The 64,968-nt window shown below is 40.4% G+C and overlaps 5 protein-coding genes across 5 annotated transcripts; 3 read left to right on the top strand and 2 right to left on the bottom strand.

Moving 5' to 3' along the window:
- The first annotated feature begins 4,350 nt into the window (after positions 1–4,350).
- On the top strand, positions 4,351–8,085 carry LOC146625454 (TNFAIP3-interacting protein 3-like). The gene is made up of 10 exons (XM_085362182.1): positions 4,351–4,368; positions 5,979–6,091; positions 6,175–6,238; positions 6,474–6,548; positions 6,636–6,701; positions 6,814–6,927; positions 7,010–7,138; positions 7,242–7,316; positions 7,734–7,859; positions 7,945–8,085. Exons 1-10 carry the CDS (start codon positions 4,351–4,353, stop codon positions 8,083–8,085), a joined length of 921 nt encoding a protein of 306 aa, XP_085218308.1.
- A 4,426-nt stretch (positions 8,086–12,511) lies between these two features.
- On the bottom strand, positions 12,512–38,712 carry LOC146625453 (F-box/LRR-repeat protein 7). The gene is made up of 4 exons (XM_085362093.1): positions 38,437–38,712; positions 33,406–33,495; positions 15,633–16,250; positions 12,512–14,697 (listed from the first exon to the last, which is right to left on the bottom strand). The coding sequence occupies exons 1-4, from the start codon at positions 38,471–38,473 to the stop codon at positions 13,961–13,963; spliced, it is 1,482 nt and encodes a 493-aa protein (XP_085218219.1). The 5' UTR covers positions 38,474–38,712; the 3' UTR covers positions 12,512–13,960.
- Positions 38,713–40,236: 1,524 nt separating this feature from the next.
- Positions 40,237–46,844, bottom strand: med1l (mediator complex subunit 1-like). The gene is made up of 17 exons (XM_085362092.1): positions 46,788–46,844; positions 46,550–46,639; positions 45,267–45,342; positions 45,121–45,175; positions 44,874–45,000; positions 44,760–44,788; positions 44,547–44,618; positions 44,379–44,453; positions 44,117–44,193; positions 43,641–43,703; positions 43,420–43,531; positions 43,171–43,295; positions 42,959–43,065; positions 42,647–42,845; positions 42,441–42,536; positions 41,235–41,337; positions 40,237–40,504 (listed from the first exon to the last, which is right to left on the bottom strand). The coding sequence occupies exons 2-17, from the start codon at positions 46,637–46,639 to the stop codon at positions 40,237–40,239; spliced, it is 1,674 nt and encodes a 557-aa protein (XP_085218218.1). The 5' UTR covers positions 46,788–46,844.
- A 222-nt stretch (positions 46,845–47,066) lies between these two features.
- On the top strand, positions 47,067–53,481 carry ralaa (RAS like proto-oncogene Aa). The gene is made up of 5 exons (XM_085362824.1): positions 47,067–47,212; positions 49,441–49,686; positions 49,783–49,991; positions 50,215–50,389; positions 50,503–53,481. The coding sequence occupies exons 2-5, from the start codon at positions 49,573–49,575 to the stop codon at positions 50,623–50,625; spliced, it is 621 nt and encodes a 206-aa protein (XP_085218950.1). The 5' UTR covers positions 47,067–47,212; positions 49,441–49,572; the 3' UTR covers positions 50,626–53,481.
- A 1,397-nt stretch (positions 53,482–54,878) lies between these two features.
- cdk13 (cyclin dependent kinase 13) lies at positions 54,879–63,102 on the top strand. Its single transcript, XM_085362823.1, has 14 exons — positions 54,879–56,903; positions 57,148–57,714; positions 57,804–57,962; positions 58,070–58,209; positions 58,367–58,537; positions 58,644–58,833; positions 58,958–59,014; positions 59,142–59,243; positions 59,347–59,424; positions 59,685–59,801; positions 59,903–60,034; positions 60,121–60,317; positions 61,020–61,514; positions 61,747–63,102. The coding sequence occupies exons 1-14, from the start codon at positions 55,765–55,767 to the stop codon at positions 62,445–62,447; spliced, it is 4,245 nt and encodes a 1,414-aa protein (XP_085218949.1). The 5' UTR covers positions 54,879–55,764; the 3' UTR covers positions 62,448–63,102.
- Positions 63,103–64,968: the final 1,866 nt, after the last annotated feature.

Raw genomic sequence — 64,968 nt, 5'->3', positions numbered from 1 at the left:
GTATTGGTGCTGGGAAGAGGCGTTCGGGGTTCTCACTGCACAGGTGTAATATGAAGAAGGCCCCTTGTGTAAAACCACAACATGGGGTACTGTGACAAGTACTGTAATGTCGGTAAACATTGTCACGATTTGAGTCACTGTTGTTGCCATTCGCACAATCACACTAATAATAATCTTTGTGTGGCACTTTTAGGACAGTGGCAAAGTGTTATTGTGGTGACAGCGAAACCTTCAAGGTCATTTTTTGACATTTCCACATATTTATCTAAAACGGGCTTTTTATTTAAGTAAGCTGGATTGAAGTTTTCTAAAAACCCAGCAGACCCTGCCAGCCCCCTGACAGTCAGTACATTACCTGCTCCGCTGACTGCTACTTCCCAGCTTACTGATGCTGCACCCTCCATAGACATTTTAAGAAAGTACTTAGTACTTCTTAGTGGGTATAAACCTTTCCAAATCCTTCTTGGGTCCAGGAATGTGGACAAATATGGACTGAGTTTTTTGGGGGAGGGGTTAAAGGTTTTACTAGAGTAGAAAATGTACAGTATCACCGACTGAGCAACCAAACAAAGTGATGTTAATGCTTGACATTTTTTTAAAGCATTTAAGCAAAGTACATGAGTAACCAGAGGCCAATCACATTCCCTGAATGAAGTGAATTTCCCTGATGAACTGGGAATGTTTTTAGAAAAATCTTTCAACTCCTGCAGGCAGCAACTATGACACTTTACCATGCTTACTTTAAACATTATACTTTTTAGCACTGAATTTAGCATTAGACTGCTTTTTCAGTATGGTCTCAGCAATATAAAACATCTGTGCATGACAGGTTGTTAAGTCACGATACATGATAACTTCCTGATTTGATGCAGAGGTTCCAAACTGAACCAACAACAACAAAAAAGAAAAAGAAAACCTGGTTAAAATGTTTAGTGATTCAAATTAGCAATGTCAAAGTCAAGCTACGTGTCTAACAATGCACAAGTTTAGGTATTAGAAGTATTAAAAAGCTCAACTTTTGGACCAGACTGAGAAGTTTATGTCTGCTCTAATGCTGGACATTTTAACAATTGAGTCTGTGGGATCTAACTGGCTTTTGCAAACCAGTCTAAAGAGGCTACAGTTGGTTATTCTGGGCCTTTGGTTACTGTATTAACACTGGAGCAAATATACACACTGTGAACAAGGATTTGCACCTTGTCAAGACATAAGCCTTCGTTTTAATTTAATTTGTAATTGCAGGTGATTATACACTAATGAAAGCATCACTATCGATGTCACATTTAATTATGTTAGAACAGAGAACAGATACTGATGAGTGTTTAACAGTTACAGCCTGGGCCTAATACTGCAACCTCCAGGGTGGATGAGCTGTTGCCTCAAGCACAAGCATTTAAATCCAACTAATATGCTGTCTTTCTGTCTGTGCACGTGCTCTGTTTTTTTTTCTTGTGCATTGCATTGGACAAAAGTCTCAACCAAATTACAGTAATTAAATGGCTATGTGGCATGAATAATTGGTATAAGTAAGGGGCCAACTTAAGTATAATATATATATATATATATAAAAACACCCAGCACGCCCCTGCGGGCGGTTTATCCTTCAAGCTCGGGTCCTCTACCAGAGGCCTGGGAGCTTGAGGGTCCTGCGCAGTATCTTAGCTGTTCCCAGGACTGCTCTCTTCTGGACAGAGATCTCCGATGTTATTCTGCTGGATCTGCTGGAGCCACTCGCCTAGCTTGGGAGTCACCGCACCTAGTGCTCCGATTACCACGGGGACCACCGTTACCTTCACCCTCCACATCCTCTCGAGCTCTTCTCTGAGCCCTTGGTATTTCTCCAGCTTCTCGTGTTCCTTCTTCTGGTGCTCCAGGTGAGGCATGAACTCACAACCTCGGCATTATAAGTATATATATATATATATATATATATATATATATATATATATATATATATATATATATATAAGCATTTTAAGACAGGAATTTCTCTTTTTTGGAACAATTAATTGTTGTCTAGTAACATCAGTGTTTACTAAGCCTACCTACATATACTCTCTATATTATTTTCCAAATAACAGTTTTAATTACACAGAAGTAAAAATGAACATTTTTGTTAGTGTTTTTTAAATCTCATCTCCACATGGTGATATAACTTTAGGTTGCAAAACATTTCCAACACTTTTAACATGTAGCTTGTGTCCAAATAGTACAAAGTCAAGATAGCATTTTCTTTATAAATGACCCAAACACACCATGATAATAAATGTGTATGGCTCAGGTGGTTTGGAGAGAGGTGTAGCAGTCAGAAGGTCAGTGTTTGATCTCCAGCTCTTCAAGTTCATGTATTGAAGTCTGCTTGGGCAAGATAGTGAACCCTGATTTGCCCCTGTTGAATCCATGTAAGTGTGTGTGAATGTTATAAAGCACTTAGGCATAAATGCGTGCGTGATTGGGTGAGGTAGAGAGTACCTAAAGTAGTACCTCAAAGACATTCAAGTTAAGTAGAAAGGTGTTATATAAGTAAGGCTCCATTTATTGTGCCTGCTATAGAACAGGCAAGATAAAAGCTTAATAGGATAATGTATTGGTATTGGTATTTATGTGGTTTTCTCTGAATAATTAGTTTCTTGTCTGATGTATGTAGAAAATATGTAAATGATGGATAAGGCCTCAAAATCTGAGAAGTAAAGCCAATGTGGAAGTGCCTTGAAGCTGCACTGTTCCTATTGGCCTGTAGAGGGAGGGTCTTACAGTTCCAAAAAGAGTCTATGCTAAAAAAAAAAACCCTTATTTGCTTGGTCACTAGTTGGACATTTTCCTCAACGCGAGTTAATTTTGTAAATTATGGTTCAACTTAGAATAAAAAAAGGAGAGAAAACAGGCCCAATTTAAATGAGGGGCTCCATGTAATTAACAAATTGTTACCACATAAAACGTCTACGTGAGTCTTCTAGGGTCTGCTTGGGTTTCCAGCTGTCTGCAGCACAGTACAACTGAGGCATGCGAGTGCAGTGTACATAGACTGTAGATAAAAGATGACAGCAGAAGCGCTTTAGATCTGCAGTCTTTCCCATTACCAGCAGGAGGTGATTCCTGTGGCTCAAACACACACACACACACACACACACACACACACGTATACATATATATATATATACGTATATTGAAATCTATAGGAAAGCAGCTTTGTATTTCTTGCTCTGTGACTTCAGTGAAAACTTTCTCAGTGACTTTCTGATCTCACTCACTGTTTTCAAGTGTAAGCACTTTAGGGCAAGCACACCCTATCATAGACAAATCACTACCACTTGAGAATGCACCATTGGTCGACTTCTCAAATCCACACTTTCCTTGGATATCACGGAAAGTAGAGGTCTCAGGTTTGGGCTTCAAATCAGGTCTGCAAAGCAATGATGATGATGATGATGTGACGGTAGCTATATTCATTTATATATGGGAACAGACTTGTATAATCTCTCTTGAGTTTCTTTCACCCATAGAGTCGAGAGTTGGCTATTTTTGGTCTTACTGGCAAAATCTGGGGATTTCTTTTTTTTTTATTTCTTATTTTTTTCAGGTGGAAATATCAAAAAATGTCCTAGGCTACAAAAATTAATGGTTGTTTCGGTGGAGTGCGGGATATCACATAATGCCATGCTGGAACGTCCCCACCATTGGCTATATTTAATAGGAGTGGAAGCTCCCACTTCAACAAAAGAAAAACAAATATCTTGATGTGAAAAAGGGCACTGAGGAATTACATGTCTGTGTCTGTTTGGTAACATCATCTCTAATTAAAATGTGCTGATCATGAAACCAGTCTCCTAAAGAAGAAAAGGATGGCGTGTCCTATATGTGGGAATAAATCACACAGGTTTCCATAAGAAATAATAAATAATTAGCTCCGGGTTGAGTCCCCCGCGCTGAGTGCCGGTTACTGGAGGAGGAGCAGTGGCGTATTTTCCCCTCTCTTTCTTCCCTGAAATAAGCCCGCTCTGAGTCAACACCTTTCAGAACAGACTGTCAAGAGATTGTGTAAATGATAAGCCTGCGAGATGTGTGATTTTCCCATAACCCGCAGGCCATAAGTTTTGCATTTTTTTGGACAGTTTCATTTCGATATTAGTGGTTCTGAAAGCTGGTCGGGCTTTTAAGCGGCTGCAGTTTAACCACCCAGGAAGTAAAGAAGAAAGAAAAAAAAAATACTCAGCATACAGATGAGTTCACACAGCTGAAACTGGAGGCTGTCCACTGTAAAAAATCAAGAGTCAGAATCTCTTACAATATTATTTGGTATCATTATAATTTTTCATATGGTTTCAAAATTTCATTCACATGAATTAGGATATGAACTTTAACCTTGAGGTATAACATATATAGTAAACAAAGTATTTTTTAAATGTTTTTGTTAATAGACACACAAATAAAGCTATAAAAGCTATAAATCTATAGCTATCAATAGTGTTATTTTATTTTATTTTATTTTGTTTTGTTTTACACCTAGTAATGTGTTGTCCCAACGGGTAGAATAATTAATTCATGAATTAATTAACTGGGTTTTTGTACATTATACATGCTTTTTTATATAAAGCAAAACTATCTCTGTAAATACAGTAAATGTTAGCTTGGTGTTAAGTTTAAATGCTAGAAAAATATTCTCTCGGTTAAAAAAACGTAAATAAAGATTTGCCATCTTTTGCAGTGCAACAGCAGATTTTTTTTTTTTTTTTGTCTTAGTCATCGATTCATACCATAAACACATCGTCTATTACCGCTCGAGGCGTTGATTAACTGCTTGTACTTTCCTTTCCTTCGACAAAGTCGGTCAGTCGCACAACTCATTCTGACTGCACGGGACCGGGGAGGGAATCCCGGCAGCTGATTGGACAGTCAGGGTTTTCCCACGTCACAGGGGATCCTCGGTATAACTGAGAGGCGAGCCGGTCGCGTCGCTTCAATTCACACGTTTTTTAGTCGGGTCTGCACACTCTGAAGACGCCTCCGAAACGCAGTATGGTGAGTCTGCTGCTTTTTACACTTCGCTATTACAGTTGTTATTATCCAACAACTCTGACCTTCTACTTAAAAAAATAAAAAAAGTTTTGCTTCGTACAGAACACTGACCTGGACTCAGAGCAGGAGGAGTTCAATAGGCTTTTATATCAACTTGGACATCTTGTCCTGATAAACATGTTAGCTCCTCAGAGGTTTTTAAAGGCAGTTTAAATATTGATGATTTACCGAGGAACGTGCAAGCTGAGGTCGGGTAACCACGTGACAGCGCGGGGTATAGATAATCGACATCCTTTGTGGGTATGAGTCAAGTGTCACTTTGTGCCATTACAAACAAACTGAGCTCACTGCAGCACAGTATCTCCGTGGAGCACAATGACTACGTCAAGGCTGCAACACACTCTTTGAGTAATTGAATTGTTATTAGTAATGACTGATTAATCGTTTTCTGAGACAAAAGCAGAAATACTTGTAATATTCATTTATGCTGATATCTTTGGGAATTTGCATTGATGTCAAATGAAACTGCTGAACCTGTGGAAATATCTGTTTCTACACTGGGGTGTTATGTCAGAAGAAAAACTCATTTTAGGCCATCCTAATGTAAATACATCTCTGCTGGCGTACTTATTCTTACAATAGAAGAACCGTTTTTTTTTTATTATTAGTATTATTAATTTCATATAAAACTTATAAGATAAGATAAGATAACCTTTATTAGTCCCACACGTGGGAAATTTGTTTTGTCACAGCAGGAAGTGGACAGTGCAAAAGTTATGAAGTAAAAATTAGAATACAATAAGAATAAATAAAGTACACAACTGTACAGAATAGAATAAAATAAAATACTATATACAGTAGAATAAAATAGAATAAAATATACAATAAGATAAAAATAGAATACAAATGCTATATACAACTGAGTAAGTCCTTATGTCCTTGACTTTTTCTTTTTTTGACAGTCTCTGCTTGAAAACTCAACGGCAAGGCTGCCTGTGGACCCATCAGAGTCAAATGACACTGACAAACACAGACAAGCCCACAGACTGTATCCATCTCTGCCAAATATAGACAGGTGAGACACATCACAGCAGCACTTATGTGAAAATTGGAGTCAGTTTTTATGGAGGAACGTGATGCAAATAATTTGTTTTTCAGGTATGAGTTTTGGTGCAATACTGGGGAAGAACTACACCCGTCTGTGAAGCTGGAAAACACACAGGTAACAAAAGAACAGAGAACCACCACCTTTTGATTGCCTGACCACAACTGAATGATGATATTCGTTGGGTTACTGGAAGCAGTGTGAAGCAAAACTTCCAAAAATGTGTAAAAGGAAGTTGGTAGAGGGAGTCGTGTTGCATAATTTCCCAGAGTCGCAGGCATTTGGCTGTTGATGGATTTACTGCGTGCCACATTTGAGTAGTTCCTGTTTTTCTCTCTTTTATGTGCCTCAGCTGCAAGGGTCCTCTCACAAAAGTGATGTCAACATGAAAACACAGATTCTTATCTTAGAAGAGCAAAAGAACGAGGTGAGTACTTCTCAGACTTTCTGTGTATCCATCCTACGACCCGTGTATGCACGTTTAAAGGTTCACAGTCTTTCTGTTTTTACTCAGCTTCTTTCTATTAATGAGAAATGGGCAAAAGAGTACCGAACCATGGTGCACTACTACAAAGAGAAGGTAAGAAAGGAGCAAGTTCACATCATTTAATGTTGTTTTTCAGCTCGTGTCGGTTTATTATCGCGCTTGTTTATCATTTAAGTGTTGTCTGCGTTCTGCACCCAATGTCCAGGTCGAGGAGTTAAAAGCATTACAGCAGTGTGATCGCTTTGAAGAGGAAGAAGGAAAGCACGTCACGTTAAACCGACTGAAGCTCAAGGTGATCAAAGGAAAAGAGAGCGCACAGGTAAATGCGCCGACCGCTCTTTGATAGATTAAGTCGTTTGATCTGAGCGCTAACGGTTCCCTCATGGGATGCTTTTTCACAGACGGAAGAGAGTGATGCCAGCTCTGAGAAGCTCGAAGCACAGAAAGAAGTAAAAGAGCTGCGAGCGCAGAACAGCGCCCTGACCCGCAAAGGGCAGCATCAACACGAGGAGATCAGACGACTGAACAAGGTGAGGCATCAGGCTTTCTCTGATATTCACTGATGAAAAGGAAGTCTCATTCTAACCCTCGCAGTAAAAACGCTCTAACAGTGGTTTCAATGTGTCTGTGCAGGCCTTAAAGGAGGCGCTTCAGGCTTCTCAGTCCCTTGGAGTGGACAATGAAACACTAGACATCTGGAAACATCAAGTGAGTGCTTTGTCTTCATGTGTGTGATGTTTTTCTTTGCATAAAGACTGAAAACAAAGGAAAAAGGTATTACTTGTCCGTGTCCAAAGGCAATCAAAAAACCTATAAAATTCACTCTGTAGTAGTCTGGCTAATAGCTGCTTTCAGCTGCCACTTTGCCACAAAGCAGGCACCCTGCATGTTTGATTTTTGGCAGCGTTTTACACCGGATCCCCTTCCTGACGCAACTCCAAAAGGGATTTGTGTCTTCAGCTCGAATCCACTCAGCTGCTTTTCACTTACTCACTTAAATGAATGTGTAAACCATATCTTATAAAATCCAAGGTTAAATGTAGTAAGGGGTGTATAAGACTTGCCCAAACTGTTGAGTTACCCCTAATGGACATCTGTTTTTATTTGTCTCACGTCCATATTTAGGCTGAAGTCTTTAAGGAAGACTTTCGGAAGGAGCGCAGAGACCGGGAGAAGCTTAAGGGCAAGTATCTGGAACTGGAGAAGAAGTATACCAAAGCTCACAACGAGCTGCATGTCCTCAGATCTCAGGTACCATTCGTAACTTTAGAAAATTCAGCATGTGAACTATAGGATTAGTGCTTGACTTTAATATGCTTTGTGTATATTCTTCCAGATGACATGGACTCGGCAACTGCACCCCGTGCTTAACTGCTCCTGTGCAAATCAAGCCAAATGTCCGAACTCGGAGGGCCACCAGGTTAGCCAGAACCACATGAAGCTGCAGAGGCGGTGCACTCTCGATAACAAGCAGTGAAGCTCAACCAACTCCTCTGACTTTTTGGGATATTGTTTAGGCGGACTTTCTGGAAGTTCTTCCCGGAGTATGAGCAGCCAGATCAGTGTTCATCGCCAGCAGAGTGAGGAAGTGAGCTCTGTTCCAGCTAACTCCTCTGCTGGTCCTGCTTGTAACAAGGCCACGGCATCAGTCTGGGTCCACTGAGAGACTTATGTGGGGCAAGGGAGGAACCTAATACACAAATATCGATGCATACGCTTACCAAGAGGAGAAAGGCAGCGAAGGGTAAAATGAAACTGTCAAGATAGGCTGATTACACTTCGAGTGTGACACAGGTTTTATTGCACTGCCCAAACACTACTGACATCCACCATACTGATCAATGATGCAACAAAAATGTGGAAATTTCCTGTGTTTAGCACTTGTAAACACCCTGTGCTGCACTACGCTGTAGAAACCTCTTAAAAAACAGAGTCTTGCCCCAGTGATGGGACTAAAAAAGATCAAAACTATCACAGCTCTGTAAGGAGGCAAAGAAACTCGAGCTATGCTGTGATTATAAAGGCTGGTGTTTTTCTGACTTATATTACACTATGTTATGTCGGTCGTATGCAGGCGCTTTTACAACAGCGAGAATCAAGCCTGTAAGAGAAAGAAGTTAATATATAATATATAATATATACATTTATGTTGAGCAGAGTATTTATATATGTTTGGAAAAGTTTTTTTGCACATTTTTGTCTGTTTCTTATTTATTTGTCGTGAAAATAAACAACTATACGCTGTTTGTGTTTTAACATGTTCGTACATACTTCATTCACTGAAATCACTTTTTCACAAGATCAGACAGACCAGATTGTCTAATTTAGGTAATGCACACTCAACTTTAACACACACTCCACTGGACTTTTTAAGGATTTCGGTTGCACGATACAGCGCACTGCAGTGAACTCATTTTCACGTTAAAGACACCAGTTTGAGGTGAATATGAGATATGTGACGTGGTGTGTTATCCACCCAGTGTCTCAGCAGAAATCAAGACTCATCAGATCAGGCAATGTTTTTTCCAGTCTTCTAATGTGCAGTTCTGGTGAGCCTGTGTGGGCAGCCTCGGTTTCCTGTTCTTAGCTGACAGCACCCAGTGTGGTCTTCTGCTTATTTGAGTTACCGTTGCCTTCCTATCAGCCCAAAGCAGTCTGGCCATTCACCTTTGACCTCTGACATCAAAGAGATATTTTTTTACCCCGAGATTTGCTGCTCACTGGATATTTTCTCTTTTTCAGACTGTAAACCCCAAAGACAGCAGTGTGGGAAAATCCCAGTAGATATGAATAGATGAGCAGTTTCTGAAATACTCACACCAGTCTGTCTGGCACCAACAACCACGCCACGTTCAAAGTCACTTAAACCGTCTTTCTTCATTCTGATGCTCAGTTTGAATTTCACCAGCTCGTCTTGATCATGTCACCGACTTGCTGCCATGATATTGATTGATTAGATATTTGCTTTAATGGGCAGTTAAACGGGAATAAATAATAAAGTCTATATCTTTATATGGACTGGTTCTTATATAGTGCTTTTCTACTCTATCTGACCACTCAAAGCGCTTTATACAACTAATTCATTCACCCATTCACACAGGCACTTTTTTTATAAGCTATTAAGTGCTTCATACACATTCTCACTCTGATGGATGCATCAGAAAGCAACATGGGGTTAGTATCTTGATCAAGGATATTTGGCATGCAGACTGGAGCAGACTGGGATCAAACCACCAACCTTCCAGTTAGTAGCTGACCTGCTCTACCACCTGAGCTACAGTCTTTGACTGTAGCTGTGTTTGGTAAAGGATAAAGTTGAATATATAGCAGAATATAGTACACATGTGTATCTGTGAAGCACTTAATGTCTTAATGTTTTCAGCTCATCCGGCTGATGGACCGATTAGTTTGTTCTAGGGTGGGACCTCCCTGCATCTGTCTACAATTTACAAGAACCGCCACTCCTCCTACAGTATTAGTGAGATTTCAGTGAAACAAACACACTAACCACCTAATTCATCCAAACTGTGCTCAAGATCAAAGTCACATTCATAGTTTTACAGGTAACAACTTGTGAATCATGATGGAAGTTGAGCAAGACGAGCAACTAATTCATTGACAATCTGCTCACCTCTTAACAGGTAACATTACCTATTTGCATTATTGAATCAGATAAAGGAAACGTGATTTTCCCTATATTGCACCGATATGTTGAAAAGCTCAGTTGTTAAATTTCAGGAATCAAAACTGATTTTTTTCTGAGGCCTGACAAGCAAAATTTGTGTATTTCTCATTTCAATTTAAACTGGGCAGCTTCAGTGACAGACCTACAGTAACTAAGTTTTCAGTGTCACAGCACAAAGATGCAAGAGCAACAAGATGCCAACAACTTGCCTTTGCACTCACTCTTACGAGCCTCAGAGCTTCCTGTGTCGTTGCTGCAGTCATTCAGTCAAATTGGAAGTCATCTGCATGAGGAAAACTGAATATGAAGCCTACTCTGAGGAAACTGATTCCACTTATAGTTTCATTGCATATGTTAGTGCTGGTGTAGCAGACTGCTTTGTAGAAACCAACCTTGCTTGTTTGAAAGACATCTGAAAAAGATTCTGTAGTTGGAAACCTAAATCAAATTTAAAGCAGACCATCTAATTTACTTACGAGTCAAAGACACACTGATGCCTCCAGCAAACCAATGATTGATTCAAGAGACTATAATAAAAAATACTTGTGTTAAAAATAGTTATTTTTTTAAGTCACTTAATATTGTTCATAAGTATCAAGTATCAATGACGGCTCAGCACTGAGAATCAGCATACCTCTACTGACCTCTAGTGGTAACCAGCGCAACAAACAAAACCTCACTCTGCCTCACAATTCTCAGTTCCCTAAATAATGAGGAAATATGACTAAGCCGACCTCGGAGCCAGCAGAATCTCGATTACCTTATTTTAGTAATTTGTCCATTACGTTACATGTTTACATGTCCACTAACTGGAAGTCTGTCTCTGACTGTATCTGTACACATAAGCAGAGGGCAGTTCTGTGAAAGGATACTAAACATTTTTCCCTAAATGTTTTCTAGATATCCTATCCTCCGCAAAGCTTTCAAGTAAAGACTTTAAGAGAGCTGCAGGATCCTTCTATTTCTTTATTTACATGATGATAATTTACATCTGGCAGTGAGAAAAAAGCACAGCCTATGCTGGCGGAAAGATTTTTCATATGTAGCAAGTTCATCTTGAATTTCTGGGCTTTGTTTAGGTAATGTCTCACTGAGGCATGAAAAAAAAAAAAAAAAGATTTGGCAGCAAGTTCACCCAAGCCCTAGACTTCCACTTGCTAAAGGTCATCACTCAACAAATGATGCTTCTCTGCTGCACCGCCAGAAACCACAGAAAGAGCTGGCTGTACATCTGTAATAACAGCTGTACAGCCAGAGCCTTCAAAATGCTGGAAAAGTTTTTAGAAAGCAGGAACTACAGCAAAAAGGATCGATTTCTGGTAGGGGGGGAATGAAGGTTTTAACTTGAGGGGAAGTATGTTCTCTGGCTCTTGTCTGGCAGCTTATTTGCTGTAAATCAGGTACATACCTGAATTACACGTAAACATTGCTTGCAAAAGGCTTTTGATCGCTGAAATATCACTGCTTTGGATTCTCATAAACTCAAACAGTAACAACCAGCCACACTCAACAACATGGTGTAACTGACTCATTAGAAACTACACTGCATTGAACCCAAAGATAAAGCCAATTAACCCGTGTGGATCTAGTTTTATACAACTCATTGTTGTAACTGATTTAAGGCAAATAAGCTCTCCTGCAAGAGCCAGAGAACATGTTCACATTCCATTACAGGAATTTTTGTGAGATCTTTCCCCCTCAAGTGTTTAGAACACAAGGCCCCCACAAGTGGACAGACAGACAGGATGTGCAAATTCTCCTCCATCTGCTGCTTTTCACTCTCACTGCGCTGTAATGTCCTCACACACAAACAACAGCAGCTTCAGAGCTCTCTTAAAAGCCAAAGAAAACCAACTTTTCTCAGTTGCACTGTGGTTGCACTGTGATCATAAAGTGATGGCCACAGTCGGCAACAACAGATTAGATTTTAGATATTAGTGTGAACAAGACGTTGACTGGGTATACCTAACAAATGTGTACAGGTTATAGACAGGTTTGGTTTATTCAGTTGAATTAAAACAGCACGCATGCTGTTTCTTTTAAGTCTTAAAGGGGAATAGCACGTTACACGCCCATATATGGCATTCTCAGATATTCTCAGTCACCTTAATGACTCATAAACATGCGCAGGCTGGGAGGGAGTGGATTTTTACATGAAATTTATTGGCACAGTTATAGCAGCAATGTGTTCTTGTTTATTTTCAACACTGATCCCATTCCTATTTTTCAGTAAAAGCCCCTCTCAGGAGCAAACGTGCTTTCCAAAAAAAAGTCAGTACTACTTTTGCAAAATGTAAACAAAAACATTGTGCATTGATTTGCTACGCATTTAAACTCCACATTGCAGTTAGACTGGTACAAAGACAACATGGTTCCTCCTGTCTGTGTTTAAACGTTAATGCTCCTTGCAGTTCATGGTTTCTGGATTCCTCTTGCTTAGATCTTAGATCTTGCTCCTCCTGCATAGATGGTTACCGTCCCTCATGTTTCCACATGTTCTGTGTGCTCTGGATGTTACCTTACCTGTCTGCCTCAGCATCCAGAACCTCTCCACTCCTCTTATTTATTTATTTTTGACCGCATGCACACAGCTAATTAGGTTCATTACCAAAAGAGCATCTTGGAGAGTCTTTCAGAAGTAAAGAGAGTTTTTAACCACTCGTAAAAAAGACTAGATAGAGATCTACTTGAACTGTTTAACAACAGCAGTAAGGAATATAAAAAAATGCAAAGAACTGGAGGATTTCATTATTGAGATTACATAACAGCCAACATGCCAGATTTCTGGATACTTTCTCTGGGCTAAAGAACTGAGGAACCATCCAGCAAAGTTTAAAAGGAGCTGGAATCCATGTGGGATGTCCGACTTAAGCTTTCTGTGGAGGCATCAGTAATGATATTCAAGAGAGGCCCAAACCACATCCTGCACATATTACAGCATGGCTCTGTGATTAAACTGAATGTCATCCTTGCACAATTAAACATACTTTCTATGATTTGCATTTTATTTACATTTTATTGTATCCCGGCCTTTTTGGAAACACTGTTTGCTTTACTCGTGACATTTAACTAACACAAATGCATGTGGCAAAATGCTAAATATAAGAGTTTGAGCTCAGTTGAAGTGATTGTCAGCGCAAATGCATAAAGTGCGTATGCACACAACACAAAGAAAGTGAAACTGACTATAGTCTAAATCACCAGATTTGCTTAGCTGCTGCTACATTCTCAGTGGTTTAGGATCAAGAGATACTTGTTGTTCAAGAATAGCTGTAGAAATTATTACAATGATTATGTTTCAGGGCCTAAAGGTGACAATGACTTAAAATAAAATAGATATTACAATACTTTTAAACTGTAACACAGCTGTACCCAGTGCTCAGTGTTGTAGCATGTTATTACATTGCAAACTGTGATGTTGGGGGGGGAGTAATACTGTACTTTTCTGCCTTTTTGTATAGATAAATATGTTAAATACATTCTGTGGAAGTATTTTCAAAGGATAGCATTAACAGCCATCAAGCGAATTTAAAAAGACAAATTCTGGCCAGTATTGCACGCCGGTTTTCAACTAGCTCTGACACATCAGCCGCTGAACTCTGCCAACACCATAGCAGGAATATTAGAACATCCACTTGTCAGAAGACCAGTCCAAGAACTCCCCGTCTCAGTAGAAAGCGGGGTTTGTGTGCTCGATGACGCAGCGCCGACAGTGGCGTCTGACGAACCGCAGAGCCTCCGGTGACACCTCGCAGTCCTGCACGTTGAGCAGCTGCAGCTCGCAGCAGTTGGCCGCCAGAGCTTTGAGTCCTCTGCCTGTTACACTTTCGCAGGCTCTGAGACTGACTCGCCTCAGGCCTTGGCAGTACATGGCTAGCTGCTCCAGCCCGCTGTCCGACACCAGCGGGCATTTACCGACATCCAGAGACTTGAGTCTGGGGCAGCTCCTGGCCAAGTGACTCAGGCCGTGATCCGTGAGCCCCTCGCAGCCCCTCGCATTCAAGTAGCGCAGTCTCGGGCAGTAGCGAGCCACATAGCGCATGCCTACATCTGTAATGCGGGTACAGTGGGCCACGCTTAAGTAGCGCAGGCAACCCTCTAGGCGGGCGACTTCCCGGAGGCCGAAATCCCCCACCAAGCGGCAGTCACTGAGGCTCAGCTCCCTCACTGAAGGGCAGTGGAGAGCCAAATGGCGCAAGGCTTCATCTGTTAGTCTGGTGCATCGCCGCAAATACAGATGAGTCAGGCGAGGGCAGTGGGAGGCGATAGTTCGCAAGCCCTCGTCCTCGAGGGAAAAGCAATCGGTCATGTCCAGGTAGTGGATGGAGATCTGCTGGCCGTGCAATGGAGACAGCTGGAGTGAGGCCTCTTGGGTTAGGCTGATGCATGTCACCTTGGAGCAGCCTGGAGGGAAAGGAAGCAGAGGTGATTTTTTTCCATTAAAGAGAGTCTCGCTGTTGATGTTGAAAGAACAGGTGTTAATGCAGAGCTCACATGTATGTATGCACATGGATTTTATGTTATAATGCAATCCAAGAGTAAGAAAATAAGCATTTTCTCTCTGTCTATGTAAAAATGATTTTAAAAGTTCTTATCTCTTATTGTGGGACAGCAAGAAAGAAATTATAAACCAATTAAATTCTCTTATCAGGCCTCCTATTACCATCTGCTGCACTTTCAAGGCTATTTGTGTACAGCCTACAATGACAGAGGGAGGCGGTACAGTAGCCCAACACTGACTCTTAAAAGCTGATGTTAATTGAGTCGCCACTTGATGGCGCCAGAGTAAAAACCTGCTGTGTTAGATTACAGCCAATCAAGCAGAAGAATGAAAATGTGAGCGCAGACAAAGAAAACACAAGTGCGGTCGTTTTTAGAGACCAAAAAGGCCAATTCAATCAAAGTCTGGTGTCTTTAACACTTTGAAAAGGGCTTATTTTTCCTTTTACTACAAAGAGCTTCCTTCCTGCTGCTAATAGTGCAGACCTCGCTCTGCTCCAGTCAATGTTATTTGTGTCACTTCCTTAATGAAAGCAGCAGACCGCTCCTCTTACCCATGTTGAGGTAAGCTCTGCTTTCAGCTAAAGAAAGCCTTTCTTCTCCCACATGGGGACTTAAGGTTGGAAGAGCTTCTCCTGCTCCTCTAATGATTCTACCAGCTTTACAAGAAATCACTAAAAAAGGACTGAAAGGAGAAGTTCTTTGAGGCAAATCCACACATGTGCATGATGTCAAGTAGTGGCCACTCCTTAAGACTTAGAGCTTGCCCAAAGATTCTAATTAAAGTCAGATGGGGTTATTTGCTTTTTACTCAATATGACTTGTCTGTTTCTTTTTACCCGAGAGGTTTAGGTGTTCCAGGTTGGGACAGCGGGATACCACTTCAAACACGGCCTCATTAGAGATGTTATAACAGCCGGCAACCTCCAGGCGGCGTAGCTCGGGGCAGCACTGGGCCACCACGTGCAGCCCCCGGTCAGTGAGCCTCTTGCAGCCATTGACCACCACCGTCTCCAGGGTCAGACAAATGTTCGGGGTGTCTTGGCAGAGCCGGTGGGTGAGGACCCTGATGGCACGGTCGGCATGAAGCAGCTCTCCTGTTAGCTGGATAGTGCTCCACAGCCTGGGGTCCCAAGCCAAGTTGTACCAGCGGCGGCAAACGCGTGCGCAGCGGCACAGCTGGTTGGTCGAAAGGTGGGAGAAGATCTGCAGGAGGGTGTGGTCAGGGAGGAGATCGATGGGGGCGTAGTGGTGGGTTTTCGACTGTCTGGAGCGAGTGTGAGTGCCGGGCTGAGGGTGGATCACAGCGACCGTCTCAGCGGGGGCAGAAGACGAGGACGAGGAGTTGGTCTCGTGGCCGTTGCTGGAGAGAGCAGGTGAGGAGAGGGAGGAGGACTTGGAAGGCAGAATCAATCCCGGGCTCGGGGTGCTCAGTGTTCTTGTGCTGGAATCTAAACCTGAATAAAAACAATAAAACAAAACAAAATGAGACAGAATAATTCTTCTGTTTTGTTTTTTTTAAGTTTTACTTTTAAATGAATCTTTTGGCTGTTTAAGCTAATATTTGAGCTGTTAGGTGGACCAACCAAAAAGGGATTTCCCCTTTGCGATACCGCCTTACAATAAGGGACTCAAATAATTGTATAGTTAATTGAAAGAGTCAACAACAAGCTGAAGTTAAGTTAATCAGTCCCTTTATAATCTCAATCCAGGACATTACAGTAGATAATTGTTCAAGTAAAGTTAATAAAAGTAATTAATTACACTTAGGAGACAAAAACTGAAGGCACTGGTATGTAATGTGTAACTACAAAGTAACTGTAAGTAAGTAACACAAAAAGAGTAGCTAATGTTAAAGAAATGAGAAGTTACTGTTTTGTGACGTTCAACTTTTGCAATTAATCAGGAATGACTCATGCAGAAAGTGGGGAGTCCTGTTGATTTACAGATAATTATGAAATAATGGCAACCTAATGACTCACAATTTCTGGAAGTCATTATCTTCTAGACGGGTAAGGAGTTATTGAGTTAGAACATTACTAATGAATGACTCATTAACTGGTTGTTCCTGCTTTGTTGGTGTGGCTGTTATGTTCTCAGGAGGTAGAGCGGGTCATTTACCAATCAAGAGGTCAGTGGTTTGATCCCTGGCTACTCCAGTCTGCATGTCCAAGTATTTTTGGGCCAAATGCTGAAACCCGAGTGTTTGTGTGAATGTTAGAGAAGGCGCTTAGGTATCAAAAAGATGTTAAAAAAAATGTAAAAAAGTAAATAAATATAAAATGCAAAATAAAATTTGAGAAAATAGAAAAAAAGCATGATTTGTTTTCAGTGTTTCCAGGTATTTCTGTCTGTGATAATGACGTGTTTCCAACGATTTCCAGTCTTCTTATCTGAAATTTGTGGGAGACACCTGATATCTTCTGTTTTCTCGTTTGTGTAACGCGTCGTGATATTTTTCAGTAACACAGTCATGTTACATTGCAGTTACAATTATGTCGTTACTTGTGCTAAAACCCATCTGTTATCTGCGTGTTTTCTTCTTGTGTGTGCACTTGCGCTACAATTATCTGATTTTAGTGGGCGAGAGGAGGAAAATTGTAGAGTCATACAGCGATACAGCTTCTGAGGCGTGGTGATATGGACATTATTTTTATCTGATGCATCGGATGCACTGAGGAGTGATAGTGGGGTCTGTCTCTTAGCCGTTTTTTATCTTTGTCTTGTTGTCGGCTTTGTGGTCATATGTGAAAAGTACGAGAACAATAATATGTGTGTCTTTATTAGGAAAAGGATTTGTATCAGTGTGTGGTTCGGCAGACTAAAGGTTTATGTTGTTAACTGGTAAATATGTAAGGGGGCGTTTGAAGTATCATATTATGCACTAATGAGAAAGTAACAGTGTAACAAATTACTTTCTCTGGTGAGTAATTACGTGATGTACTGCATTACAATAACAAGTAATGTGTACTTCACTTTTCTTGAGTAACGATCCCAACGCTGCCTCACAATCTCTTGTTGAGACCTAATAATTCTACTGTAATCAGATTATGACATCGATTGAGGTTTTAAGGTCTCCGAATCTACTAGTCCTGGTTTGAAGAGTGCATTCAAGATATAATATATAAAGGTTGATTCTGTTCATCTGGGCATAGCGTTTTCAGTTTTTCACAGTGATATTTGGTACAATCCAGACGTTTCTTCATTTTTTTTTCTAACACATGGCCTTCTGTTTTGTTCCCCAAACTCTCTAACTAACAGTAATGACATCTTCATGCTTTTATAGAGTCTCCCAAAAACCAAATAACACTTGATATAGTTCCAGTAGCACTAATGGCAGCCATTATACCTTCATATGTAAAGAAAAGGAATATCATTAGTACTGTATATGAAACCTTGCTTGATTAGAGGGAAGTGATGTACTGCATTCTACATTTGCTAGCTATTATCAGAATAAACAGAATAAGAATAAACAGATAAAAAGTTGGAAAAACTGGTCGAGAAACTTGGAATCCACAGTTACAGTACTACACAAGCTTTTATCATCAGTGAAGAGGCGTTTCCATGGATCCTATTATCAGGTTTTGGGATGTTTTTGGAAAAAAGTGTGTCACATTTATCTGCCAGGCGTTTGGGCAGCACACACAGTTCCTCTTCATCAGATTAACTCTGCGGCTTCAAAGCAAAGCAGATGAGGAGTTTGGTGCCTGGTCTGACAATATATGGTTAGCCCTGTGTAAACACTGAGGCCCTGACAGATGTGCACTGATTGCTGCCGTGTCTGAAGATGCAGCTGTGGGAAGACGAGGCTGGATCCCATCACTCTAGCGTGAGACGACAGAATCCTTTGTCAGCCAGGGCGCTGAATCTGATTCCCGGGGTCGAACTGTCGCACTGGGACACTGAGCGCTCTCCTCTGATGAAGTCTGCAACCCTCCAATCTATTCTTTACAATCTTGAGGATTTTAGGTGGACTGATAGTCATCACTAAAAACATTCCAAGAAGTCACTAGTATGATGTCACCCACAGCTGTCCAACCATTAGTACTAATCTGATTGACCTAAAAAGTAACAGTATGTGGTGAAAAAGGCAAGCTAGAATGAATCGCGTCACAAAGATTGCTTCCCAATAATTTGTTTAAAAGACGATGTCTCAGTTTTGGACAAAGGTTGTTACTATAACAAGATGAGATTTTTTGCCTTTTAACAGCAGAAATCCACTTAAAGCTTTCTGGGCTGTTCAAATGTTCCTGCCTTTATCCATGCTTTTTCCTGTTTAGGGTAGAGTAAGCAAAAGCTACTGAGTAGCCAGTTGGTTACGATTTGTTTAGGTGTCAAGCCAGCTCTGATTTATGCTTCCATCAACATCAGAGCTTTTTGGGAGACTCTTTGATGAGCTTACCTCATGAAAATGAAGCACTTTAGTCTTAAGCGAGTCTAAAGAACGGTAAAAAATTGAATGTAGGCTTTTTTTCGATGTAGAAATTTCCCACCAGTGGGATAAAGAGAGAATTTCTTATCTTGCTAATATGCCATTTTTATTCCAACGAAATGTTTTTTTAAACATTTTTTCAGAAGTTCAGACATTTTACCTTTAGTTTATCTGCTTTGATGCAGCTGATTAATGGTTTGTAAATTTTCTAGGCTATAAACATTCAAACTTGTGAACCACCTGAATGCCCAAAAATTTGTAATTAATGACAAAGCAGAGGACGCAAGTGCATAGAATTCGGCACTATTTCTTCAGGAAGCAAATTCCAGCTGTCTCAACATTCATCCATCCATCCATCCTGGATCCTATCTCAGCACTTAGTGGGTGAGAGGTTACACCCTGAAGAGGTTGCCAGTATTTAGACAACACCGTGGAGCTAATTTCCTAAGATATGTGGTGACTGGTTGTCTTACAAAAGCTACATTTGAATGAATTCTCTTTACAAACATTGGGCCCAAGAAGAAGAGCACAAATGTCCCCTTTTCTTCTACAAGAACTTTTCTAGGAGCCTTTTGTAGGAGCTCGTGAATTAGCAGTGTGTGGTTATAGACTCATACTTCTAACACCCAAACATTCATTAACTATTTTCTAAAGGGTCCGTCTACTACTGAGGTGGAGTCTCGTATTTCAAAATCCGAAACTACTGGTCCAAGACAAACTCTGAGTAACTGAGTTTATTTAAGAAAGCCCAGTATGTCTGTAAGATCAATATCAGGACCTCATTTATTAGTAATTCACATTATGGAGATTACTGAGCAGAATTATCAAAAGGTCAAAATAATACCAACAGTCATACAACACCCAATACGTCACAGACGGGCTCACAGCTATCTGCAGGATCTGAGACAATATTTTGGTCAAAAATAAACTTGCAAAGTCTGCAGGTAAGTGGTGAGGTCGTGACCTGTACGATTGTTGTACTTCAACAGACTATTGACAAAAAGGTGATTTCCATGTTAACACTGTCTGCAATCTACAATCTATATTTAAACTCCCAGTCGTGTGAACTGAACTATGTTGGTTAAAATGAAAGGGTAAGTCAATCATCTGCTTCTGCACAGTGTGTCAGCATGTGCAGTACATGACAAATAGACAGCATCCTGTCTGCCATGTGGATTTGTGCGCTGGGAGAGGTGGGCAGTGACACCGTCCTTACAGTCGTATTTCAGATGTAGATACCAGAGCTTCTGCTCAGTCTGCTTCCCATCTCACTTCTGATGACATCCACAGATTCATCCTCTGGGTAACATGTCCTCGAATCCTGCTTTTTAAACTGCCTCTTGTGTGCTTTAAAATTCTCATTCAAATCCAAATCCTGGCCAGATGAAGAGAATGCATCAAAACTTTTCACATGTTGGGCTTTTTTTTTTTTTTTTTATTCTTGTGGGATAGAGTCCACCTCATTTTGGTTATAATGCATCACATTCTTGTGGGTGGTCCATCTATGATTAAAATATGCAGGACTATTCTCTTGAGGACTTGTACCTTTTCTCGGCCAATAGATTTCTCCAATAACAATTCATTTTTTAGCTTAATGCAAAGGATTTAATGGTCTGACGTCGTTACAAACACCTCATCTATTTTGAATTTCACACAGCTGTCCAAATATGTCTCAACAATAGTAGTGCTGTACAACATTCCCACAATACCTAGTGACTGTTATTTTTTTTTGCATAATTTGGCTGCAACCCCACACCATGCAGCACAAAACTCTATAAATGTGAAAATATGTTTAACTATCTTCCAAAAAAGTGAAGTTTCACTTAATAATGGGAATGAAAAATATCCTGATACTGCAGTAAATCTTGTGATGTGAAAAAAAATGTATATGTGCAAGTCTTGCGATGAAAACATCACAGCATCCAGGAGAAAATCAGATTTTCCATGAAGCTGTGTGCAGGCATTACATAGACACATTTTGTGAATCATTAGTTTTGATGGATGAATGAGGCACCGCTTTATTGTCCAAATCCTAGCTAATGCGATAGATTCAGCATGCAACTCATCTGCCACTGGCTAAGGAGCAACTTCCAAATTGCGTAATTACATGTGTCACTGATCAGAAGAGCACTCCAAGTCCAGGCTACACCCAACCCCTTTAATCTGAGACACAGTTTCAAACAGCTGGTGGGAAAAGTTAAGTGAAGTCAGCTTCGCAGTTGCTTAACTGTGCATGATTCTGGATAGCTAGCATCTGGATTACTTTAAGGAAATCCAGGTGTTACAGTTGTCTATGTTTTTCAGCTGAGTGAGGATCTTGTTTATCCGGGTATCACTGAAGACTCGAATGATCTCATTTCTGATATTTTCCTTCATTTTCCTCTAAACATTTTTCACATCCATCTGGTACCTGAATTACAAAGTATCACAAGATCCCCTTGTACTTCTTGTCTTCTGAGGGATTCATGCAGTTCATGCAATGCATTTGCAACACATATTCTTCATACTTTCAAATGTTAGGGGTTTGCGAATACAAACACAAATAAAAGAAACAACATGAAAGCACTTGAATGGTCAGTCAAGCACATAGTTTGAAAGCCCATCAGGCGGAATTTGCTATACAAAAACTTGTGGAATGAAAACATTGAAAGTTAGAGCCTGATGGGGTCGATATATTAACTGTTTGCTGATATATCGAGACCAATTTAAAAATGACAGATAAATGAAAACTTAAAAAGAAATGAAAGTAAAGAAAAAAGAAAACTTTAAAAGTAAAAAAGAGACACCCTTCAACCATGAGTGTTGATAGTGCATAGTCTGTCCACCAGAGGACACTCTGCCACTTTCCTATCCGGTCTTTAAGTGATGACATATCAACCCTTATTGCAGTTGTTCTCCTGACTGAAGTTTGGTCCGTTTACAGCATCCTGTCATGCGATTGCATTTGTCCCTAACCATCAGAAACACCCTCGAATAACTTTTACCGAATGGCTTCAGCTTTACTGTGCTAATGTGTTCATATTGTGCTAACCATAGCTGTGTAGCTAGCCACCAGGTAGCACACCATTATATACCAGCTAGCCCAACTTCAGTAACCCTACAAACGTCACTGCTGTTTAGTTTTCTGTCTTCATTTATCTCGAAAGTGATAGCAGAGCTGTACATTTTAATTTTTTTCAGAAATCCCTCAGTCAGAACATTAACAACAGTATTCTGACAAAACAATCACAGCTTATATTTCCCTTGCTAGGTGAAGCCAGCCTGGAGCTTTCAACACACTCATTAGTGGACCTTAAGATGGAACTGTTTTGTAATCTTCCTTTCAAAGAGGTCAAGAATGAGCTTTATGCATAAGCCAACATGGATGAGAAGTCCTAAAAGTGTTATGGAGAAAATTATAACAGCTACTGGGCTCACATGTCAAAATATTCTTCGCTATGACAACAAGAAAAACTTTCCTCTAATAAGGTCCATCTGAAACAGCAGAAGGTCTCTAGAAAACGTGGATCTCTTCAGAAGGTTTACTTGCAACTTGCAAGAATAAACTTTCCTGTAACTTCCAGTTGCAGCTTTACGAGTTAACCAGTGGTGTCGTGTTTTATATCTCTGTATCATTGCAAGCCTATCATTAGCAGAACAAATACTATGCAGCTGTTAAAGTTCTCTTGAAGTCACTGCAAGTGCAGATGGTGGAAGATTCAATTTAGTTTAAGAAATCAGAGAACAGTGGAACATCTGGTCTTTACCCTGGGCAAAGAACAACTGCACAGTAATGAAATGAAAGAGAAACTCATGCATTTTGAATGCACATATAGCCACAGCATGGCATACTTGGCTGAAATCATTTGCCACAAATACCCAAATCTGTGCTGATCCATGGCAGTGCCGCAGCAGGATCTCATTAACGTCAGCTCAGCTTCACTTCTAAAGCACATCTGGACTGTGCTTTGATACCAGAAGTTTAATGTAAATCAATCGGAATGATCACTGAAAAGACACCGTGCCTGGATGATGAAGAGGCGCAGCTGGCTATTTGGAGTGAGGTCGACTTAATAACAAAATCCTGATTAATATTTTTCTTTAAAGTAGCACACAAAAACAGATTTGAGGAAATCAGCTGAAGGCTTTCAAAAAGAAAGCAGGAGCAGTGGGGAAGGAAAGAGGGAAGATAAATTGGCAAAAGAGCCTGCAGACTTTACCAGAGACAAAGACAAGTGCACGGGCAGGGTCAATCCAGACTTTGACGCAGTCTGGTCATAAACTAAAGCTATAGGGATTCTACTCAGGATCTTGCAGTGCCGTGAAGCTCTGCTAAGACCCTGTCTGGGGCTCTCAGGATTATTACTGCTGCATCTGGCAGAACAGAGCAATGCATTACCTCAGTGACATTAGCCGTGTGACATGCTCCTGCTCTGTAAGCTTTCACTGGGCTCCTCCCTGCCAGAAGTGTGAGGGAATAAAAAGAAGCTCATTTTCTACCCATAAGTCAGGAAATCAAACCAAAATTAATTCAAGAGGAGTAACACGCCAAGAAGAAGTATCAGCTAATAAAAAACAACCAGGCAGCAGAGAGTTGACTGAAAAAAATGCTATTGATTTATCAGCACTAAAGGGGCATGTGCTCTAGTTCTTTTCTTTAAAAAAGGAAACATCCAACTGAGAGAGAGGACTGCTCGGATGAAAAACATCTGGGTCTGTCTCAGATTTTATTGAATACATGGAAGTTGATATTACTGTACAGTGTGGCGGCTGGGCTATCAGCAAAGCCTTCACTACAGGAAGGTCTTACGTCACTGCGCAATCTGAAAGACAATAGGGCTGCTGGTTCCTTCACAATGCGCACACTCGGACAGGAAATAGACTTCTTCACTCGGCACAACCCCCAACCCACCTATGCTTCTGGACGGCAGCTTTTCTCACACTCACTCAGTCTTGAGATTCTTTCTTTGCATTTTTCTCTCTTTATTTTTTTTTTGAAGATTTTGCTGCAACAGATTTGGCAAGTACATATGCCAAGAACTATAACACGTTTTTCCCCACAATGCGACTAATTTCCTCAAGGGAGTTTTTCCACCTATTAAAGCCCCTCAAACGTTTCCATACCCTGCTCTCGTCACTTTATAAATCCTCAGTAGAGGAGGACAGCAGACGCTCAGATATTCTACAGCCAGATTCGAACGCGAACTCACTTCTTCAAAAATTAGCTCTTGTGTGTGCGCAAATTTTCCAGAATGCAGATGAAAGTTTGCAGTCCACGAGTGATTTGGCCCAATTCAAAGATGATCTGGCTTTTGGCAAATAATTGAAATTCAAGATGATGTAATTTTTCTTTTTAAAGGTCGTTAAATTGGGATGTCAAGGTTGGGGTGACCAAGTTTGGGGAGTCGTGTGCATGATTTCTCTTTTATGGACAGTTTCACCATTTTGGCAGAGTGTGTGAGTGGGGTTAGAGTGCAACGTGACTGTAAGTCATGTCAAACGACCGAGGAGGGTAACGTAGCTACACAGAGCACATCTGACACAAATGGAAAAGTGAATGCTTGGCCAAATGTTTGATTTGGTTGTGATGAGGAGCAAATGTAATGATGTCATGTGGTTAAAGCAATAGAACAAGGGAAGTGCCTGGACTCTTTGGTTATAAACCCCTGACAGAAAAGGGCTTGGTTGAACTTCTGAAAGAGGTTGTTTCACATCAAAGTCCTGGATACCCAACTCATGGAAAAAGCTGACAAGTGCATTTAAGGAGAAAAAATAATAAAAACACAATTTATTTTACCACAAAATACTTCTGGAAACAGTACTGGATGACAGGATTAACATCTCTCTTTTGTCCATATGCTAAATCTGTAGCTACAGCATGAAGATGATTAGCTTGAGTTAACACACCTGTCAACAGCAGGGCTCTCTCCAGTACTACTGCTTTAACAGTCTTTGTTTTCCTTGCTTTTTACTTTCAATTACTCCCTGAATCAGAAGGAATGGTGTTTCTTTGTAATACACACCTGATGGTCCAGATATGGTAAATGGTAAATGGCCTGTATTTGTATAGCGCTTTTCCAGATCCAGGAAAACCGAGTTAATGAAAAAAAAAAAACGATAAAATAACGCTAAAAACCGATAAAAACCCTGAAAACCATACATTTCACACCCGAGTCTCAACTCTCGCAGCCCGGTACCAAACGACTCGTTGGGGACCGCTGATTTAGAAGATAGGCCTAATTATTCATGACCCCAAACGATGTACAACTACTGGAAAGTTTTTACAGAGGTCAATTCATATTCTGCTACTTTAGATTTACCTGTGACCTCAGTAAACACTTTCCTAAGAGTTTAACTGTGACTAGCTAGCATGTTTCTGGTAAATCTAATTTTTGTGCAAATAATGAAAAATGACTTTGCAAAGCTATTTTCTGGCCTTGTAGTATCAAACTTCCAATAATTTTGTACAATATTTTCAGCAATCTCTCATAAAAACGTTTTCATCAGTTGCTTTGTTTTAGGCCTAAGGCTGTACAGATCATCATTCAGGCCAAAATTCTGAGCTAATATTTTTCCTCCTATGATGGTGACAAGTGTATTTCTAGACCCAAATGCTTCAGATAAAGAAGATGTTTAGTTGTTTTTGCATTTGCGATGTTACATAGTTACATAAAACACGATTAATAAAAGAAAGACTCCCCGAGGGTGGAACAGTCTCCACAGCAATGTTCCTCTCATTTTTGTAACGCTGGAGCTTCAGCCACAACTGACGCTTCCCTGCTTACGTAACGAAACAAACCACAGAGTGAAATGAGGGGAGGGGAAGTCCAATGTGTCAGTTCAGCTGTTCCACAATCGCGGTCATATTGCCACATAAAAGCCCAAATACCCAGGTGGATCATAGTGAAAACATCGCTCGCGAGCCAAAATCTTACAGGAAGCGAGCATGTGTTTCTTCCAGGTGGCATCTTTCCCAACTCCTGTCAAATGTGCTCCTGTAGTAGACCTGATAAACATGACCCCTGTTGAAGAAAATGGCAAGCACATTCAAAACAGAAGGGCCAGCACTTCCTCCCTCTCAGCAGAGAAAGAGAAGACCAAGTCGTAATCACAGAAGAGTTATGAACTGACTTTCTTCTTCTTCTTCTTCTTCTTCTTCTTCTTCTTCTGTAAACTGCTTTCACTTGTTTTTCTTTTGGAGCCTTGTTCTGTGCTTTTTCGCTCAGATTTCCTGGCTTGTGGAGTGGTAGAAAGGAAGGGGTAGGAGTGAAGACAGCTGATGGAGAAAATCTGGGCAGAATAGCATTGGCATTCTGTTCCTCACTGTGTTCTATCTTTACTAAACTATTTCCAACAAGGATTAAATGCAAACCAATGATATTTCTTATTGCAATCGCTATAGGCTTGTTAAAAATGCCCTTGGATAACTGCAGGCAGCTGTTTTGTGTCCTAATTTAGGACAGTAAAAAAGGTGCAGATACTTGTTGAGGTGGTGAATTTCTGTGCATTAGTATTTCCTTTAATAGACAGTAGTTAAATATCTTCCGTTAAAAAACAGATGTGATGTTTGAGAGGAGGCTATAAAAAAATAAAAGGAGGCTAACACCTTAAATCTCATTTTTGTTGTAAAAATGCCCCTAAGTCAGCGACACTTATGGACATCTCTCTGCAGGATCTGGCAACAATCAACAGGGAAACACTATATATCTGGCTGAGCAAACACAAGGAAATGGGCCAACAGTATGCAGAGTTAGTTTATAGATGAAGTGTGAGGGATCTTTTGCTCCAGGGAGAGCAAAAATATTAACTTGTTGGAGACAGGAGTGAAGCTGTTTAGACTGCAAATGTGACCCCGACACGGCATTCGACCCACAAAAAGGGGGATTATTAGTTTGTAATGCTTTATATGCTACATTGGAGCATATGACTAGTGCATTACACAGATAGCCTAAAGATAGAAAGATGTGAAGTGAGTCATTGTGCTGACACAATGCATCTATCTGGCATACTTGCCACAGGATCGGTGTCCATATACAAACCTCCCACGTACACTAAAGCTTTCGGTTTAAGTGTGTCTTTGTGAGAAAAATCTAGTAGTGCATCTTAAATAGCAGTTTTTTTATGTTTTATTTCATTTTGACTTGTTTTTTTCCAATTCGTTGTATTTTCAGGTTGTTTCCAGACAGGATTTTCTTGTTTTAGTTTTTATGCTTTTCAGTTCTAGTTTTAGTCTTATTTTTAACCCGTCACCTTGCTCCATTGCTATATAAAACTACACAGAGCCCCAACCAGTCAGTGTTAGTCTTACTCTTGCATTAACTCATATAGAAACTTTACTTACGTCATGCAGAAAGTAGATATTTATAGCAAAATATCATCTAAAAAAATTGCTTTTGATAACCCTCTAGTTAAGAGCATATAAATTACAAAGTGTTTACAGTACAGCCTTGTACTACAGTGTTGGAAGTGCTATAGAAGGACAGATTAGGTTTTTCCTCGGTACTGTTATCTCTGTTTCTTTGGTCCTTGGCAGACAGAGAGGAAGTCAGCACGTTCATTGTTCCCACCATTCTCCTGTGTCTGAGCCACCTTCCTGGTGCCATTATGTACGAGTGAAGGAACTGACCCCAAACATTGGCTGTTTTTACATAATGAAACTGTGCTACTTCATTGGGTAAACCTTTGGCAAAGGCTCCAGCTGATACAGCAACATCAAAATGGTCTTCAAGAGTCACAGCATGTAGGCTGAACACCTCAGGGTGCTGTCTGTTTAGCGCTTACTATGTCTGAGCCACATTCCTAAGGTACCCGGCGTCCAGCTGTACCAAAGCGAACCCTTGAGGCCCAGACTGGGTCACTGTGTAACCCCTGCTGGGAGATACTCAATTTCATCTCACAGGAAGGATTTACTGTCCCAAGCCTGTGCCTTTCAGTCTGCAACTAATAAGCGATTCAACTGGGTCAGGCCACCACAAAGTTGTCTAAATAATAACTGAAAACAGAGACGTATTGCAAAATCTTGCCAGATGACTGCCCAGCTCAGTTTGTTTTCAAGAAAAGAATGAGTGTGACTTCCTAATGTTGGTTTTGTTGGAATACTTGACTGATCATTGAAAGACGGCAGGCACCAGTCTACTTTCCGTTTGCATACTGATATTATGGCTGGGCGATAATTCAGTAATATGGTTTTCATTAGTTTTTGAGATGATTACAACCTATTTGAAATTCTTGCGATGGCAATAGTTTTTGTTTAGAGAAATATGAAACAGCCCTTATGGGACTTGGTGCAGTCTCCAGCCGTTCATTTCCAGGGTCTCTGGTTTGGATCTGACATACAGTGGCTGTAAAAACAGACAGTATCGTTTGAAAAATAATGTTTAAAGAGAAAAATATTCACCTCAAAAATCTAAAAAAGGAATGCAAACTTGCATAGCATTGGTTGTGAATTAATATATACATCTTTTCCATGTGCATATACAAAGTTTCTAGTAAGGTTAACTTTGGTTGTTTTAATGGTAAGCTAACAACAAGTATTGTTCTAAAAACCTCACTCCTTTTCTTTTTTGGACAGATCATTGTTAAAACCAGATTCATGGATCTGCTTTGTACTCTAGATAGTGCAAAGCAGGGAAGTTCTGGGCAGCCATAATCAGCCCAGCAACAACTCCAATCTGGTCCCCATGGAAACCCTTGGAAAATGTGAAGGACAAAAACTGATACAAATTCAATTTTTCCTGATAAAGGCTTCCCACATGACCATTGAGACTACACCAAAGTAATTAAGTAACAAATAAACAATTAGATAACTGGAAAACTCCTGTTTTTCATTATCCAATATAGAAATGAATGTTGGGGGGGGGTTAGTTACAGGATAATCTGAGGAGCAAGCTAAGAGAACTTTTTCTTTAATTTTATACATTAATTTCCTACAATTTAAGGCCAAAAGGTCATGCAGACAGATTTTTAAAATTAATAATTAGATTAGGTAATTAGATTAATAATTAGATCAGGGGTTAACAGGTGTATTAATATAAATAAATAGTAGTAGCATAGCATAGTAGCATATAAGTAAATAGTAGTAATATAAATTTACCATAGCTAAAGGCTTTACTTTATCTTGTATGACAACTAGCTTATGTTAGCTAATGTTAGCAAGCATTAGATTGGATTAGAACATTTTTATATTTTCTGACTAATATTTTTCAGTCACAACTTAATGACATATATATACTCCTTTCATCCATCTGCAGATGGGTGGAGCCAGAGGGCTGTGGCCTATCACAGCTGTCATAGGGTTTAGTTTAGCTTCATTTATTAGGATCCCTATTAGCCACATCAATGCAGCAGCTGTTCTTTTCCACAGGGGGAAAAAAACTTACACTGTGACAGTTCACTATAAACAACTTACACAGAGACATAAAACATCTTTACAAAACTCCACCACGCACACAAATAAAACAAAGTAAAAAACATAAAATCATAATATCATGTCAGCATGAGCAATCTATCATTTAAGTGCACAGCCAATATCCCCAGGCTTTTTTATCATTTCCTCTATTTGGTCAGACACCATCTCAAAAATGTAGTTTTTTAATAGCCTTTTAAATCCAATTCTGCTGGTTTCTTTCTGTGTCACCCGTTTGGCAGTAAATCTCACCTCTTCACAGCCTGACACAAAACTGTTCTTTCAACTGAATTAGTTCTTGCAACGGGTAATAAAAAAACATCCTTCTGTAGCCCGCCTGGTAGAACAATCATGTCTGTCTCAACAGAAATATGCATTTTTCTACAGTGAAAGGAATCTTTGTAACAACAGCACGAGAGGTCACCAGCCCATCACAGGGAGACAGACAGCCACACGCTCTCACGTTCACACTTAGAGCCAATTTAGAGTTGCTAATTAGCCTAACAAGCCTGCTTTTGGACTGTGGGAGGAAGCCAGAGCACCCAGAGGAAATCCAAACAGCCACAGAGAGAGCATACTACCAGATGACCAGGAGCTTCAACCAGGACTGCTGCGAGGCAGGAACAACTACACCACAGATCTAGTCTGTTACTCTATATTTAAGAATTAACACATGACTGGTGCAGTCTGTTTAGTTAAAGGGCAAATAAAAGTGGAAAACTCTATATTTAAATTCAAATAGGTTTAATTTATTTGGGCACTTACTGGCAGAGCATAAAATTTATGAAATATGTTGCAAAGTTAATATTAGAGATGCTCTGACCTCTAATAGTCTTTTAATCTGCTCTCATAAGGTATCACAATAATATTCCAGCTCATAGCATTCGGTGTCTTTTGGTTGCACTCTTTTATAAATTTATACACCTCTATAAATGTTCCTGTATAACCAATGTTTTCCTCTTTCATTGTGTTACTATGGTGTTTTACAAAGAGCAAAACAATAACTAACTAATGGAACTACATCAATGCAACAGTGACCATACTGCAGCATGGGGACACTGGAGGCCCTAATATGAATACTCCCAGTGTGTGGTGGGGAAACAGCCCAGACTGCTTCCTGATTAGTTTAGTGGACCACAGGACTAGGTGGGGAAGGGCTGTGTAATCTGCCACTGTGTATGAGCATGTGGATGTGGGTCCGTGTGTGTGTGCGCGTATGTGTATATGTGCATGCACATTCATGCGTGTGTCTTTCTAAGGAGGGGGGATTTGACTGTGGCCATAGCGGTTCCAGACCATGTAATTACTCCCACTTAGCATGGAGAAAAAAATAACAATTTCAGTCATAACACAGGGGGGGGAATTATGGTCTGGAAGCCACTGGCTATGGCCTATACTCTCTCTCTATATATATATATATTTCTATCTGCACAGGTTGTGCTCAGAGAAGACACATCCAGGACAATTATCGATTTCCACAAAGTACTCTGGATTAACTTCCAGAAGCTGCTCGGTGGACGGACCTTTATGCGTCAGCATTTCCAGCGAAGCCGAATGAGTAAGAGTGATCTATCTTCCTACAATGCACTCTCACAAGTACATCTCAGTGTATTTTTAAAGCAAGATGTGAAACTACTTGGCACAAACTTTGCACAAAATCTGATGTCTCCTGAGGAGTTTGTCTGATGTGTGGTTTCCCCTGTGATCCTTTTTTTTTTCTCTGAGAAACACCTTAAAATCTCCAGCTGAGTGACAGTTATAAAAACACGCTGTAGTTAGTATTTGTTTTCTTGTGGGCAGTGCAAAGCCACAAGAATACTACATTTAGCATGCCAGAGCAAATTTAAGATTGGCGATGACAATGCATGAGAGAAAAAGGGCGAGTGTACTGTAAAAGTGTATGAGCGTGCAAAACAGCCGATGACTCACTGGTCAAGTCTCCTACACAACAGTAGGGAGACCACAATGTATTTGTGGGGGATTTTGATAAAGCTTTTGATCAGCTTTTGATCAGAATTGTCAAGTGACTTTGTGATTACTTCACTGGGGTTTTACATCTTATTCTCACTGTCTGAGTCATCATCTTTGAACGCATTCTGACCAGTGGAAGTCTGATGTCTACAAATCATCGCGATGATAGCGACAAAGATGCTGTGAAGATACCCGACCTGGATAAAGAGTACTGATGAACTGTGGAAAGAGAGCACTATCACAGCACTGTAGTCCCTAAACATGTGGGTGGAGACCACAAACTAAAAATGATGGGTCACTGCAACACATTAGCCATAATAACTAGAGATGCTACTTAACAGAAGCAGCTGCAAGAAATTTAGAGGATATCGACCCTTTTTTTTCTCCATAAGTATCTTCATAACTGCTTTGCTCATACTGAGGCTGCTGACTTGTGGCTTGTTCTGAGCTTTGCGTAGCTTTAGCTTTTCTTGTGATAAGCATTTTCACGGTAGTACTGGTACAGCAAAGAGCTAGCAGCATGTGGCTGTGAGTGCACAACTATTTGTCTGTGCACCAGCACAGCAGTACTGACATTTCCAGCAAATTATAATCAGACACATGGGTGGCTGACCGGCCAGTCAGCAGTCTGGGTCAAGAAGGCTGGAAATCAGATAATTCTGGTCCCTGGCCCGTCGATTAAAAAATAAAAAGCCCATTTAAACCGTCGGTGTTCTCGTCCCTTGTTTTTTGCACTACTGTATTTTTACCTGATGTCTTAGAGTAGGGGAAAATACATTTAAAATTGGCATACAGTCATCCATCACTTTAAAAAAAATGTGGAAAAAGTGTATGATATAGATCGTCCAATGGAAAAGAGCGCCTTGCCTGTCTTCCTCCTGGCACCTCTAAATTCCATCAAAATTTCCGAGTCTTTCTCATTATGTGGTCAGGAACACATTTAATCATGAATAGTCAATAATTAATAAATAACTGAAGTTTTGATAGTTGAGAGCATGTGCGCCAAAATTTTTTAAATTTCCAAAATCTGTAGAGCAAATAGGCTTAAAGGTTACTGGACCTGTGTTTTTGGAATGCACTATAATACTGATGCATGAAAACATTTTCTAAAATATGTTTTTGGTGTTATATTCTGTTCTTTTGACTGACAAATTGTTCCGACTGTACCAGATGGATCAATGTTCGAGACAGCTGCTGACAGCAGGCTTCAAGATGTATCTGCCAGCTGAAAAGTATTTCCAAACCATTAGGGTAAGCACACAGTTTACATTAGTAACACATCCACTCCTGAAAGAGTTCCTATGGTGACTCTTGCAGAGTTGGACGCTTGCCTGGGCAAGCAGGAGGCTGAGGAGGTGAGAGGGAGTCAGAGAGTCGGAGAGGAGTAAGGGCAGGATCTGAGCAGAAGGTGAAGCTCTCTCTTCTCCATTCTTACTCCCCATACCTTCACTGTCTCCAACAAAATCCCTCTCGCCCACCTCTCCCAAGTGCATGCACCTCCCACCCGCCCTGGCAACACTTTGAGCCTGATACGACCACAGTTTAGATAAGCATTCTTCCACAATGAGAAGCCAGAAGTGTTTTTTCCCCCCTTCTTCTAAAACAAAGCTCAAGAAATGCCTTTGGTTTCTGGGTTCTGATGGCAGCTGTGAGTTTGTTTTCAATTTAAGGTTATCCTAAGAACACACAGGTTTCTCTCCAAAAATAGGCAGCACAGAAAGTGGATGAGGAGGAAAAAGAGCGCTGGAAGGAGGAAAAGAAGAAGAAAAGGAGGGAAAGAAGAAGTAGGGAGGGGAGTTTGGTTAATGAGCACCAGATGCCTTACCTTCAGTGGTAGCCACATTCTTCGGAGCTTTAGTTGGTGTGTGATCTGTGCTCGAACTTATGTCAGAGGAGATGCTTGAGCTCCCTTTACCTGCAGGGAAGAAAAACAAAAGTGCTTGGACATAAAATATCAAGGTTAAGATAATAAACTGCCTTTTTAATTAAATTTGTAGTCATTTGAGGCAATTTTATAGCCCGCAATCCCCCGAAACTTTGATTTTCAGTTTAATACCTGAAGAATGTTTGCTAAAGATAAGGTGGACTCAAACTTTGATGACGTATATTATACAGTAAGGAGGCACAAAGTGTAGGGAAATATAAATCTCATCACTCTCTGCTTTTATGACTTTTATGTTCCTCGGTTTTGGAGGAATGGTTAGCCTTGGCACATGCACAAAGTATCTGCTGGTTCGTCTGAGTTAGTATCCGTTTTTGACATTTGGAAAAAGAATAAAGTCTTCTAAAATCCCCCCTTCAGCCCTTACTTCCACACAGGACGAGTGACAAAACACAGAAAGAGATTAATGAATGGTATCATCTGCAGCGAGTCAGCACTGTCTCACAAACACCACACCAAAGTGATTTCTACGTTTTCGTTCTAGGATTTCGACTTTGAATTTCTACACAGTCGACTCGTCTATGAGTGCTAAAGTGAAAAAAAGTATATCCTTTTGCATGACTGCCTCTGTTCCCAAAGTACGATAGGCTTCACTGCCATGGTGACTACAGGCTGCCTGTGGAGAAGTTGTTTATGGCGTTTCATTCCTCTGTCAGATCATAAATGCAGCTTTGTGGCTTTCCTGAGAGTAACTATGTGCCTTTCGCCCAGCACGACAGGCTAAGGAGGTGTTCCCAAACAGTCACGCCCACATCAAGCGCAGTAACCTAAACAGACAAGACAGTTCCCGAAATATGAAGAAACTCTCAAAAACTTGGGACGGAAGAAAAAAAAAAGCAACCTGTCTGCATAATGAGCCCAACGAAACAACGAAAGATCGCACAGCTACTTATAAAATAATACAAAACCAATGGAGCAGATATGGTATGAACATGAATGACACTTTGCGGTGACATCACTGAGCTGACACATCTGTTAAAGCTCCCCCCAGGCAACAGAAATGAGTCAGATATTCATGAAGAGCTTGCAGATGTTAATGTCAGACCACTTTTCCCAGCAGAGCATAAAAGGCTGAGTTAACGCAAGCAAATATATTTTGATATTTAGCCGGTTACACAATTCTTTAGCGAGCGAGGAACTCGTGGCTGCAGGGGCTGTTTGGTTGGCATGTGGGTCGGTCTCTGCAAGGCAATAACTGTTTTCTGTCTTTCATTGAAAAACAAGTTTCAGAAAAGCTCCTGCTTCCTGTCTTATGCTTATATAATGTGCTGGTTGATAGTTGCTGCATAGTTACAACCAGTGTGTAATTAATTGTGGAATCACACTTGAAAACAGATGTGGACTAATGGACTGCAGGATTCTAAAGTTTGGGTTAAGACAATGGTCTTAGATACTATCAAGCGATAACAATGCAATACTACCTTAATTTTACGTTACTCTCCTGACATTGTGGGATCCAAGGTCGACAGAAGGAAAAAACACAGCAAAACCAGAAATATTGTTGTTTTTTTTTTATTCTGTGCCTACATTACCCAAAACAGAACTCTATTACTACTATTAGTAATTTGCTAATCTCACACCACTTTGTAGCTGACAGCTGGTTGCTAATTGGCATTCCAGATTCTGGCTGTGTAGATATCACCATCATATGTCAGTCAGTTGTATTCATTTGTTCATTTCACCTGTTATACTCAGAGGTGTACACACCACACTTTGCTCTGTCATTGCTACAAATCACCCAATTTTATTGATACTCCACATTCCCTGGTTGCCACATCCACTGCTTGTCTGCCCGCTGCTTTCAGCCCAACCTCAGCATCACTTGAGGAAGCCTATCAGATTTTGTGCAACCCCTCCAATACATTTAAAGACTTCAGATACATGTTTGACAGACTGTTATGGAGAATTCCTCTGGAAACTGATTTATCTAACAGCTGATATTATCAGTCAATATTAAGTATTTGCTAATATATTGGGCCTAGCATTTATAAATGAAGATTTAAAAAGTAAAGATGAGCCAGGAGAAACACCCTTCAAACATTCTATGTGTGTTAACATTGCACAGTTTGTCCACCAGAGGGCACTCTGCAACTTCAGTTGACAATACACGTTTTTAACTCCCCAAATGCATAAACCATCTGATCTTAGCCAAATCAAGCAGATGGTAAACATGTATCTAAAAGAACTACATTAAAAAATGTTAGGAAATACGTTAATGTTTTGTAAAAGAAAATATTGGGATATCAGATACATAAATCAACAAATAGCACTGAAAACAGGTGAAAAGAATCTGGAGCCCAGTGTCTTTTTTTCTGCCAGAAATTTACACTTTCTGCAATAACTTTGGCAAAACCTACAGAACAATGTGCAACAAGTTTTTTTAATATCATGATGGAAAAGCAGCCATTTATAAACTGAGGATGCAAGGGTTATTTTTAGCTGTACAACAAATAATACATTAGTTATTATTCTGGTATATTCTGGTATCAGGTATAATCTTAATTTTTAATTCTGCATTGGATCTATACAGAAATATCCTATGCAAGTGGGTGACATCACAGCCAGGATGCATGGTGTTCCTCTGCATCTGCATCCTCTCATCCCTAAAACGTTGAGCTGGCGGTGGAGATTGTCTCTTCCAGTTGATCGGCAGAAGCTGGCAATGCATAGGAGGAAACAGCACTACTGAACGGGCCTTGAGGCAACATCTATTTACATTTCTAGGGAGTTGCATGTCAGGTTATGGCATAAGTTACAGCGTAGGGTTATAGAAGGGTTTGCGGTTATAACTCCCCTACGGTGTAGATTTAATGCAGAACCATAAATCTACTGTTAAAGGGGAATTCTACTGATTTTACACATCAGTGTTTGTATTACTAGCATATGTATGTTCTGTGAAGGCTGATACATTTTCTGAAGTGATGTTCTTGAGTTTGAAAATTATATAAATAGATAAATCAGAGTATGGGACTAAGAAGGAAGTATGCACCGTAGGTAAGGATTGTTCATTTTGAGCCTGTCAAAGACTTTAATATCACTTCTTATGTTGAAGACTTTAAATCTTAATCAACAAAAAGCACAATTTTTTAACTGTTTGGTTTATTTTGTGCTAGATACTAACTGCACAGTATGGTGTTCTTCAGTCTGGGTATTCTCTGACTGCTGCACAGCTCAAGGACAACTCAACTTCAGCTCTTGAGTACAGGCCTTGAGCTTGTGATAGAATCTGTTCATGTACCTTAACAGACTAAATTCCTAGGTGGAGTTGCTCCACGTGTTATTTTTAACATCATGAATTCCAACCTTTTCTCTGCAGCTATTGACTTAGGAAGAGAGCTCCTTGGAATGTTATTTATACAAACATTTCTGCTCTGAGGTAGAAATAATGTGTTTGGTAAAGTCCGACCACAATTTTTTTCTGAACAAGTAATGCTGAAGATCAGACCTCACATGAGACCTGCACGGCAGAGATAGGTCGTAACACAAAGTTTTTATTTTTGATGATAACAGACAAAAGGCGGGATAAATTCCTGGATCATTAATGCCACATGTTGGAGATTTTTCTGCATTTTTCTATGAGAGCGAACAGATTCTGATTCTGATTGTGGTAACGTCATGAAAAACAAGGTCTAATGTTATCTTTTAGACGGTTCGAGCTGCATTCCTGTAAGCTGAAACAGCTTTCTGTACTTGTCTGTCCGTTAAGTGTGATGTACTCTAAGTGCTTTTTAATCTATGCAATGCAACATTTTTCTTGTCTCGTCAGTCATTGATATTAATATGTGGCTATTTTATTTTGCCAAGTCTAAACACTTGTGCAAGAAAAAAAAAATAGCATTATGTCTACTTGTCCTCTGTGAACCCCAGTTTCTGAGGCTCCGCCCAAACACAGCATTTTACAGCATCTGCAGGAAAGTTAACTGTAATTGAAATAAAAACTGAAGTGAAGCAAAAATAAATCAGTGAACTTGAGATGTACAGTCTCAATGAGAATCCATTTAAGAAAAGATTATTCACAGTATTTAGCTGTTTGTGTCTTGTGCACTTTTGACTTTACACAAAAAAATAACATGAAATTGACTAGCATGTATGAAATGGCCTCCAAATCAAACAACACCAGGCTGTGGGTCGTGGACTGCAATCTCTGATACTGGCTCTTATCAAGATAAGCTGGACTTAAGTGCCCACATCTATGAGAACCACCTCCACTAAACCTGAATAGATTTTATCTTCAAAAACAAACGATAAGGCTACAAGAACTTGCTAAGTCAGAGTCGTTATGCAATGTTGAGATCCTATTAAACTGGCTTTCTTTCACTTATATGCTTTTAACTGAAGGCAAACACACAATAAGGCAGAGATGAGTTAATTTCCTTGAGAATAAGAAAAGAAAAACACGAATTTTGTTCAAACTTGACTTTTCTAACACAACAGGCCGCTTTTCAAAGGGATTAAAAACGACCGCCGCCAGATGTCACTCTTATCTTTTATGAATAAATGTGACATCTCTAAAACCAATATAAAATACAAGGCAAAAGTAGCCACCAGCTTTAACTGCACACACCCCAAACATCTCGAAGACATGTGGAGTAAATTAAAGTGTGCATAAAAACAGAAAACGCACAAAGGAGATTAAATATAGTGCACAACTCCGAGGAGATGGTGCTAGTTTTAAGCTAGCTAACTGACGTCTAGGGACAAGCTCGAGGAAGCTACAGACCCAAGAAACTCTGCATTATTTTCTATTTTTAGATGGCCAGGACACAAAAGAAAAAAAGCCACAGACGATGATATCACAGCCCCTCTTTTACCCACTAAAAATGGAGTTTTTCATATATACTTGCATAAAAAAAGAGCGAGTTTTAAAGTGGCATTCACATAAATGTGTTTAAAAGTAATTTTTGAAGCACTTACCCTCGCTTCCATACTGTTTTCCATTGTTCGCACCCATTTTAAAGAATACATAATCTACGAGCACCAACTCGGGTCATCAAGTTAAATTCCAGAGTAGGCTAAAATGGATTCTTTCCATCAAGATAGCAGGCTATACAGTCAAGAGTTTCGTGTAGGGCCGTTAGCTCTGGCTCCAAATAGTTAATCCAGATGTTGAGCAGAGGACGTCTGAGCATTACGCAAACCTAGAATCCCAGACTTGCTTCCAGCGGTGCAGACTTTCTATATCTGAACATCCACAGGCTCAGAACGGCGAAAAAAAAAAAGGACCAAAAAAAAAAACAAAAAAAAAAAACAATCCCGATTGGAGGAGTTTGGAGAAAACTTTGTGAAGCGCCCTAAATGGTAAGCAGCTGTTTATCAGACTGAGTGCGGGCAATCACAGCGGCCACACAACTTTCTGAGGACGCGCAGCTCCCCTCCAACTGGATTTGGATTTAAAGAGACCGCAGGCCGGGGAGGGAGATGTGGAGGTTAAAATAAATAAATAAATAAAATAAAAGCGTACAACATCCCAAAACTGCGCTTTAGGAACATTTAAGTACAGCATTTCTACCTATTTGCAACTTAGCTCGCTCATTTTAAACATTTTTGCACACTTGGAGTTTGCCAACTGTACACGAAGAATCACAGTCCAAGGAATCTACTCCTCATTACTACCAGGTGCGACTTCAACAGATTTATGCCCATCCAGTTAGAAGTGAGGACACATAATCGCTGATATATTCGGAGAACAGAAGCCCACTGAAAAAAGAGAGCGGTTTAACCACATGTTACAATGTTTCTATGAATAGCAGCCGTACAGGTCATTGGATATGCAGAAGTACAGACACGGGACAAAACCAGTTGTCTGCTGTTGACAGTTGACTTCGTATTCTTAATACATGTTAAATTCCTTTCTAAATGCACATCGCCAGTAGGTCTTCAGGATTTAGTTGAACATTGCACCAGTGAGTTTTGTCTCAAACATTTCTTTTGGAATGTGAAAAAAAAAAAGTTAAATTTCCTCCCTTTGTTAGAATGCAAATATTTCTAATTCTTTACAGACTACTCACATTTGTGCTATATTGGTAACCGTGTTGGCTTCCGCACAGAAAAAGCACTACTGTGCTCAGCAGCAATCAAGAGATTTCTTACTGCCGAGTTTCCATTCCACATCGGTCTTCCACTCCTACATTTTCACGCCAAATGTCACTCTTATTGTACAAAACCTAATTTACATCAAAGAAGAAAAAAAAAGAAGCAAAAACTAAATTGTGGTTTAGAGAGAATGCATTTGAGAGCTGAATCATATGCTACACCAAAGCTATTTTTTCTTTATTTTTATTTTTTAAATGTGTGGAGTCTTACAAAACATCAAGAGTGCATTATGTACTTTAACAATGTTTGATTGGCTCACATGGTACCAATCAACTGGGCTCTTGGCTGTCTGAGGTCAGATGTCAGACCTCAGATCTTTACAGCCAGTAATCTCTGCCACGCTGGAATGCATAGTAAGTGACATTTAAGCATCCTGCAGGAGATGGATGCGATTATGAACTCTGAATTACTCAAACACAGCCTTCTGCAGTTACACATTAGCATCTCTAACTGATAACGGAAAACAAATACCAGTTATTCTGGTCCATATTTATGGCTGATTTAACCCGTGAGAGTTTTCATAAAGGCTGTGGATGCACGTTTAGATCAGCTGTGCCTGTTGTCCACCCTGTGTTGAAACGTGTCTACAAGGGGTGGTGGGTAAGAGGAGGCAGAGGGACTTTAATTTATTTCAAGAATAGATTCAGATTTGGCTACAGTCAGGGCAGAACGTGCTAAATCAGCAACACTGAAGCCGTCCTTCGGCATAGCTGCACTTTGGGAGAAAGTGGCCAAAGCTCTGCTGGTGTCGGCCACAGCTGTACTCGAGGGAGCTGAATGGTCATTTTCAGTCTCTGTGGTGGCCGAGCAGCTGGGAGAAAGTGGGACAGAGGTGATGTCCTCGAGCTTGTTGTATAGCATCCTCATTGTCTCAGGGATGGACATACAGCTGAGTGGAGAAAAACAAAACAACTGAAAGTTCCTAGAAGGAGTGGAGCTAAAATTCAGTACGGCAACAAGACAAATCCCCTCCTCTTACAACCCAGTTGTTGAAACAGTCTGCTACCAGATATCTATATTCTTAATAAAACATGCAGGAACTTTAAACAGAAAGCAAATCACAGGTAAATAAATGTGCAAGGTCACAATGTGTTAGTAGAGACGTCAGTGGGACACAGGTGCTGTAAAGGTTAAGTGCCGCAGCTCGGTGGGAGAATGTAAACGCAGAGGAATCGGGAGAATGTGATGAAGACACATACTGAAGAGAGTTTAATCTATAGTTGTAACACAAACAGCAAGGAAGCTGCTGGTATGTTAGCCAAGCATTGTGTTGAACACACAGTTTAACCTCTTAATTAAGAGCATCTTTTTTGTTGGCGTGTGTAGCATGTTTGTAAATGTAGGATGAGTACTAGTGGTTGAGAAAGAGTTACTGTAATTCTACCATGTAATCATGTGCTCACATTTGTTATGCTAGTTAAAGCTGTAAAGTTTAGACACTGTTCAGGTAGCTGATGAATGAATCAGCATAATAAACTACATTCAGTTACTCTGCTGCACACAGATCTTCATAATGCAGAATTTCTGTACATTGTTACACACACTTGAGTGAGTAAATAATAATCACATTTACACCAACATCTGCATGTAAGCATGGTTCTTAAAGACAGAAAACATACCTCATGATGACAGAGGAGAGGTATTCATTAATGGAAGGATCACGTGTATTTGCTCCAAATAAGCTGCAGGTAATCTGGTGAGGTTTCGGTACATTCACCAGCACTGTGGGCACAAATCAGTTTAAATTACACACCACATTCCTTTAACTTGTTCATTTTCCCAAACTGATATTACAACCAGGTTTTTTTTTTTACTTAATTTGCCCATCTACCACCATGTTTATAGCCAAAAAACGAACCCTGCAGGAAATATGATGACGTTCAAGAAACCAGGCTGAGATTACTTGTACTTTGTGGCATGACACTTCGTCCTGCTGGAAGGAGTCATGGGTACACTGGTGGACATTGCTAGCAGCAACACTCAAGAAGGCTGTGACATTTAAATGATTCTAAGGGGACCACAGTGTGTCAAGAAAATCTCCTTCACTACTCCACTACCACCCCCACCACCCTGAAACTGGAAATCAGAGCCATGCTTTCAAGTTGTTGTTTTCTAACCCTACCATCTGAATGTCACAGAAAAAAATAGACCAGGCAAACTCAGGCCAGGCAATGTTTTTACAATCTTCCATTGTCCAAATTTGATGAGATTGTGCAACTTTAGCTTTCGGTTCATAACTGACAGGAGCAGCACCCGATGCGTCATCTGCTACTGTAGCCCACCTGCTTCAAGGTGTTCTGCATTCAGAGATGCACTTCTGCATATCTTGGTTGCAACAACTGGCTATTTGAGCTACCATTGTTTTCCTATCAGTTCAAACCACTCTGGCTATTCTCCTCTGACCTCAACAAGGTGTTTTCACCCAGAGAATTTCCACTCACTGCAGTCTTTTCCCAGACCATCCTCTGCAAAACTTAGAGATTTTGCACCCTGACACCAAGACAAATTTCCTTATTTGTGTACAAACTTGGCCATAAACATGATTCTGACTGTGGTGATGTCAAAAACTCCCAGTAGATCAGCAGTTTATACTCAGACCAGCCCAATTGGTACTACCATGCCAAATGAAAAGTCACTTAAACCATATTTCTTCCCCATTCTGATGTTCAGTTTGAGCTTCAGCAGGTTGTCTTGACCATGTCTTTATGCCTATATGCATTTGATTATTGCATATAGGTAAAAAAAAAAAAAATAGATATATTAAAAAGGATAAACTTTTAAAACAGCTAATTTTTTCCCAAATTTGAAATGAACTTAATGCTCACAAACACCCAGGGAGTCAGCGTCAGGTGGCTGGAAGGTCACAGAAAAGCTGCTGTCAGACTCTGGAAGGACTTCAAAATGCAGGCCACAAACTGAACCTGGTAAGATGCATAAATGAAGCGTTACATATTTTAAGCACAACAATGTTTGCTGCCCACTTTACACCATCTCTGTGTCGACCGGTTTTGTAATGTAAAAACACTCCTACCTGGACTGGCACAGTGAAATATGAAACAGCTCCTCAGCAGGGTGTTAATGGCACACTGGTGGCGCAGCAGCTCCAGCAGGGCTGGGACATGACCAGGGTGGGTGAAGGGAACACTGTCCACCACAGCCCCCCTGTGGGCAGGCACATCCCATGCAGCTCCAGGGAAAACATAACTATGCATCACACCACCAGGAAGAGTCTAGATGAATAAACATTGATCTTTTTTTTTTTTTTTTTTAAATGCATAAATTACATATTAAATACTAACCCCTCTTTTACCTTTTCCACTTATAATAAATAGTATCCTCATACCACTGTAAAAATCATGTTGCTTTCGCATGTCATCTCCCAGGAGCTGTTTGCGCTTAATGAATCTCTCATGAGAAGCTTGGGTAGGGGTGCCCACTGCAGGTCAACATCTGGTACAGTCACATGTAGGAAATAATCGGAGACAGAGCAGCAGTAATGAGCAGGCTTTTTGTTTCATGTCCATTTCACAAAATACTCATGAAAGCCTCCCTGACCTGTAATTTGGCTGAGCTTCTTTACAAAAGACGGCATCACGGGCATAGCTGGCTGCAGTTTAAGCAGGAAACAGGCAGGCAGCATTTCATTTGGCACCTCATTCAGCGGAACAAACACAGGATAACTGCTCCAGGACACAATTGTACTCCATTAACACCAACGCTAGTGACAGTCAGACTCACTCATAAATGGAAAATGAAACGTGTCCCGCTGGGTGAGAGATTAAAAATCAGAAAGCAGGCAGATACCCCTGAGGATCCAGCTGGGGAGGCTGAGGGACCACAGATGCCATCTGAAGCTTGTGGGTCACATTGCTGACAACTACAGTAACCTGGGCAGCTTGAACAACTGGATTCAAGTCTGTCATTTGAGGAAAATCTATTACTTTTAACATCTCCGATGACACCTGTATTGAATGAACTGAATGAAAGAGAACGCAATTTATCACGTTTTTAACTCAGAAGCTTACCTGACACCAAAGTTTTTGTTCCATTGGTTGGAGGAATAAAGAACCGCATGGTGAAAGGACAATCTAGAACAGGGATGTCAAACTCATTTTACACCATGAGCCAAATTCAGCCTAGTTTCCTCTTAATTAGGCCAGACCAGTGACACTTCCCTTTCTGTCAGTGTAAATACATTTAACTTCAATTTTAATGACTTTTCTATAATAGACAGTGAAAACTTTTACATCACCTAATTGTTTATCTATTACTTTGTGTGGTGTGGTTGACTGTGGGGGAGGTGTTTATCAGAAGGAAAGTTGTAAAACTTGTGAAAATAAAGTTTTACATCTTTCACATTTTCCAAAGCCGTCCAGTGGGCCAGATTGGAGTCATTACTGGGCCAATTCTGGCCCCCGCACCTTATATTTGACACTCTTGATCTAGAATTTAATTTGCATAATTTAAATACAACCAATTCAATATACAAGTGTAACTATACCTTCTTTTCCCATGATTAAATCCCCTATCCTGCCATTGTTTATCAAGTCCATTTCAGGGTCAAAATACTTTTGTTCCCTGAAAAGAGGAAAAAATACAAACAAAAAAACCTGCAGTTTATATGAAGAGCTACAATTATTTACTCTCCTGATCATTTTATATACATGCGTTTTGGTTTATGAAATTTAAATTGAAGCACTGAACAGGAATTCATTTTGTTTTAAGCAGACAGACTTTTGGAAAGTTGTTGCTTTGTCACACACCTTGGCAAATGAGCGATTTTCCATAAGTCTTTCCCAAGGCACTGTAGAGATGCCAACAATTTAAATTTAATTTCACTGGAAAAGAAAAAAGGGAACACATGGCTAAATGATCACAAGAGCCTCAGATTTATAAGAGCTAAAGAATATTTGATAAGCTGAGGTAGGCACTTGTCTCCAGGGATGTTGTACTGGGCAAAGAGGCCTTGTAACTTCAGGGAGAAGGCGGCAAAGTTTTTGGACCTGTGCACCCAGAAAGCAGCACAATCAGCAAATAGAGCTAAAACCATTAGTGCTGTCATTATGCTCTTAAAAAAATTTAGTGGATAATGGCACTGCTTACTGCAAGAAAAATGTAAATTTAAAAGCAATCCATTCCCTTACCTTAGCAGCTGAAGCAGGGATTCACTGGGCTAAGAGACAGTTTTATTTTATCAGCATGATTAGCAAAAGGTGAGAAGTTCTAATGACTTGCTGGAAACAGCACAGTCCACTTACAACAGGGGATTCTCCGTGAGGGACCACCTTCACCTCCTCCACTTCACCACACGGCAACAACAATACCTCAACGTAGAATAAATCAGCTGATAAATAGCACGTGGCCTCAGCAAAATGAAAACTCATCCTTGGGAGAAAAGATTCATATGGATAACAAGGTGTCATCACAGTAGATTAATAGAAAAACAGATGAGGAAAGATATGAGTCTAAAAAGCAAAAACAAAGCCATGGAGGTCAGTTTTATACCCTTGTTGTTTTGCGATAATCTCTAGGCGGAGCTTTGTGGTGTTGATGGTGCACACTGAAACATAACGAGATTCATTTTACTTACGTAAAGTAAAAATACTTCAAAAAAATAAATAAATAAATAAAAACACATGTTACTCACATACCGTTTGATTCTTCCTGGAGTTTTTCCAGGGATCTTTCCAGTGGCTTACGGGATCTGGATTCATCTCTGGATTTCTCCTATTATAGGAACAAAGGCGAGAGACAAAGAAAACAACAATGGACTGTTTGTATGGCAAAAGCAAAGTCTTGTGCAAACAGCCTTTGGTCCTGTCTGCCCATCTCACCATGCAACACAAACTGCATGACACCATCTCAAGGAAAACACTGACATTTGCATGCTTTTCATACTGGGATGTGTGTGTTTAATGAAACAAATGTTTTGGAACTAGGAGTTTGAAATTATTGTACTTAATTTTTTTTGAAGAAGAAGAACCCCACTTCTTCACAAGTTCTCTTTAAGATCACTGCTGGAAGAGAAATTGATAACTAGCCCCAGATGCCTTATCCCTTTGGACCACACATCACTTCAGACCACCAAGAAATCACATTTCTTCAACACACTCCAGAGACTGACCACTGCCAAGCTCCACTCCACATTAATCCAAAAGTATTATCTACCCTGCTGCTCCACCCATGACAAATCTAAAGAAAACTAACCAACCCTCTCTTCTCACAGAGGCCCAGCATACAGATAGAACAATAATAATAGTGACTGCACAGAGTACAGCCCGTTTGCCTCATGTCAGTGCTTGAACTCTCAAACCTCTAACCAAATAATATACATGTACAAGAGGGACATCCTCTATTTAAGAATCAATAAATAGTGCAAAGGAAAATTAATTAAGCCAGCAGTAGTGCATGTCTGGCCAAAAGGGATGCTGTTAAAAAGTGGAATCAAAGCCAATGCCATAAAGATAACCAACAACCCACAGTCAAACTACTTTGTTTTGATTTGAAGGCTTTACTCCATACACTGTACCAGGTGCTTGATAAGTAAATCCAAGTAGGTTAAGTGATACCAGTCAATGCAAAAAAAGAGAAGAAGAAGAAGAAAAAAAAAGGATCGCTGATCAAAAAAAACAAAGCCGTGTGTGTTCCAGGATGAATGATCTCATTCTGAGTGGATAGCCACACCAGTTCACACCACATTATCATATTAGCAGAGCCATGCACTAACCAGCCACATAACGCAACATACCCCCTTTAAACCCCAAACAAAACAAAGGAGGGTGTCTTAGTTTAAATTAGAAATAAAATGAGTAATCTCTTTTGCGTAAGACGAGATTTAAAAAAAAAAACAACAAAAAACCGTACAACTAAAATGATTCAAATAGACCATTTGAGTAGAGGCATTTTCATTTTTATTTAATGAAGTCTGCCTCACCATACACCTTCGGACAAGCTGAAAAGTGTCAGCCCAACTCTTCTCTGCAAACTTCAAACACAGCTCTGGAATTGTGACCCTGTCCATCATCTAAAGCGTCGAAAAACAGGAGATTGATGGGAAAAAATAAAATTAAACTTTCTTCCCATTTTAAGATGTTTTATTTACATTTGCGCATTTTTTTTTAACTTAAATTGTGTGTTTATTTAGTGAGAACACTATATTCAAACCGACATACCTGGCATGTGGAGGTCTCTTCACTCTTCTCCTTTTGAACAAACCTGCCACTATTTATGCGGATTAGCCAGTTAATCAGTTATGTGGTACCTTTCATCCGCTGTTCCTAATCTGCATTGTACTGTATGCTCAACTGCGAGGGTAATTATCTGATATGTCCATACCCGGGGCTATATTTTTTTTTTATCTGAAAGAAAATATTACACTCACACACTAAAGTCAAAGTGAGACGCTGTGTGCTTCTCCCAAGCAGGCGGGCGTTGTCAGTCGGAGCCAAGCCCACAGGACGTGCAGTCAGTCTGCTGCTAACAGCTACCAGCCGGGTCTCTGGAGTTAGCTAGAAAGCTAGCCATGAGCTAACAAGTAGCTAGCTGAGTCTTTTCGTTTCGCCACCTTAAATTCCGCTTCATCAGACCTTTTGCCAAGGTGAGTGCTGTTTATTTTTGGATTTGTGTTAATACAAGACATGGTACTGGTGCAACGGACCCTGCTTGTCTTTCAGTTTTATTAGCGTCGCATCATTTAGTTATGATTAGCTGCTCGCTAGCCGTTTTTTCCCCTTTACCACCACCCCCCTGTGTGTCCACACTCGCCCTCGCTAACGAGGAAGCTACTGAGTTTGGAAGCAACGAGCGAACATCTGTTGCAGAATATCCGCTTTTAGAGACGTGTCTTTCAGATGTTATCTTCATCCTGAAATGTTACTTTGATGTCAGGTGGCATTTACCTGCCCGGTAGCATAGTTAGCTTGTTAGCCACATTGCCCAGCAGTCAACCAGCTAAGTTGCTAATAAGTTAACGTTGTTGTTAGGGACGTGTACACTGACATTTGCTGTGCTAGTTTCTTTTATTGAAATAGTTGGTTAAATAGTTGATTTCTCAGTTCATGTTATGTATAGATTTTTGTGTATAGTATTTTGTTTTTTTGTATTCTTGGTGTGCTTATGGTGTGGCGTCTTGTTTGTTTTTTATTTGCTAAATAATGACTCGCTGACTAATTTGTCTAACTGGTGTATTGACTTTCCACCCACATTTGTGCTGATGATTGTAAACTGAAGGCATAGTATTGTCTCTACAGTCTCCCTGTCTTTACATAAGGTGACTTGGGTTTGTTTAGAAATTGTTGTTAAACGCCTCTCCAAGCCCAGAACGACTGACTCGTTAATAGTTCCCTTTTCACTTCCACTCAAAACAACTTGTTAAGAGATGTTTGCAGCTTTAAAAGATGAAAGTAAAGCAACATTCCTTCAGTTCTTTATAGTACTATTGACTTGCAGTAAATATAAACCTTTTATGTTAATTTGTGTAGTGACGAATTGGCTGCAAGCCCATGCTTATCCCTGATCCCCCCCCCCCCCCCCCCCCCCCCCCCAAAAAAAGGGTTTGTGTTGGCCTTTAGGAAAGGGCTTGAACACACATTTCTGGACAGTATGCATTTTCTATAGTGTTCTTGGACAGTCCAGTATGGAAAAGAGGCCACTCAATGGCTTTATCATGTGTCACATTTTATCCACTGTTGTCAAAGACATATAAAGTACTGCCAACTTTTCAAAACTTGTCTTCCTTTTCTTAGGGCAGGTTCACTTAAAACTGTTCTATTAGTGGAATTTGTGCGCTTTATTTGTAGTTAACGTTACCTTTTCTGTGCTATTGACAAGCAGTATTTGGTCCTCAGGCTCCAATGTGTATTTGTAGTGACACTTGGCTGCCGAAAGTACTGCACCCACAAGGCGCCTTTCTGAATTGGTATTTGTGTTTCGGTATTTTAGCAACACGCAAAAGAGGTTTAAGATTATGTTAAATGTACCTTTTTGCTATGTTGTAGATTGGCCAGTGCATCTGTGATGTGAGGGTCATGTTTCGACCAGTTTGTTTGGTATAACCTTAACAACTGTTTTTACACAGGAATTAAAGAGTTAGTTTCTTGGGAGAAGTTAGGAATCCCTTTGCTGGACTAGGCCTAAAACTGATTCAAACAACATATTCATAAATCTTTCAAATCTTTGTGTACCTTCAGACATCTGAGAGGGAAAAATTAATAAATAAAATCGATTAGTAAATGTCTTTGCATGGACAAGAAAATTATTTCTTGTCTCTTGTATGAGGAAATTATGCCAGGGGTAATATTTCTACCAGTAGTAACTTGCACTTCTATTGCTTTCTCCAGCTTGTGTTTCACAACTAACCAAGATGTAAAAACAAAATGTACAGCTGGAAATTAGAGCCACGTTTACAATTTGTGTGATCTGATTTCTGTTACTTCTGAATACTTATGGCCTGAATTGTTAACAGGTCAAGTGGTATTGCGGTCGCGTTTGTAAAGAGGAAAGTAATACTGCAGTAAGGGATAGGTGCTATTTGCACAGGCAAATGGCTTCAGAGCAGAATTTATAATGAAAATAAATTTGCATTTCTAATGCGTCAGTCTTGTGTCATGACAATGTTTCCTGCATTCTTGTTAAGCTACCGAGAATCATTCTTTTGTGCGACGTCTCAAGTCTAATTGTAGTTTCTGCTTTTTAGCCTTTTATTGGTTTGGGATTTATTACCATGATGACTGTGCAATCAAAATGCAGAAATGGAACCTGGAGGCACTGGAAAATATGATGCAACATCTTTCTCTTTTTTTCTTTTCTTTTTTAAATTCTCCACAGGAACTATCATTCAGCCCTTTGTTGGACCTGCAGTCTTTGGATCTGATTTTTGCAGTCCTCACATTTCACAATCCCTTCCCGCCATCTTGCACTTTCTCCCTTTGATACTTGCATCTCTCGGTACACAGAGCCATGGCAGCTGCAAAGCCAAAAGGGCAGAACTCTCTAGCCCTTCACAAAGTGATAATGGTTGGCAGTGGAGGAGTGGGCAAATCAGCTCTTACACTCCAGTTCATGTATGATGAGGTGAGCTGCTCACATCACAGTACTCAACTGAAATTCCAGTTTTGAGGTTTTAATAAAAAAAAACTCTGGCATAATGGATCTCTTTCTGTTTTCTAGTTTGTTGAAGACTACGAGCCCACTAAAGCAGACAGTTACAGGAAGAAAGTGGTGCTGGATGGAGAGGAGGTGCAAATTGACATCCTTGATACAGCCGGGCAAGAGGACTACGCAGCCATCCGGGATAACTACTTCCGAAGTGGCGAGGGTTTCCTCTGCGTATTTTCCATCACAGAGCTGGAGTCTTTTGCAGCAACAGTAGACTTCAGGTGCAGCCACTTAGATTCTTTTAATGAAGCACTTACCCATCCATTAGGATGTAATTAAGCTATTCTTCTTCCTTTGCTTTTTTGATACTTCATCACAACTCAAGGTTTTTCTTCCATCAGGTTGACTAGACTCATATGAGTAAGGATTTTGTGCATTTACCATGCAGCGCTCTGTTTATTTACATAATTCACGGCTGAATGAGATTTCCTGTTCATTTTGCAGAGAGCAAATTCTGCGAGTGAAGGAGGATGAGAATGTGCCCTTTCTCCTGGTTGGTAATAAGTCAGACTTGGACGACCGACGGCAGGTTAGCGCAGATGAGGCAAAGGCACGTGCAGAGCAGTGGGGCGTGTGCTACGTGGAGACTTCGGCCAAAACTCGTGCCAATGTTGACAAGGTTTGTTTAACTTGCTGAACATAATAATTCCTTCCTATGCTGACACCAAGCAAAACAGACACATAAACACAGAAATGTGAACACTTGTGTTTTTTATGTTCTCCTGTTAACAGGTTTTTTTCGACCTAATGAGAGAGATCCGGGCAAGAAAAATGGAGGACAGCAAAGAGAAAAACGGGAAGAAGAAAAGTAAAAGTTTGGCCAAGAGAATTAGAGAGAGATGCTGTATTTTATAGTCGTTAGAGGGAGCAGGCTCGCTGCTTATGTACATACGCATTTCTCAGACTTTTGCTTTTTTTTTTAAATTTTAATTTAATTTAATTTTTTGTGCCCATACCTGACCATGACCTTCTGTTCCTGGTTAACAGGACATCTGACCATGTGTCAGGAAGTAGTAAGGTGGCGCTTCATACACCATTTATAGCTCTAACTTTTTATGTGCTGACACTCCAAATAATTTATGTACTCTCTCTCTTTCTCACTCTGCCCACATTACAGAGTGTAATAATTCAGTGGTGTTTTTAATTTAGACCTAAGCTTGAGAGGCTAAGTCCTGAAATGTTCCAAAACTTTTCATTGTAAAGTCTGACGTGTGTGTGTGTGTAACACACATATTAAGAGAGCTGTGCAGTGCAAGTTGAAAAAAAGATTTAAATGAAAGTCTAAGCGCCAAGGTTTAAACAGGGAAGATGTAACTGGAGCTCAGTACTGGAAAGCCCCAATCCCTTTTAATTAATCCACCATCTTTGGTAAGAAGGGTTAGTTAACAGACTCGGCAGTGTAGTGTCAACCCAGAGTTCATCAAGAGCCACAGAGGAGATGAACATTGCACTGAGCCTATGAAACCTTTCAATTAGAAAAAAAGTTTCATTATCAAAGCTCGAGACAAAATTTGATGCCATTCCTATTTGTCGTTTTACACCTCAGTTTTACTACGTTGTACAGTTAAGTATACTTCTTTTTAGTCGTGACGTCAAACATTTCCCTTCTTCTCCTCTATCATATCACCCAGTGTAAGATAAGCGCACTAATGTTTCCACTAATCTCTCCCCTTACCCCACAGACTTTTGAGTCTTCTCAAATGCACAATGGACATTAATTGTTACCCTTGAATCTGTGAGGGATTTTGCAACACTTGAACTCTTTTTCAATTCTAACATTTCAGAAGTTTTACCTCACTTGGCATTGTCTTTTTTGCGATAAAGGAATCCCTGGTGCTCAGATAAAAGGTGATTCCATAACACTACATCCTTTACATGCTGACACATCTTAATTTTAAAAACAAAGAAACACATTGTAACATGTAAAAAATGTCTTTTTTCATTTATAATTTTTCCTGACATTTAATCTGCAAACTTGTATCTCCTTTTTCCTTTTGTTAAATGGAAAAGTCCTTAATTGGAAAGCTGGGGTAAATTAATGAATAGATCATTTTTAAGGCATGAAATGAAAATGAGACTGCAGGCTGCATAGACGTGAGGTGATACTTGTCCAAAAAAAGTTTTAGTCGCCAAAGAAAAACGCTAGCTAGTACAAACAAGTGCCCACTTATTATTTGAAGTGAATGACAGCTTGCTGTAACGAGCATCAAAAGTAAGCACTACAGTCTTTGCAAAAGTCAAAAGGAGTGTCGGGAAGCGTCGAGATTTCAGTCTGATTCGCCTGGGGAAAGAAATGCAAGGTTATGAGGGCTTTAGTAATTCTTGTGCAGTGCGTCACTGTTGCCTCTCTGTCCATTGTGAATGTGAAACATCCCCTCATACTCATCCTGTTTGCCTGTAATCTTAGACTGCCAATGATTTGCAGAGTTTAGAGGTCACTGGCGTTCTACTTTGCTACTTTTTGTGCAAGGCTACCCTGTGTTACAGTGCTGTAGTAACATGCCGAATGTGTTCATTTTATCTTGTAGATGGCATTTTAGAGGCAAAGGTTGAAACAGTGTATAGAAATTGGCAAATTGAGAATGCATAGACCAAAATACACTGTGAAAACTGCCCCTTGTTTCTTAATTTATGACTGAGCCTTTTCTTTTCTTGTGAACAATATAATTTATTTTTAGTAACTTATTATTTGTTTTTAATATTTCAGTAAAGTTAAACAGCCACATTGAGGTTGTTGCCATTTTTCTCTCTGATTCACTACCAATCGTTAACTTAATAAGCTGCTCACCATTTACACTAAAAGATTGCCACAACCAATAACGTGCCCAACACTGGAGTCTATGCAAAATGTTTGCTGTAATTGCAAAGAGGAAATGTGAAACTTGGAAACAGTTTAAAACACTGACTGGGTCTAGAAACTATTGAGAACTAGAAGCACTTGAGCTGGAGCGCCATTTAGAGATCTGACTGCAGTTTGGAAAAAAGTGTGTCATCCAACAGCTATGAAGCTTTCTTTTGTCTGTATGTTTGTCTTTTTAATGTGCGTTTATCATGCAACTCATGTCTACAGCAAAGCACATAGTAGGAGGAGTTGGACTTTAAAACAGTAACGTGAGGTGGCATCAAACTGATTGGTAAGCAGTTTATTCTAATATATGTCCTAAGGGCTAAACTCCAGTGCACCACATAATGATTGAAACGCCCTGAAAGTTAAAGTGGCACGCACAGAAACTGGAATGAGCATAAAGATCCCAGTTTATTATTACTCTCCTTCTTTAGCTTGAGATTATTACATTAACCGCATTGTGTCTTCATTGTTGAGGATTACAGAAGCTGCCCTACATAAAGTGACTACCGTAATGCTTGCATACTATAACACTGGCTAAACAAAGTCTTTCTTGTTTCAGTTGTTTGTTGTGGGTTTTTGTTTATTCAAGGAGACATCATTCATAATCATTCTACTGCTGTTACTTTGTTTCCACATATTAATTTAATAGACTTGATAGCCCGAAAAATTTCAGTGAAATACTAAAACAGATGTTTGTGTGAACGCTATGAGCGAACTGTCCTACTGGGTATTCAGATAACTTGTTTTGCCTTTTCTATACCCTTGGAGTAAAAAAAGAAATCTATAGGTATCTATGTAATTGATTGGATGGTTGTATGTATGCCACCAGTTAAATGTTTCCTTCATGTTTACTTATTTTTAACATAACCACTAATGTAGCCTATCTGTTTGTGAATACAAGAGGTGATGCTTACATTTCAATTCATTTTTTTTGTGAGTTTGGAAATGGCAAATAAAGTGGACATTACTAATAACACTTTGTGTATGTTCTGTGTGATACGTTTATTGTTTTTTGCACTGAACAGGTGAACTTTGAAGTGCTGTGTTATATGTATAAACATGGATAATCTCTATCTCCTTACCCTGATCTTTCTTAGAGGAAAAGCACTATCTTAAGGTCATAAAACAAGCTCTTGAAGTGTCTAGGTTCTTTCTAAGCTCCTTAGAAACTCATGAAGTCTTTCAGCAGGCCTGTATTGCCAGGAAAATAGCAAGACATGTCCATAAAAACACACCACAAAAACACTTGCCAGAAAATGGAAAAGTAACATTTATTGGTGTCTTTGTTGGATAAATAACAATAAAAACAGGTAAATAAATATATTTGTCACAATTTCAGCTTGTGCATTTGGTTTAGAGAAAAACGTAAAAAATTGCTTTAGCTTTTAGGTATCTTTCTCGTGTTACACCGTGTCTGCGATGAATGATGTTGTAATTTGTAAGGTATTTTAGTTTTATTGCATATAAATGTATCTATGCGCACACAGAATTTGAAATGTTATTGTACAATAGTGAGCAAACTAAGGTGTCGGTTGAGCTTGTGCATTGCCAGTCAGATCATCTTCTAATATTATTAAAAAAATATCCTGAGTAAATGCAAAATGCAGTTGGTAAATGATTTAATGTATTCGGTAAAGGTTATCCAAACCTACCTGACCATATGTGAAAAGTTCTGCAAAGAAAAGTGGGCCGAAATTCCTTTGATGTGTGAGACTCATTGCCAGTTATTGCAAATGCTTGACTGCAGTTCTTGCACCCAAAGGTGGCCCAATAGGTTACTAGGTTTAAGGGGTATTTACTTTTTCCTGAGGCCAGGTAGGTTTGGAAAGTTTTTTTTCTTTAATAAAAAGAAAATCTGTTTTGTTTTTAATACTTAAATTTAACTTCTTAATTTTCCAATCATTCCCTTGACAAATGACCATATTCTGTATAGTAATAATTAATCATTTAAACTGAGGAATGAGGAACAGATTAACTGTGATTAACGGCGCGTGACGGCAGCATCTGGTCTTATTGTAATCAATGGAAAGACGTAACCTGTAGTTCCATTTACTGGATACGTAGAAAATAACCATCTCCTGTACACTCTGGTTAATATCGCATTTTCATATCATATTATGTGGTGGTTTTTTGATGGTAGGGGTTTCCCTTTCGCTGTGACGTTACCAATGGATTACGAATACGAGTGCCATTGGTTGACAGCGACGCACAAGGCCTGTAGTTTGAAAGCAGCCTGGGCCCGGGTGAGCTGTACCGTTAGCTGTACTGGGAACAAAGTTATATTAATATAAACACATTCAGAGATTTTTTTGAGCTATTTAACGCAGAGGTTTTGCTACTTTCGGGTAATGCTGCAATCAGCTGAGGTAGCAGTCCAGCAAGATACGTGGACGCAGGCGTGTTTTTGAATGGCATTGTTTTCTTGCATGTTGACTGAGTTGTCTTGAACTCCACACAAGGAGAAGCTAGCTGGCTAAGTTGCTAGCGGCTAGCTGGTTAGCCGCGGACTATCCGGCCAACTCGCGTGCTGTTCACTTCCTTGTTGCACACCGGAGTGTGATGGAGGGCAAGAAGTTTGTGAGAAGGAGACGGAGTTGACTACTTACATTTTAACACTATTCGGTAAATGGATTTACATGCTCGCACAGACGATAACGTTTTAGAAAAAGTGGATCTTAAATTTAGAGAGGCTTTAGGCCTGTGCTTTTACCATGAAACGGAATGCGACTGTGTAGCCGAGTACAGTTAGCCAGTTAATACTAGCTGGCTAAACCGACTAGCATTAGCTGATAAATCTGGGAGATGTCCGTCCTGGAACACAATGGTTGAGTATCGTATGGCTCTGTAACCAAGAATCATTTTGTGAATTTGATATGAGCCGGAGTGTGCTGGCACTAAGTGTCATTAATTTCCCTCTGAACTAACTCACTTTATCTTCAATCTGAACTGTACTAGCTTTGTAATGCTAACGTTAAGCTAGCTAGCTGGCTGGCTGTCTACCTGTGATTTTGCTGTTACGTTAGCTGACTAGCCTGTCACCATAGCTAGCCCAATGTTTTGTTCCACGACACACCAAGGGACATAGCTTTGGTAAATTAGAGAATATATTATTCTTAGCGTGGTGGTAGCATTTATTTGGGAGATAAATGCCTAATTCGGAGGTGCTTCGCGAGGGTCGGGGACGGAGCCCCTCTGCACAGAGAAATGCTAGCAGGCAGGACAGGCGTAGCAAACCGGGGAGCGGTGCCGCTCAGCGAGACAGGCACCGTGAGAAGAGGCGCTCATCGGCTTCTAGAAGAAAGAAACGCAGGCAACCCAAGGAAAGAGGCTTGTGGCATACCGGTACAATAGAGGACCCTGACAATGATCGAAGAAGTGCTTTTGAGAAAGATGTTGAACTTCGGACACTGGTGGAGTACGATGACGTGAGCTCCCAGTCAGAGCGTTTTTCTGGGAGCCCGTCTCCTAAACTTGACCCCCATGCTGAGAGTCTCACAGCGGACCGACTTAGCGATGTTGACTATAATGGACCAGCATCCCCAGACAGAAGTCACCCCAGAGAGCGGGAGGCAGTAAGCCTCAGCAAGGACGAGAAAACAAGAGGACCACCTGAGAGAAGCAGGCAAGAGAAGGAGCTAAGTAAGAAAAAAGACCGTCACAGTCGGGAGAGGGACTCCTCAAAAGCCAGGAGTGGAGGAAGCCTGAGTGGCTCTAAAAATCACAGAGACACTACAAGGAGCAGTGACAGGAATGGCAAAAGGACATCTACATCCCAGTCCTCACAATCTGCTGATAAAAGGGATTCAAAAAGGCACAGAAGTAAAACAAGATCTGATAAAGAGCCCCCATCTGCATACAGAGATGCTCCACAGTCTTACAGAGATGATCGTGAGGACCTCAGGGCATACAGGAGAAGTCCTGGTTTTAAATCAGAAAGTCCCTATGGGACATCATATTCATATAACTACCAGTCTCCTGGCGGTTATAACCAGCTGATATCTAGAAGAAGTCCAACTTATGCGAGCAAAAGACTTTCTCCCAGTTCCACATATTACAGCCGAGATGCAGACATGTATGGGTCGTACGGTGCCCCCAAGTCACCCAGTTCATACTCGAGCAACAAAAGGAAGAGATCACCTGTGAGCCCAGTGAACTGGCGCAGGTCTCCGAGTTACGGTCGGCACAGTCCTTATGAACAAGGAGAGTTTGGCTCAAGTCCTTATGGTAACCGGAGGCGATCACGGAGTCCATATAGGAAGTCCTTGAGCCCAAGTCCTGATGTCAGGTGAGTTGTTATTACGCAGCTAATTGAACATGTTTAATTTGTTGCACATGCTCTGTTGGTGTGGTGACTTTATTAGATTTGTTATAATAAGGCTGCACTGTTTCATTTTTCATTAAAAAAAAAAAACAACCCAAAAAACAACTTGCATGTGTCACTGCAGTTGCTAATCTGACTGAAATACCTTGAATTATAAGTGCTTTTGATGTACCAACTGAACATGCTGTTCTCATCATTTCCTTTCCAGGCGATCTGCTAGGTCACGCAGTAGAAGTCCATATTCAACTTCAAGGCATTCACGTTCTCGCAGCCGACACCGCCACTCTCGTTCCCGTAGTCGGCCATCTAGTCTTTCACCAAGCACGCTCACCTTCAAAACTAGCCTTGCTGCTGAACTCAGTAAGCAGAAAAAGGCTAAAGCTGCAGAAGCAGCTGCTAAGGCCAAGAATTCGAGCAATACATCGACTCCCACCAAGGGTTCCTCGTCCGCTCATCAGCCCAGCCCTAAATCGAATCACAACTCCAGAAAGGGTCGCCCTCCTTCTCCACCTCAACCGGAGAAGGGACCCCGAACTCCCACATCAACCCAGCCTCAGTCACCCTCAGAGAGGTCATCCAAGAAGACAACAGAGCACCAGACCAGCAGGGACAGGGATGTAAAGGGCAAAGATGACTCTATACATCGGGACAAGAGGAAAGCACCAGCCTCTGGACAAGGCAAAGAAAAGGAACGTACCACAGGTCAAGCCATGTCTACCCTCCCATTGCTGCCATTGCCCCAAACAGTTATTGAGCACATGGACAAAGGAGAAAGGTATGGATGTGCTGACCAGGAAATGTTTGTACTCTGTAGATATGATCAGACTGTTTCAGTATGCTAATGCTCTTTCAACATTTTTGCAGCTTGAAAGACAGCTCACTCTCAGGGAAGAAAAAGTCAGAGAAAAAGGCTCGTCAGCTTTTAACAGACTTGCCTCTGCCCCCTGAACTTCCTGGAAGCACAGATTCTACCCAGAGCCCATCTGATGACAAGAAGTCCCAAACAATTCGCCGAAGACCTAAGTATGTTCTTGATGTATATAGTGCTAAATCACTTTTTGTTTTGTGCTGTTGCTGCTGTTTTCTGTGTTACTATTATTTCAATGTAAAATTAAATTTGTAATTGCCAGAATCTGTGGTCCAAGATATGGTGAAATTAAGGAAATTGCCATAGACTGGGGAAAACGTTGTGTTGACAAGTTCGAGATCATTGGAATCACAGGGGAAGGAACCTACGGTCAAGTGTACAAAGCTAAAGATAAAGACACCGGTGAGTTTTACTGAAGATTAATATTCTCCTAATTCCTCTACACCAACTTTGGCACTGATTCATAGTGTATTCTTCAGAAAGTGCAGTTTTTCTTTGACATACAAGTCAATATTGTCATAAAGATCTGTTTTATGTATTTCTTTCTGTTGTCTGTTAGCTGAAATGGTGGCATTGAAGAAGGTTCGACTTGACAATGAAAAGGAAGGCTTCCCAATTACAGCCATCAGAGAGATTAAAATTTTACGTCAACTGAACCATAAAAGTATTATCAACATGAAGGAGATTGTCACAGACAAAGAGGATGCTCTAGACTTCAAGAATGATAAAGGTAATTTATATTTTTGTGAATATTTATGATACTTAGTGGAATTTTAAAAATAGTTTAAAAGATATTTATTTATTCTTTAAAATTCTTTCTTTCCCTTTTGTCTTAGGTGCTTTTTATCTTGTATTTGAGTACATGGATCACGACCTGATGGGTTTGCTTGAGTCTGGTCTCGTTCATTTTAATGAGAGCCACATAAAGTCTTTCATGCGACAGTTGCTGGAGGGACTCGATTACTGCCACAAGAAGAACTTTCTTCATAGAGACATTAAGTGCTCCAATATTCTGCTCAATAACAAGTAAGATTGCCTTTTTTTACCCATTTACAAGAACTTAGTGCTTCATGTTTTAAAACCTTGCTAAGGATGCTTTCAAGTACGCTTTAAGCAGTGTTTTTCTTTTCTTTTTTTCCCTTCTACTCAGAGGTCAAATAAAGCTTGCAGACTTTGGTCTTGCTCGGCTGTATAACTCTGAAGAGAGGTGAGCCCTCATACATTCTATTTCTGAATCTTACCTTATGTAAGATACTTATTTATCATTACCGGTATCTTTTGGGTGTGATTTTGATACTAATAAACAGATGTTGTCTTTGTTTTTGTATTTTCAGTCGACCATATACCAATAAAGTGATCACACTATGGTACCGTCCCCCAGAGTTACTTCTGGGAGAAGAGAGGTACACACCTGCTATTGATGTATGGAGCTGTGGGTAAGTGCTGATACTTTTATTGTTAATCATAAACATTTAATAATGAGAATATCTGAAAGGTGGCATATGTGTGTCATGAATTGTGTTATTTTGTCTATTAAAGATGCATTCTTGGTGAGCTGTTCACAAAGAAGCCAATCTTTCAAGCTAACCAGGAGCTTGCCCAGTTAGAGCTTATTAGGTAAGCATAGCCTAAATTCCTAAACCATGACTGGCTCTCACACAGGGCCACAGATACAGTTTCCCTCCTGTGAGCTTTGAAATTAAAGAAATACATTTATTTCTCCTCACATTTTATTTTCCTCATATTTCCATCACACATTGGTGGTTGAAAGAGGAAAGAAGTGAGCTCTGCTGTACACAGATGTAATGCTTTACCTCTGTTACCTCTGCTCTTTACTGTACTTTTTAGAAAAAATGCCTTTCTGGTTTTTTTTTTAGCCGCATATGTGGCAGCCCCTGTCCTGCAGTCTGGCCAGATGTCATAAAGCTTCCCTTCTTCAACACCATGAAACCAAAGAAGCAGTACCGGCGACGACTACGAGAGGAGTTTGCTTTGTAGGTTGATGTTTACTTTTTCTTATTGTAAGTCGTATCTGTGGAATTTGGCCTTCCAGCATTTATTTTAAACATGTTCCTGTGCTTTTGCTGCTGTTCAGCATCCCTCCAGCTGCCCTCGATCTTTTTGACCACATGCTCAATCTGGACCCCAGCAAACGCTGCACAGCTGAACAGGCGTTGGGCAGCGAGTTTCTCAAGGATGTAGATCCAGACAAGATGCCTCCACCAGAGTACGTTTGGGTTCATGTTCCATCATCATGTTCATCCTGTAGTGTTGCTGTGCTCATCAGATCTTTTACTTTCTCCACTTCTTTAGTCTCCCACTTTGGCAGGACTGTCATGAGCTGTGGAGTAAGAAACGCAGGCGACAGAAGCAGATGCCGGAAGAACTGGCAGCTCCAAAGGCACCCCGCAAAGAGCTGGGCCTTGATGACAGTCGCAGTAACACGCCGCAGGGTTTGTCTGCCCCCGGAGCCATCAAAGCCCAGAATGCAGCTGCTTCTGCTCTGCTAGGTGAGTTTGACGACTGCTTTTATTTATTTAAGGTGTTGTCGTCTTACACTTGGTTTCATTTCATACCTTAGTTTCATGAGCTAAAAGTAAACTCGGATAGTCTGATGTATTTAAAAATCAACTTGTTACCTCTGAGCTGTGAGGTAATGTATGGAAATGAGCTTTTTAAAACATTACAGCTTTCACCAGACTAACATGCTTTAACTAGAGGTTAAACTGGAGGTCACTGTTCGGTTAAATAGCCATTACATCCGGAATGTAGCTCAGTCATTCATTTATTCACTAATCTGCCTTTGCCTTCTTCTCTGAAATATTTAAAAGATCCGTGTTGCTAGACAACACACTGAACCAAACTCACTTATGCTCATATTGTAATTTCCTTCCACAGAAATATATATATATGTGACTCTTGGTTCTTGCTCTAGTAATGAATCTTGCAGACTGATATTTCCATTCTCTTCACTTGGGAAAAGTAAATATGTCATCGATTAGATTTATGTATTTAAAAAAGGATAGAACTTGTCATGCAAGGTTATAATATATACGGCTGTTTCCCGAAATGAAGTTATTTTAAACAAAAGCCTTTTTTATAAATATGATATGGCCAGAAGTTGTTAAAGGAACTTTTGCTTTCATATATTGCATTCAGGATATTATCAGTGTTATGACTTCTGCTCAATCTTGTCATTTGTCTTCCTACAGACCCAAAGGGAGCAAACTCACAGTTAACCCAGGAACAGCTGGCAGTTCTCCTGAACTTCTTAGGGCAGCCAAAGAGTGCAGTCAGCACAGCCCAGTTTGTCCAGTCCATGAGCTCAAAGGTCAACCAAGAGACATTACAGCAGCTCTCTAAAGCCTTAGCTCCCACTGACCCAGCTGAGCCTCCTCTTCAGCCTGCAACTGCCAAGCCTCCCCCACCCACAGCCCCAGCAGGAGTACCCCGTACTCCTCCAATGCCCAAACCTCCTTCGCCCCCGATGTCTGCTCCGTCAAATATTCCAGAAGGCGAGGCTGCAGCTGCCACACAGACAGCCATGACTATGCTGCTAGCTCAGCTCCTCCAGGCTCAGCATACACAAAGGCAGGAACCAGTCGATGGTGGAGAAGGAGTAGAGAGCACCAACTCTGCTGGAGCTGCAGCACCGCTTCTACCTCCAGAGGTTAAACAGCCTCCTGAGCCCAGTCCTGTCTCACCAGGTGAGCTGCCTTCTGAACACACTGTGTCTGTGTACCTCAGTAGATTGACAAATACTTTTTCTTTAACTTTTATACCACTGAAGGTCAAATATCTTGTCAGACCAGCAGAAATATTTTTTCTGATTTTGCTTTAAAAATGAAAATAATCGGAGTTTTTTTATTAGCTGATCATCAAAAAGTGAACTAATATTATACATGTGCAATATAATACATTGTGCAACTGTGTTTTCAGTGTCTGATGTAAGTGGGGTGTCCATCCTGCCCCCAGACCAGAGACCACCAGAGCCTCCGGAGCCACCTCCACATGCTGACCTTGACTACCGGCAGCCACCACCTGAGCCCAAGACAGGCCATGCCCCCCCTATTGCATCTGCAGGTGCAGGTGACGGAGGGAGACCCCCAGAGCCAGACTATCCACCTCTGCCCACTGCAGAAGGTTCTGGATACGGTGGCGAATACAGCCATCCACCTCCTCCACCTTTTACACCTGCAGGGTTTGGGGAAAGCTACATGGGTCATATGTTGGGTGGGGGCTTGCCACCTCACACTCTGAGAGAAGTGTTTAGTGGGCCTGGACAGGCTGCCAGCTCCTCTACTGCTCCTGGGGCTCTTGCTCCAGCCCACCCCGACCCATTCCCTCCAAGTGCCGGAGCTTCTGGACCCAGCAGTATGGTTTTCACTGGGGACAAGGACCACCGTTTTGAGTACAATCACAGCCCTTTACCTGTGGAGGGACAGTCTAACCCCAGTGCTATCCACCTTTACAACCATGCCATGGCAAGAAAGGATGGTGTACCTCCTCCACCACCCATCCCAGCACCAGGACAACCCTGGGGCTCCCCCTCTCAAGTCGGGGCTCCACCACTACCCCTTGGCTTTGTCCCACATGTGAACTCGACGGCAACAATCAGAGGCCGAGGGCTGCCTTTCTGAAAGACTGGAAATATGTAAAGTGACTATGGGTGAAAGGGTTGACCCTGAAGCCTCTTAGACCAGATTAGATGGATCTGGAGATGCACATTAAGTTTTTAATAACTTAAATCTGTATAAGGCGTTGTATTCCTCCTCAGTCTGGAATGTGGAATACGCTGCAGAAGGACAGTTAACATCGGAGGAGCTTTTATTGCTCATACCATTTTCATATTTTTTTTGTAATCTATTCTGCTGTCTTTTAAATTAAACTCTGATCTTTTTGAGTGTACATTTATCAGGCTGGGTAAATTTTAAAACTCTACCTTAGCCTTTCTGTAATTGCTTCAGAGCAGACTAGTATTAATGTTTTGCACTACTGAGTGAAGTAGGCGGAAACTATTTTTGGTTATGAAAGGAAATGGATGATGTGCTCCATCTGCACAATTAGGAATATAACCCATAAGTAATGTTGTCCTCCTTTTTCTATTGTCAAGATTATCTTCAAACAGTGGTGGCCCATTTGGGTCAGATTAGTCATGAGCACAACAAGCTAATTGAGAGAATAAGGAGTAGTAACCTCTCAGACAAATGCACCAAATCTGATCCAGCTTCATGGAGAAAGGCTGTTTGAATTCCACATGCCTTTTTTTGCCAGTCGGTGTTGTAAAATCACAAGCAAAACAAAGAAGCATAATCAGAGTTTGAAAAGAAAACAATGTCTTCTTTTTTTTCCTGTTTTTTTTCTTTCTTTTCTTTTGTACTAAAATGATTTGTCAACCACCCTCCTCCTCCACCTTTGGCAAATGTTTATTAAAGAAATGCCGACGGTATTGTCGTCTGTTACATTACTGAAAACACTAGTTCTCACAGTGGTGTGGTGACTTCACAGAGCACACCACTGGATGGCAGTGTCATGCCAGAAACACTCACTTACCTAGAGTGTGTTCATTGCACTACAACCATTGACATGTAAACTCACCCTTACTAAACTGTTGGACCTTTAGCTTAACACCAAATTTTGACACTTTGAACATTTGGTATTTTTTGCCTCAGCAAGCACCCTGTGCAATTCAGTATAGTGGAAGCTCCTGTATTTTGAATTTTTATCATTTAAACCGTGAGAGACTTTATCAAGAGCGACGTGGCTAAGAAGGTGCAGCACTCACTTGTGCTGCTGGCGGCACAATGTTGGAGCACAGATACAGAGCAGCACGACTGTCAGGAAGAAAGAAAATGTTCTCCAAGATGATGGCTCCCAGCAGATTTAATCTTCAAGCGCTAAGAAAACGGTTTCTTAAAGAAACTAACCTGTCCTGCTGAATGCTCCCTACTAATATCAGCTTTGATAAAACTTTTTGCTGCTGTCAGTTAACTCTTGTTGCACTCGGATAAAAGCAACAACAGAATTCTAATAGATTTTGGTGAGGGGGAGGGGACTGCGCTTGCACATCTGGCTTGTTTTACCCATCATATCCACATCTGAATTTGCCACACGTTCATTGCTGGTGATGAGAAAGTGATTATCTCCAAGGAGTTCTCTTCTGCAAATCTAATTCGCAACGTGGATGGCGTCTGATCTGTGCTTAATATGGCGTGGATGATGGATTGCTGAAAGTTTATGGTAACTTCAGTCAGAGTGGCAGCATTTTTTTTTTTTCAGGAACATGATTGAAACAGTGAGTACAGTTTTAAAAGATGGAGACGGGAAAGCTACAGAAACAAATCACTTAGTCAGTTTTAGTGAATTATGCTGATGTCCAGCTTGAAAAATGACTTTTCAGTCAGGGCCGTGCTATATTTTTTAAAAACTGATGTAGTAATTCTTTCCTTTTTCCCTCAGTGTAAGTTGCTTACCAAATGTTCAGCATCATGTACAGTCAACTCCACTGAAAACAGGATCCAAACATTCAGCAGCAATACACAAAGGAACTATATGCACAGGTGAGCCAATCACATGACTTCCCATCAAAAAGAGACTATATACCGTATATCATCATCTATGGCAGTAAGCAGATCTTAAAGATCTAACACAGAAAAACAGCTAAAGAGTAATACAAACAACCTCAACATCTGTAAAGCTCGCAGGTGCTACCCCCTTTGTTCAATCCAAAGAAAACCTGAAAAATAACATTTAACTTTTCATGCTAAGCTAACTTTAGCACTAAAGCTGGCTTTGTGTTCAACCTACAAGCAAGGGTGGTATAATCTTCTCATCTGACACAAAAGCAAATAAATGAAGCAAATAAACATTTCAAACAACTCCTTTTATCGAGGCCCTCCAGTGAAAAAACTGCAATGTTTGACATGTAAACACATTTACTCAAAGTTCAGCCTGACAGAAGCTCCACTAGTAGCCAAAATAAACTTTTGTACCTAGCTGTACATATTGAGTGCGAAGGTGGTGTGGCAGTTTTACTTATAACAACATAGAATCAGACACCGGTAAAGTTATAAGCAGTATGCCAAGATCATAGTGTCTTTGACAACCATGCATTGTTATTGCAACCATCACAGTAAAACACAAAATCACTTTAACTTCAGG

This window comes from Diplotaxodon limnothrissa, linkage group LG9 (genome assembly GCF_057381915.1).
Source record: "Diplotaxodon limnothrissa isolate DT_005_m linkage group LG9, D_limnothrissa_male_GT1.1, whole genome shotgun sequence".
NCBI lineage: Eukaryota > Metazoa > Chordata > Actinopteri > Cichliformes > Cichlidae > Diplotaxodon > Diplotaxodon limnothrissa.
Note: the sequence above shows the minus strand (reverse complement) of the source record. Positions and strands in the feature narration are given on the sequence as shown.

Coding starts and splice junctions, on each gene's coding strand:
- LOC146625454 (XM_085362182.1), top strand. Junction 6,549..6,635: donor TAGAAGAGCAAAAGAACGAG/GTGAGTACTTCT, acceptor GTTTTTACTCAG/CTTCTTTCTATTAATGAGAA. Junction 7,860..7,944: donor TGCATGTCCTCAGATCTCAG/GTACCATTCGTA, acceptor ATATTCTTCCAG/ATGACATGGACTCGGCAACT.
- LOC146625453 (XM_085362093.1), bottom strand. CDS start 38,473: ATGGGTGCGAACAATGGAAAACAGTATGGAAGCGAGG. Junction 33,496..38,436: donor AAAACAGTATGGAAGCGAGG/GTAAGTGCTTCA, acceptor TCTTCCCTGCAG/GTAAAGGGAGCTCAAGCATC. Junction 16,251..33,405: donor GAATGTGGCTACCACTGAAG/GTAAGGCATCTG, acceptor GTTTTTATTCAG/GTTTAGATTCCAGCACAAGA.
- med1l (XM_085362092.1), bottom strand. CDS start 46,639: ATGATGGACAGGGTCACAATTCCAGAGCTGTGTTTGAAGTTTGCAGAG. Junction 45,001..45,120: donor ATTATCGCAAAACAACAAGG/GTATAAAACTGA, acceptor TTTTCTCCCAAG/GATGAGTTTTCATTTTGCTG. Junction 44,619..44,759: donor TCCCTGCTTCAGCTGCTAAG/GTAAGGGAATGG, acceptor CTGGGTGCACAG/GTCCAAAAACTTTGCCGCCT.
- ralaa (XM_085362824.1), top strand. CDS start 49,573: ATGGCAGCTGCAAAGCCAAAAGGGCAGAACTCTCTAGCCCTTCACAAA. Junction 49,687..49,782: donor TCCAGTTCATGTATGATGAG/GTGAGCTGCTCA, acceptor TCTGTTTTCTAG/TTTGTTGAAGACTACGAGCC. Junction 50,390..50,502: donor CTCGTGCCAATGTTGACAAG/GTTTGTTTAACT, acceptor TCCTGTTAACAG/GTTTTTTTCGACCTAATGAG.
- cdk13 (XM_085362823.1), top strand. CDS start 55,765: ATGCCTAATTCGGAGGTGCTTCGCGAGGGTCGGGGACGGAGCCCCTCT. Junction 59,425..59,684: donor GCCCAGTTAGAGCTTATTAG/GTAAGCATAGCC, acceptor TTTTTTTTTTAG/CCGCATATGTGGCAGCCCCT. Junction 61,515..61,746: donor GCCCAGTCCTGTCTCACCAG/GTGAGCTGCCTT, acceptor CTGTGTTTTCAG/TGTCTGATGTAAGTGGGGTG.